This window comes from Colletes gigas, unplaced genomic scaffold (assembly GCF_013123115.1).
Source record: "Colletes gigas isolate AHSC1104 unplaced genomic scaffold, ASM1312311v1 Colletes_gigas_Sc00015, whole genome shotgun sequence".
NCBI lineage: Eukaryota > Metazoa > Arthropoda > Insecta > Hymenoptera > Colletidae > Colletes > Colletes gigas.
Window position 1 is genome coordinate 2903408 of NW_025106644.1, and position 72089 is coordinate 2975496.

General features: G+C 42.3%; 1 protein-coding gene across 1 annotated transcript; it reads right to left on the reverse strand.

The window, feature by feature from the left end:
• Positions 1-10453: 10453 nt before the first annotated feature.
• On the reverse strand, positions 10454-53714 carry LOC122399841 (protein Wnt-6-like). The gene is made up of 5 exons (XM_043400848.1): positions 53647-53714; positions 36031-36251; positions 11761-11880; positions 11486-11685; positions 10454-10915 (listed from the first exon to the last, which is right to left on the reverse strand). The coding sequence occupies exons 1-5, from the start codon at positions 53712-53714 to the stop codon at positions 10454-10456; spliced, it is 1071 nt and encodes a 356-aa protein (XP_043256783.1).
• Positions 53715-72089: the final 18375 nt, after the last annotated feature.

The following is a 72089-nucleotide window of genomic DNA, read 5'->3' on the forward strand; positions in this document are numbered from 1 at the left end:
GGGCAAACTATCGACTGTACAGGAAAAATAGTTATAATCGAAATTGTGGGATAGAAAATTCTCTACAGGAAAGGTTCTATACACTTTTTCAATAAGTTTGATATTTCGTGAGTAAATCGGTAGTGAATGATTTTTTGCATAATCGATTCACTATTTTTATATTTACATGTTAAATATTGGAGTTATTGAAAATTTGAATGGGACCTTTTCTGTAGAGGATTACATACCCTCCAATTTTTATATAAACTTTTTTTCTGTAAACCCAATGGTACTGGAGATATTTGTAAAAATTTACGTAGGTTTCGAGATAGCAGCGATAGCGAGTGCTCTCGGGCGTGGAGATCGACGATTTCCTGCTCTGGATCGAGGATCTATGCGCAGACAGGCGGTTCGTAGGAGGAACGCGGAAGATCGCGCCGCGTGGAAACGCTAACCGCTCCTAAACGCTTCGCGAACCGTCGCGAATTGCACCGTTCGCGCATCTGGTGGCCTCGGCGAATTAGATCAACCGGGGATCTCCCGACAGAGATACCTAACTCGTAAATTCACGAATGTAAATTAAATGAATCACAAAAAAAAAACAATACATTTACAGAAAATAATCAAGAAGTCAATTTCTTCCGTCGATTTTTCATCGTACATTACGAAAAATTCAATTCTATGATTGACAATTAACAGATCGTTTATTTTTCGTTTAAAAAGCTAAACTATCCAAGGGAAGAATGTACTAATCAGTCGAAGTGTAGGCATTCGCCTCGCAGAAAATCGCGGCAATTAGCGTAATCCGGGTATTCCCCGTGCACCAAACGAATTATTACAGTTAGTTAAACGATACCAGTGTTTTACTGCGCCCGATCTGCAGCGTGACACCCGTTCAACAGCCTCGAGGCTCAGAAGAAAGTTTATCCGGAGCGCATACCACGCGAAAATTACTCGTCCCGCCCCTGTTGGTCCGCGCTTTTCGAGAGAAAAAAGACCATCTCGCGGCTAATTACGCAAGACCAGTATACCAGGGGACCTGGGGCAGGAGGAGGAAGAGGAGGGAGGTCGAAGAAATTCCAAGAAGCTGGAAGAACCGTAAAGACTTCAACGACCTCCTCCACCTACCTCGTGGCACGGTCCTTCGTCCTTCGAGCTGGACGAAGAAGGGACGACGAGGAAAGGGAGAGCCCGTGGACGTCTATGGAATATCTTTTCGAAGAATATCGCTGGCGAGGAGGACGAAAGGATCGGCGGATGCGTGGCCGGTGGCCCGCGTCCGGTTGAAAACGGTGGACGGCGCACCGGGCTTAAGGCCCGTGGAATTATCCTCCTGTAAACACCTACCTAATTAAGATTGGAACATTTTAACGTCCTGCTCGGGGACCCCAATAAACCGCCTAACGTACAGCCAGTTTGTTAGGCGCTTATGGGATCGTTTAATTAATATTGGCGTCGGCCAGCTCCAACGACCGACCACCTCCGGCGCCTACGTGTCTTGCCCCTGTACACTTGTGACTTGCACCGTCTAACGGACATCTTGCTTAACAATTTTTCATCCTTATCTGCCTCCTATGTCCTTTGGAAAATCGCCATTATCAAATTCTGGCGACTTCCACTCGAGATACACTTGAGAGGATCAATCTTCCATGGCAGATTTGCTGATTTCTCTTTTGCAACACAATTGATGTGTTTGGGAGGTGATTATGATGATGTTAAGTCTAATTTGGAGGGTTTGTTCAAGTAGTTTTGTTAGATATGGCGATTATGGATGGGTTCTTGATGAAAGGAGTTGGTATTTTTAGGTCCTGTACACTTGCAACTTGCACAGTCCAATGGAGGTATTGGTCATCAATTTTTCTTCCTTCTGTTGCTCCTTCATCCTTTGGAAAGTCGCCATTACCAAACTCAAGTGACCTAAGTCATCTATGACTTCAAGATACTCTTGAGAGGCTCAACCTTCCATGGTAGATTTGCTAATTTCTCTATTGCAACACAAATAATGTGCATGGTGTGTTTGGGAGTGATTGTTTTGTAAGGTTTATTAGGGTGGTTGTGGTAGAAATGATGATACTTGGATGGGTTCTTGATAAAAAAAGTTTGTATTTCTTGGTCCTGTACACTTGCAACTTGCACAATCTAATGGAGGTTATGCTTAACAATTATCTTCTTCCTTCTGTTGCTCCTTCATCCTTTGGAAAGTCGCCATTACCAAACTCAAGTGACCTAAGTCATCTATGACTGCAAGATAGTCTTGAGAGGATCAACCTTCCATGGTAGATTTGCTAATTTCTCTATGGCAACACAAATAATGTGAATGGTGTGTTTGGGAGTGATTGTTTTGTAGGGTTTATTAGGGTGGTTGTGGTAGAAATGATGATACTTGGATGGGTTCTTGATAAAAAAAGTTTGTATTTTTTGGTCCTGTACAATTGTAACTTGCACAATCTAATGGAGGTTATGCTTAACAATTATCTTCTTCCTCTTGTTGCTCTTTGTCCTTTGGAAAGTCGCCTTTACCAAACTCAAGGGATGTAAGTCATCTTTGACTGCAAGATACTCTTGAGAGGCTCAAAATGGTAGATACTTTCATGGTAGATTTGCTAATTTGCATTATAAGAAGAAGTGCTGCAACAGAATACCTCTTTTGAAGCATGAATAATGTAAATTACATGTTTGAGAACAATTATTGTGAGGTCAAGTTTTATTTTACATGTTTTAAGGTAGATATGGAGATACTTGGATGGGGTTCTTGCTAAAAAGAGTTTGTACTTTCTGGTCCTGTACACTTGCAACTTACACAGTCTAATGGAGGTCTACCACCTTTTCTTGCTGCCTTGCATCCTCCTGTTCCTTCTTCATCCTTCTTCAAACTGCCACTACCAAACTGAAATAACCTAAATCATCTTACACTCAAGATACATCATAGCAAACTTGCAAATTGGCATTGTAAGAAGCAGTGCTGCTATTTTTCTTTTGCAACATAAATAATGTGAATTACATATTTGAGAGTGATCTTTGGAATATCAAGTTTTATTTTGCATGGTTCTGAATGTGAATTTTTGATCAAAAGAGTTTATATTTTAGGGCCTGTACACTGCAAACTTGGAATGTCTAATGGAGATCTCAAGATACTCTAAAGAGACTCAATCTTTCATGGCAAATTTACAAATTTGCATTGCAAAACACAGAATTTCTCTTTTGCAACAAGAATAACGTGAATGACATGTTTTGGGAGTGATTATTGTGATGTCAAGTTTTATTTTGTATGGTTTATCGAGGTGGTTCGAGTAAAAAGAGTATTTTTGGCTAAATGATCCGAGTTTGGTTCAGAGTATATAATAAACGAACCTTTCCTCTTTTTGTTACTCCCGGAGTGGTCTTTTATTTTCACCCGATTCGTTCGACTGCTTCTTCCACCGATCGCAAGTTCGAGTAAAAAGCTCGGCGAACGCGTGCCGCGAAATTTCTGACGAATCGACTGGTCACGGCGACCCGCGGAGATCTCATTTGTGGATCGAAACATCGATCAACGGAAAACTAAACAACTCCAGGTGCACGATTATTTATCCCTTGGAATGTTTTGGATTTAATTATTTCAGATTTTTAATGAAAAAGATTGACATTAAAGATGAAATATTGCAAGGAATGAGATATTTAGGTCTTGAGGGCCTCCATACTGTTTCATAGAAATTAAAAACCTGCATAGAATATATAGAATACTATTCAAAAAAAGAATACAAATTGCATCTTTCTAAAATAAAATTACATACAGTCTCTGGTACCATTTTTCTATATTTTAAATGCTACGACTATGTCCTCCATTTTTCTCTAATTTACTAATTAAGACACTGGTCAAAAACTATTAAAAACACCCCTGATGTATCTCAATAACATGAGGGAAACATACTAAGACTATGGCCACTTTCATTTTTCTCTAATTTATTAACTAAACATTGGTTCAAACTATCATAAACACCCTTGGATGTATCTCAATGCACCCATATGCTTCTAATTCAATTGAGGTGTCATCATTTGAGGTTAAACTGCATTTTATTATACTGTTCTATAAAATAGTTATACTTCTGTATGTTTACAAACATCTAAACGTTATTGTTGTCATATTTCTATGCATTTATATGTCTGACACTGGACGAAACTATCAGAAACACCCCCTGATGTATCTCAAATACTACAACTGTATACTCCTCCATTTTTTTCTTTAATTTACTAACAAAACATTGGTCCAAACTAACACTAATATCCTGCATAATGAACAATACTAATATATTCATAAAGAAACCTGTACATGACTTTGTTCTCCTCCATTTTTCTCTAATTCACTAATAAGACTGATTCAAACTATTAAAAACACTCTTGATGTATCTCAATAACATGAGAAAAACATACTAAGACTATGTCCATCTCCATTTTTCTCTAATTTACTAACCAAACACTGGTTCAAACTATTGCAAACACACTTGGATGTATCTCAATGCATCCATATGGTCCTAATTCAATTGAGGTGTCATCATTTGAGGTTAAACTGCATTTTATTATACTGTTCTATAAAATAGTTATATTTCTGTGTGTTTACAAACATCTAAACGTTATTGTTGTCATATTTCTATGCATTTATATGTCTAAAACTGGACCAAAAACATCAGGAACATCCTCTGATGTATCTCAAATACTACAACTATATCCTCCTCCATTTTTTTCTTTAATTTACTAACAAAACATTGGTCCAAACTAACACTAATATCCTGCATAATGAACAATACTAATATGTTTATAAAGAAACCTGTACACAACTATGTTTTCCTCCATTTTCCTTTCATTCACTAACAGAACACTGATCCAAAGTATCACAAACATTCTACATAATGAAAAATACCTAATAGTTTCATAAGGAGACCAGACAGAAGAATACAACTAATTTTTATCATAGGAGCTTCAAAATGGCCGATTATTGAAGAGGAAAAGGGTGAAGAAAGCTACGTTGGGGCTCCCTCCAGGAGGGGCGAGCAGGGCGATTAATCACGGTCGCGTTTTGCGGTTTTGTCGCGCGTCACGACCCACGTGCGTTCCGCGGGCCCCATTGTTCCGCGTCTAATCGTTCCAAGAACGATCGTTCTCGCCGTGGGAGAGTTTCGCCATTCACCGCGAACGTCCACGCAGGACGAACCGCGTGTCATTTTTCCTTCCACTTTACGAGCCTTCGACGCTCGGACTAATTGAAAATAAACCGGGGAACCCTTCGTACGACACGGTGTCGTGCTTTAGGAGCCCCAGCGATTTCCCGGGATCCGAGTACAAGATCGCGTCGTTTAGAGACGACTCGAGGAACGCTGAGAGGTTAACCCTCACAATGTGGCTACAAAATGGCGGCGAAATGTTCCCTTACAATTATAATGGGCATTTACACTTGTTATTTTTACAAAATGGTGCTTTACAATTTTCATTTACTGCCCATAGGAACGAATCTTGTAGTGTATCAGATTAACCCGGTTAACTGTAATATGTATAAACACTTCGTATTTGTGTATTTAAAATTTAATGATGTAGTAGGTATCTTCTTTTGTAGCATCTTTTCTACGTGATAACTAACCTAAAAATAAATTAAATTAAAATATTAAAATTCTCCGGTTAACTGTAATATTTATTAACACTTCATATCTGAATATTTAAAATTTACTGATGTGGTAGGTATCTTCTCTTGTAGCATCTTTTCTATGTGATATAACTAACCTAAAAATAAATTATATTAAAATATAAAAATTCTCCAGTTAACTGTAATATTTATTAACACTTCATATCTGAATATTTACAATTTAATTCTGATGTCGTAGGTATCTTCTTTTGTAGCATCTTTTCTGTGTGATAACTAACCTAAAAATAAATTAAAATTAAATATTAAAATTCTTTGGAACCCCAAATGGTTGCGTTTAAGTTTCTACAATTTCGCTATTTCGTAATTGAATTAAACAGAAACGCAAGTTTAATGTATAGAGGTTCGAGAAAGCGTAGTAAAGGATTTTTCTTCCCGGCGGAGAGTAGGTTAATAAACGCGCGAGCGCGGTAATCGGTAAATCGAGCGTCGCGTCCTGGTGGACGGCCATCCTCCTGGGCGATGTTTTCATTAGGCCGTAATAACCGGTACGGATCGGCTCTGCCGGGCGAAATTGAATTACCACCGGAAGATCTCGCCTTTCCCTTCGACGCGCCAAAAGGAGAAGGAGACACGAAGCAAGATGGCGGCCACCGTAGGCCCGTGTATCTGGTACGCGGTAACGTCCGGCGACCAATTTTGGGAGGCCATTTTTCCCTCAAAGGGGAACGTAGACGGCAGCCCGAAAATTACCCCGGTTGGACCACCCAGTCGGCCCACGGCAGACCAATCTCCTGGCCATGGGCTAATCGAGTCGGGACGGTTCGGACCAGGCGAGCTGGTGGGGCTAATTGCAGCTCACCACCTTCGTACCCTCCAGAGGTCGACCTCTCTATTAAGAGACCTTTACGCGGCCTCTTCTCGCGCTCACCGCTCCTCTGCCGCGTCACGTATTAAATTGGAGGGTGTAAGCGCGATCCTAAACTTTTTACTTAACCCCTTTGAACGACTTTACTCCGGCTCGAGGACCCTCGGGTTCTCGCCCGACCCAAACCTGGGCCATCCACCCCCGCGCCTCCTTCACACCACCGACATTTTCTCCTAGATCCTCCATTACGGATTTATTCCTCATTACCTTAACGTTAGTTTCTCTTAAACATTGCAGGAACTAGTAATGGGGACGTTTTCATAATTATTCATCTTCACCGTCAATATAGGAACAATTAAACTTAATTTAACTAAGAAACGATTAGAAGACACTTCTGAGATGCAAGGGTTAGGTTATTGGGGAACGAATGGTACGCCATCTATGTATTGTTAGATAATAAAATACTATTCACAAGAATTAATAATAAACATTTTCCTAATAATTCATGTGAAATATATGTGAAATATAGGAACAATTAAACTTAATTTAACTAAGAAACGATTAGAAGACACTTCTGAGATGCAAGGGTTAGGTTAATGGAGAACGTATGGCACGCCATCTATGTAGACACGTTTTAAGAGGTTATATGGTTGCTATCTGTCATCTGTACGGTGAAGATTCCGTCGATCGAGACGAATTGCGAATTTGAGGTTACTGTGAACATAATCACAAAGTAGCGATAACAATGGCTGCACTGAAGTTTCTCGTTGACGGACCACGCAGATATATCTCTGAAAATGAATAAAACACTAGTAACTAAGAACAACTATAGTTCTAAAAGCTAATATGAATACTACCTGTCATCGTACAGCGAAAATTCGATCGAAACGAATTGCAAATTTGGTTATCGAACATAACCTCAACATGCACTACCGTGTAACGAAGCAAACGATATCGTTTAAATTAGTGTTATATCGTGAAATAATAGAATACGATTCGCAATAGACTGTTGCTATGCACGATGGAAAATAGTCACGAGGTGACAATAACAATGGCCGCCATGAACTTTCTCGTTGATGGACCACGTATATTTCTACAAATTAGTAACACATGCGTACCTGGCAACAATTGTAGACACGTTCTGAGCGGTAATATGGATATCTGTTGTTGTACGATGAAAATTTGGTTAATTGAGGCGAACTGAACACTTTATTTATCGAACTTGATGTGACAAGCGCTACGTACTGTGTAATGAAGACGCGACTGACGAGCGTACACGATGAGTCACGACGAAGACCGAAGGCACTCGAGCTTAAACGACCAATCAGTACAATCGTCAATAAGTAGAGCACCGATTTGCTGAATACGTTATCCATTAATAGCGGTATAATTTGAAAACTTAGGCACAATTATACGTTTCAATAGAGAGAAATATAGTAGATTAACGAATTGAAGAAAACTTTTAACAAGATATGCACTAATTTCTAGGCTCTGCATTTGACTGTATCCATTGATATCGTCACTGTATATGTAACTGTATGTACTGTATCTACTGTTGTAGCTCTTTATGGGGTAGGATGAGATATTGTAAATAGGGTGTTTATTAGTTAACTATTATGGAAGGTAGCATCTTTTACAGTATAGTTATACTATTGTTATGACTATTGCTAGTATTTATTACTGCTTTTCTGTAAAAGTGAGACCTGTGAATATAATATTGGCTATAAAAATGAGTTTGCTTTACTTCTAACCTAGAATTTAGTAGGCAAATGTTAATTTTGATTAAGAATATATGACGGAGGAGAGAAATTCGAGGCTGGACGCGGATGGTGGAAGAGGTTATTGAGGCGTCCGAATAGAACGTTCGGTGCAATCGACAGCGCTAATTTTCACGTTCAATAAACGGGCGTTTAGTGGTCGAAACGCGAGATGAGGGAAAAAAGGTTTCTCTGCACGGAGTTTATGGCTTCCGCTATCGCCGAAACGCGGCGAACGCGCCACGATACGGCGCGAGCCTCCTTTCTGGCTTTATGGTGATGCGAAATTCCTCTCTCTCCAAGTCTCGCCGTAAAACTATTTTATAGGAGATGTAGACACCGGTTGTTTATTGCTCGCGCGACCTCTCCCGTGTACAAGGTCGAATTACAACAGCTAAAAGCCTGTGTTCTACATGACGCGTTAATATACGAGGCCTCCCAACTTATCCGTTTCCCCTTCGGCCCTTGTACGGTTCCCCTCCCCCGAAAACTCGCGCGTCGCCTTTAGACGCTTCGCCCTCATCCCTCTCACTTTTCCAATAATCAAACAATACCAAAAAAAAATAAAAAAAATCGTCATTTATTAAAATCTCTCTTTTGCTCTAAAAGTTCAGAGGGATAAAAGTGGTCTTATTTTGATAAATTTTTGGAAAAGAGGGGACAAGAAAATTATTTTGTTTATAATCTGAACTTAAAATTAAGGATTGGGGGGTTCTTCAACCACAGGAATCGTTAAAAAAATATTTGATTTAGTTCGACAAATTTTTGGAAAAGAGGGGGCAAGAAAATTATTTTTTTTATAACCTGAATTTACTGTTAGGGGTTGGAAAGCTCTTCTACGACATGAATAGACCCAGAAATCACAAGTTTCAAACATTAAAAAAATATTTGATTTAGATCGATAAATTTTTGGAAAAGAGGGGGCAAGAACATTATTTTTTTTATAACCTGAACTTACTGTTAGGGGTTGGAAAGCTCTTCTACGACAGAAATAGACCCAGAAATCACAAGTTTCAAACATTAAAAAAAATATTTGATTTAAACTGCTGCCGAGAAAATGGTCTTTTCTCTCGATTCCTGATTTAATTGAGCGTTCTACTTACCTTCTCGGAGACGTCTCGACGTATGGAGGTCGAAAAAAAGCTCCTCCCGGGCGTTGGATAAAGTATAGCCGCCCGCGAGCGCGTTCCCACTCGCGCCGGGCAAGATTAACTCGCGTCGTTGATGTCGGGGAATAACGAACGACAATTCGCCCGAGGATACACGTTTTTATTCGCCATGTCACGCTGCACAATGTATAAACGACGTCGTCGATTCAGTCTTATTTACAGAAAATCGCGGGGAACGCAAGCGCAAGGAGGGAACCAAAAAAAAACAAAAAAAAACAAAATGGTAGAAAGAAGGACAGATTAAGTACTTCGGGAAAAGCGGGGAGGAGGGGGGAAAGCGGGCAATCGTTTGCGCGCGAAGCGGAAACGCTTGAAACGAACAGCTGGAGATACCTGGAAAGCTTCGAACAATGGGAGACGAACGATCGTCCCTCTTACGACTAAAAGGAGCCATACTCGCGACGATTTATCGCACGAATAATCGCAACGACCTGTTATCCTAATGTGGATTTGTCCCGTTACTATGAATCCACCGTACGTCTAATTAAATACGTCCAAGAGTTCACATCAATTTTTTTTTCTATTTAATTTTTTCTATTGTTTAAATATTGTTTTGAATTTTCCGAGTGGTCAGAAACTACACCCAGTCACTGCTACGATATTTTTAATTATAAATCATCAAATAAATATCAGAGAAATGTATTAACCTCGAGTATCTAAAGATTCGCCAAAATGGCGGACTGAAATCTCTGAGTAATCAGAAGCCTCACTAGTCACTTCTACATTCAATATTTTTAATAATAAATCGTCAAATAAATATCAGAGAAGTATATTAACCTCGAAAATTTCAAGATTCGCCAAAATGGCGGACTGAAATCTCTGAGTAATCAGAAGCCTCACTAGTCACTTTTACATACGATATTTTTAGTTATAAATCGTCAAATAAATATCAGAGAAGTATATTAACCTCGAAAATCTAAAGATTCACCAAAATGGCGGACACTAATCGTTGCTTTCCATGCGACAAACCGGAGCTCCATGGCCCCCATAACGCGTATATTACAGATGCTTAACCTAACCGGTCGTCGATCGTTCCCAGATCCCCTGGGCCACTCGCGACGGCCATTTTCTAGCGACAAGTGTTGATAGTCTTCTTCTCCAGGCAGGTGTTGCACGTGACCTCGCAACACCACCGAAATCTGCACTTGCAATTGGTCTTTTCCTTGACGATCCTGGTGTCGTACCCTCTGCCGCAGCAAAGCAGCTCGCAGCCGTCGACGCCCTGGCTGGTGGAGTTGCATCGACGACCCTGGGTCCCCAGGGAGCCTGTCTTCCGGTTCGGTTTGCAGAAGTCGGGGGAATCCTCGCTGTAGATCAGATCGAACCGATCCGGCGGCTTGATAGTCGGCCCCTCTGTGATGAAGCTGTGCCCGTCGTTGCTGGGGATCACCTTCGCCGCGCCGTCGAACGACTCCTTCAACCGGTTGCCCACGTCGCGGAACGGCGGCATTTTCCGCCAACAGGTGCGCACGGTGCAGGAACCGGAAAGACCGTGGCACTTGCACTCCGTCCTCATGAAGTCCCTCACTGCCTGCGACCCCAAAGGAGACCCAAAGTCGCGAAATATTCAAGTCTCAACGTCTAGTTCTAATTCTTAAGGGGTGGTAGCTTTGTATGGGGATTTTTGAATGTTGAGGACTTGCATAAATAGCTTTGCGTGTTCTCAATGAAGTTTCTTAGGGTCTGTGATCCCAAAGGAGGCCACAAAATGGCGAAATACTTGCATAAATGATAACATAAGCTGACAGTAAGTCCAATTGATTGATGGGTTGAAGATTGTAAATGTTGAGGGCTTGCATAAATATCTTTGGGTGTTCCTGATGAAGTTCTTTAGAGACTGCAATCTCCAAGGAGAACTAAAATGGCGAAATGGCACTAGGTCCTATTGATTGATGTGTTGAAGATTATGAATATTGAGGACTTGTATAAATATCCTTGTATGTTCCTAATGAAGTCTCAATCGATTTGTAACTCCCAACAAAAACCAAAAACGCGAAATCCTGACATGTGAGGGCTTCCATAAATGTTTTTCTCAATTCTTAACTGTACCTCAAATGGTTAAATAAGGATTGTGACTGTATTGTGGATGATAAATGCGTACCAGTCGCCCAGCGTTGTTGTTGTGAAGCTTGACCAGCGTCTTGATGTCGCTGCGTTTCCGGTAGGGCGCGTCCATGAAGTCTCGCGACTTTTTGAACCCAAATTTCACATTGTCCCCGCAACCACCCCACTCCCAGTCGCCCTCAGTGGGCAGACTCTTCTCCAGCGAGGCGGTCCTTGCGAATTTACTGAGAGGATTGCCTGCGGGAATTTGCAAAACTCGCGAAATCGCACTCGAACGGAGAGAATTGTACCGAGCTTCTCAACGAATGATACCTTTCGACGTCATTTTGTCGCAGGAACACTGGACCAGGTGACCCATGGTGCAGGCTCTGGTCACTGCGTACGTCACCCCAGCTGCTGTGATGGCGTTCACGAACCCCGTTTCCCGCGTATCTGCAATCAGACGATCCCTCGATCGATTCTAATATGGTACGCGTTATGATAAAAATAAGAGAAAATTAGATTGGATGAGATTATTAATGCTTTTTCATAATAGCTACATTTAATTTCGCCGAAAAATTTCAGCATCTAATCGAATTTTTTTCTTCAAAGTGGGTAGGAATTCAGGGATATGTCTATTCACAAAAAATGATTGTAACTGATCCCCGCAAACAAAAATAATTTTTTCAGAATGATTTGAAATTTTTTAATTTTGTCGAAAAATTTGCTCCCCACTCGAATTTTTTTCTCGAAAATGGTTAGTAATTCGAGAATATGTGTATTCACCAAAAATGATTATAATCGACCCCCGCAACTAAAAATAATTTTTTCAGAATGATTTGAAATTTTCTAATTTTGTCGAAAAATTTGCTCCCCACTCGAATTTTATTCTCGAAAATGGTTAGGAATTCGGGGGTATGTGTATTCACAAAAAATGATCGTAATCGACCTCCCTAACTAAAAAAATTTTTTCAAAACGATATAAAATTTTTTAATTTCGCCGAAAAAGTGATAGATCTACTGAATTTTTTTCTCGAAAGTGGTTAGGAATTCGAGGGTATGTGTATTCACCAAAAATGACTGTAATCGACCCCCCTAACCAAAAATAATTTTTCTAGAATGATTTGAAATTTTTCAATTTCACCGAGTTTCTCCATCTGCCCCCTTGTCGACTCTAAGACTCTAGAGCCGAAATTCGCTACTTTGGGTGCCCCAACGGTGACTCAAGGAGGATGTCTCGTTTCCTCTAGGTCGCCCAGGTCCCCAGGACGAGGATATCGTGCATCGTGGGCGGAAGATTTCGGTCGTTCGCGACAGGTTGGAGACGATCCAGGGAGAGCAAAGGGGGAAGGCCCACGTAGCTCTGGATGGCGTGTGTATTCGGTTTCACCTGTCACGTCTCCACTCCATCATTAGGCGGACAATGCACGCCGGGAGTTCCACCCCTTTTCAAAACGGCAGATTACCACCGCCTCCGTCCAACGGCTCCCTGTCACCCATTGTCTCTCACCTGCCCGTGCATCCGGGTTTTGCAAATCCTCTCTCCGATCCTTTATTTATTTTTTCCTTTGGTTTCCGCGTGTCCAAAACCCCCCCTCTCTCTCTCTATCTCCTTCTCTCCCCGTCCTCTCGCGATCAAAGTTTTGCGTCCACCGGCCGACGAGATAGAATCTTGCGGCTCGTGGATTAACTTATAATCGTAACGCGGAATGCGGGGCCCAATTACCGATTCCGTTGGTCCAAAGTATCGCGAGCGGATCTGTCCAGGCGGCGATCGAATCGGCGAAGGTGGCCTCCGACGAGGCGTTTCCGGCGAGGCAATTATCCGTTTCGAGGCGTTTAAGCGCGAACCAGGCCGCGAATACTAATGTTCGCGGCGCCATGGATCAAAGAAACGCGCGATCGATACACGGAATCTCTGTTGAGCCGGTTCAAATCACTTGGAACGCTTTCTGAACTCCTTTGAGAAAATCTAGAACCTTTATACAAACTTCGTTTATATCTCGTGTTTTCATTGTTATTGCCATCAACAAATAAGTCGAGCGCTTGCGAGAGAGTCGAGTGCGTTGCCCTCTAGCGGCGAGCCTATCGCAATTAGGGCTCTACTCGCTCTGTGACAACGGAATCCCCGGTGAAAACGCAAGTTATGGGGGGAAAATGGCGACGTGGACGGTGGAAACGCGATCGAAACCGCGAAGAAGAGCGGAGGAAACTTCGTTTATATCTCGTGTGTTCATTGTTATTACTTTCAGCAGATAAGTCGGGCGCTTGCGAGAGAGTCGAGTGCGTGGCCCTCTAGCGGCGAGTCTATCGCAATTAGGGCTCTGCTCGCTCTGTGACAACGGAATCCCCGGTGAAAACGCAAGTTATGGGGGGGAAATGGCGTCGTCGACGGTGGAAACGCGATCGAAACCGCGAAGGAGAGCGGAGGAAAGGTGGACGGAGCTCGAAAGGGACGAGCAGAGAGCGCTGGGAAGGGGTTATACGCGTTAAGCCTGGTTCTCCGTGGTTCCCATGGATTCCAGCCGGGTATCTTCGCCGCGGATCGACGCACGGACGGACGGACGGACGGACGGAACGAGAAGAAGCGGCCTGCCACCGCCCGCGTATCTTCCGATGCATCGCCTCACCTTTCAGTGCGTATTTAAACGATACGATAGTTTTATACGAGCGATCTGATATCGAGGTTCGAGAGCGAAAGGCCCTGGCTGAGGCCTCCGACTCTCTGTTCGCCGTGACTACGACTCTACCGCTGCCTTTTGCTCGATGTTACACGCATCGTGCACGGAACAACCTTCTGCGTAGCATTAAGTGTCACCTGAACTATTTTTCATATTTTATTCGTGGGGAATTTTAGCTATTTTTGGGGTGTTTTTATCTTGATATAGTGTTCGTTGATGAATACATAATTAATTTAGCCATTTCTACTGTGTCCTTTTTTGGGGGAAACTTCTCTCTATTTTGCTCCATTAATATTTATAATTCATTCTTTAAAATTCCAAATTTTTAGGGTGTTTTTTTAGTGAGACTTTTCTATATTTTAATATACTATTTGCTGATGACTACATAATTAATTTAACTATTTTTACTGGGTTTTTTTCTTTTTTTTTTATTGAGACTTTTCTATATTTTGTTGCATCCACTAATATAATTCTTTTTATAAAATTCCAAATTTTATGGTGTTTTTTTATGAGAAGTATATTTTGATATAGTTTCTTGATAACTATATAATTAATTTAGTTGCTTCTATTGTGTTTTTTTTGTTGAGACTTCTCTATATCTTGCTACATCCACTAATACAATTCATTCTTTAAAATTCCAAATTTTTAGGGTGTTTTTTTATGAGACTGTATATTTTGATATATTGTTTGTTGACAACTACATAATTAATTTAGTTATTTCAACTATGTTTTTCTTTATACTGATATAAATATAATTAGTTCTTTAAAATACAAAATTTTAAGTGCTTATAATATGACACAAACATCAAAGATGGTTTCCCAAATTCCAGATCTAAAAATGGTGATGTACCACTTTGTAGGTAACCAGAAGCATCAAACAAAGACAATTGCAATAATTACAAACTTACATGGAAGTTTACTAGCCCTGAAACCCTACCACATCACTTTGAATTCACAAATATAGAATTCTCTGCTCAATATCCCAATATCAACAATCCAATATGGCGATTTTACATCAAATTTCTGTGTTTGAAAGCAATTGAATGAGGTTCTAATGCCAGGAAAAGCTAGAATCAAAGCTGAAATGAGGAAAGTGATGACATGGAAGTTTACTAGCACTGAAATCCTCCCATATTTGAATTCCCAAGTTTAACTTCCCAAATAAAGAATTCTCAGGCTCAATATCCCAATATCAACAATCCAATATGGCCATCTTACATCAAATTTTCATGTTTGAAAGCAATTGAATGACATTCTAATGGCAGGAAAAGCTAGAATCAAAGCTGAAATGAGGAAAGTGATGTCATGGAAGTATACTAGCACTGAAATCCTCCCATATTTGAATTCCCATCTTTGATTTCCCAAATAAAGAATTCTCAGGCTCAATATCCCAATATCAAGAATCCAATATGGCACTCTTCAATCAAATTTCTCTGTTTGAAAGCAATTGAATGACATTCTAATGGCAGGAAAAGCTAGAATCAAAGCTGAAACAAGGAAGGTTATGGCATGGAAGTGTACTAGCCCCGAAATCCTCCCATATTTGAATTGCCAAGTTTAACTTCCCAAATAAAGAATTCTCAGGCTCAATCTCCCAATATCAACAATCTTATATGGCCATCTTACATCAAATTTTCATGTTTAAAAGCAATTGAATGGCATTTTAATGGCAAGAAAAGCTAGAATCAAAGCTGAAACCAGAAAAGTGATGCCATGGAAGTTTACTAGCACTGAAATCCTCCCATATTTGAATTCCCAGGTTTGACTTCCCAAATAAAGAATTCTTAGGCTCAATATCCCAATATCAAGAATCCAATATGGCACTCTTCAATCAAATTTCTCTGTTTGAAAGCAATTGAATGACATTCTAATGGCAGGAAAAGCTAGAATCAAAGCTGAAACAAGGAAGGTTATGGCATGGAAGTGTACTAGACCTAAAATCCTCCCATATTTGAATTCCCAGCTTTGAATTGCCAAATATAGAATGTTCAGGCTCAATATCCCAATATAAACAATCCAATATGGTGATCTTACATCAAATTTCTGTGTTTGAAAGCAATTGAATGGCATTCTAATGGCAGGAAAAGCTAGAATCAAAGCTGTAACAAGGAAGGTTATGACATGGAAGTGTACTAGACCTAAAATCCTCCCATATTTGAATTCCCAGCTTTGAATTGCCAAATATAGAATTCTCAGGCCCAATATCCCAATATCAACAATCCAATATGGCTATCTTACATCAAATTTTTGTGTTTGAAAGCAATTGAATGGCACTCTGATGGTAGGAAAAGCTAGAATCAAAGCTGAAATGAGAATAGTGATGACATGGAAGTTTACTAGCCCTGAAACCCTACCATATCACCTTAAATTCCCAAATATAGAATTCTCAGGCCCAATATCCCAATATCAACAATCCAATATGGCGATCTTACATCAAATTATCGTGTTTGAAAGCAATTGAATGGCATTCTAATGGCAGGAAAAGCTAGTATTAACGCTGAAACAAGGAAGGTGATGGCTGTGGCTGTTGGACGCGTTGAAATTGGTCCCGCGAGCGACACACCGCGTGCATCGAATCGTTCTGTATCGAAGCGTTCGTGGCCTCTGGGAGAAAAGGGAAAAGATCGCGGCGCGGAGGTCGGGGAATGTTCGAGGCGGAGAGGAGCAGCAGGTAATATAAATCACTTCGAATCAATTAGACACGAGGGATCGCGAGCCGATGATCTTGCAGTGCCGGGGCTGCCAGGTGCACGGAGCGCCCATCGTCTCGGGTCGCCCCGACGGCTCAGCCAATTATCAGCATTCCGGGGCATTATCCTCGGAGCGAGACTTACGCCGTGTTTAATTGCGAGTGGTCTTCTTCTTCTCCTCGTACGTCTTCTCCCATTCGTGCGTCGCTTCTGATTTTCGCGTTCCCTCGCCCCGACAACCTCCTACTTCCGGTCGATCGGGTGCTTAATAATGGCGGGGAAAAACGCCATACGACGCGATTGGGTCGATTTTTATGTTTTGGGAGCTTGGAACATATTGGGGGAATTTTATTTATGTAAATATTGAGAAGATATAGTATTGTGACTAAATTTTGGATATTTATGGATTTTAAGCCTCGAAAAGTTAGAGAATGAACCTCTTCAGCACCAAATAATTTTGTTTCTAATTAACAAAAATGCAAATTGATATTCACTAATAATAATAATAATATTACATAAATTTTTTTTGTTAATAATTTGAATTCTTTAAAAATTAAATTTGTAAATGCTATGAATATTATTTGCACGATGTACATTCATTTTTTGATAAATTTGCTATGTGAGGTCATTGAAAAATTTAATTATGAACATTCATTCGTGATTCTAGTGGTTACTATTGTCATATAATATTCAAAATAACTTGGATACTAGACGTGCATATAGGTGTCAGTATCCTTGAAGAGGTTAATATGCAAAAATATAAGAAATATTTAACCCTGGAAGTACTAAAGGAGTCAAAATGACCCATTTGTAATTTCTAATGGAACATGTAAAAAGTTGCAAGACTGAATTTTTGAAAATTTTCTGTAATTTTCTATAAAAAAAATGAACAAATCCTCTACAAAGCTACAATTTCATTAATTCTATTAATAAAACTATGAATTTGCATAAAGATTCGTAGTTTGATCATAAATAATTGTGTATTGAAAGAAATTCCAATGTTATAGAGATGGGGGAACTAATTGGTGGATGTATGACGCCATATTGGAATCTTTGATAGCGCCATCTTTAAAATATGCAAAGGCTCACCATCACCATACATTCTTGCCTTGACAAGGTTATGTATTAATGTTCAAACAAAGCCTCAAATACACCAATTTTACGCTGTTATATTATAACCTATACTTTAATTACAGTAAAAAACAATATGGCTACTGTAAACCAGTGATAAGAAATGATTTTTCAGGGCAGGAAAACTTTAACCTAAAACATGGACTATTAAATTGCTTAATAACTGTAAAAAGATCGTCTGAACAAGACATGCAGGGTACATTTGACTATAAAGTCGCCATCTTGGTATCTTCGATGGCGCCATCTTTGAAATATGCAGAGGCTTACTTACTATTCTCGCCTTGATAAAGCTATTAATGTTAAAATAAAACCTCAAATACACTTTGATTTTGCATTGTTCCATTATAACCTATACAATCATCACAGTAAAAAAACAACATGGCCGCTGTGGGACCACAAAAAGAGAACTTTCAGAACACAGAACACTTATGTAAGACCACACCAAACTCTAATCTAAAAAATAGACTAAATGTATATCTGAACAAGATATGGAGGGTACATTTGACTATAAAGTCGCCATCTTGGAATCTCCGATGGCGCCATCTTTGAAATATGCAAAGATTCACCAATTCTCGCCTTGACGAATCTATTAACCTTCATAATAAAGCTTCAAATACGTATAAATTTTGCGTTGTTACATCATAACCTATGCAATGACCACAACAAAAAAACAAAATGGCCGCTGTGGAGCACAAGTAAACGGTGTTTAGGAACTTTAACCCCCCTCCCAATAGGCAATTAAATTACCTAATAACTGCAGAAAAGATCATCTCAAAAAGACGGAGACAATAAAATCACCTGAAATCTGTTTCGTACAATGAAAACTACGGCGCAATTAGGTGGAGGGGGTAGGTAAGAGCCGGCGAAAAGGCTCGCCGTGGACCGATTTACGAACGGGTGGATCGATCCGCCCGCGAGGGTCGATCTATTGCGCACGAATCGGCGCATCCAGCGCGATAAATCGCGACTCCGCCAAACAAATCACCCGGCGAGACCGATCGATGGTATCTGGCCCCGTCGATCGGCCGAGCCGGCGACATAATTCCTACAATGGCGGCACGATGCACGGGCCGCGTCGCCGCAAATTACACGCTTACATAATCCGCCGCACCGATTAATCACCGCGCGATTTACGAGGGATTTGTCGAGGCCGCGCGCACGTTACGAGGCTCGAGTGCGCGCGCGCGCGCGCTTAAATTCCATAAATCAGCCGCGGACGATCCGCAGGGTTTCGCGAAATACCGCGATCCCGCGATTTCACGCCGAACGCTTACCGTTTGTTCGACGTCGAATTGGTTCTTCCACCGCCGCGGATACGAGACGGTAACTCCGCGCGCGGTTTTATGCGTGTCGTAAGTTCGAAACGTCAGCCGTTTAAGGCGATCGGCGCCGATTCTGTTCGCGCACGTTTTATGTATTTTACCGGTGACCCGCGCGCGGACGCGAGTTACGCGCGTCCCGTTAAGCGAGCGGTGCGCGATCGGTGTCGCAAAAAGATCGCCGACCGAGCTCGCGGATAAATACCGCCAGATGAATCCCCGCCGCCTTATATAATCGACGGTAAACAGATCGTGGATTGACTCGAGACGATGACGGACGATCGCGGGAAGATTCCACGCTTCTTCGATCCGCGTTGGAAAATCACTGGGGGAAAATCGGGATATCTCGTCCGCCATCTTGGAAAAATTTTAATGGGAGACTCCAGAAGCCAAAATAAGACGAAAATCAAGAATACCAATTTGTTGATGAAGGCTTCGTTGAAAAGTTATTAACAATTAAATTCAAAAATTTCAAATCGTTCTGGAAAAATTATTTTCGGTTCTGGGGGTCAATTGCAATTATTTTTGGTGGATACACATACCCCCGAAATCCTATCCACTTTCGAGAAAAAAAATCGGATAGGTGCTGAAATTTTTCGAAGAAAGAAAAATTTTTCAAATCGAAATGAAAAAATTATATTTAATTACACAGGTCAATTACAATTATTTTTGGTGAATACACATACCCCCGAAATCCTATCCACTTTCGAGAAAAAAAATCAGAATAGAATAAACTGGTAGGGGTTATAATACCTTCCAACTTTATTATTTGAAACAATCCTTCACCCAACAAAGATCTACGAGTATATTAACATTAGAAAAACAGTACAACACCTAACCAAGCAATTAGAAAAGAAATTCCTGACAAATAAGATTCATTTCTACCGAAAATAAAGTGGTATAAAGAGTATAGATACGAATAAACAGATCTCTCCTGCAGGCTGCGCAGAAAGGTGCGCGTCAGAATAGAACAGATTGTTACAGGTTAAGATACTTTCCAACTTTATTACTTGAAACAATCCTTCACTCAGCAAAGATCTACGACTATATTAACATTTAAAAAACAGTAGAACACCTAAAGATGCAATTAGAAAAGAAATTCTTGGCAAATAAGATTCATTTCTACCAAAAATAGAATCGCACTAACGAACGGGCGATTTTTCCATCTGGCTGCGCAGTAGCGTGCGCGTCAGCTCGATGTCTCGCGTCGATAGTATCGAATCGGGGGTCCCGGGGGCGCGCGCGCGCGTTTCGAGTTCGATCTAATTGCGGGATAGATCCGAGGGATCGAGAAGGGTCGAGCGTGGCGATTCGCGGCGGAACAGGCATCGACAAGAGAGGAGATAAATCGCGCATGGTCGTTCGATAAATAAAGAGCGGAATATCGAATGAGAAAATAGGCATACGCGGGGTTTAGTTAACCCCCCGGTGTACGAGAGAAACCTCTCCAATAAATACAAGCGGGGAACGGACGCATGAATGCCGGCAAAAATCGCCCAATGACCAATTGCGGCAACGTGCGCTGCGCCTTTTCCACGGGATTCCGCGTGATTTTTGAGCGGCCGCCGGTATCAACGGTTGGATTCTCCTCTTCGCGGTGGAATTTCTCCCTCGTGGCGTCTCGCTCTTTCCTCGGTCGACACCCGTCGTCGCCGCCGCCGATCCCCGTGCAACCTGGGACTCACGAAGATACCGGGCCGGTAATTACGGCGAATCCTCCTTCTGTGCCTTCCGTTTCTCTCCTCTCTCTCGCGAAACGCTCGACATAGGCGCATCTAGACCGACGAGCGATTCGACCAGTCGCGGAATTCGCGGGGAAAACGCGCGTTCGAGAGATCGAGACAAGGATGGGGCCACGGTGGGGGGGACACCGTACGCGAACGGGGAACGCAAAGGATATGGAACTCCTCGTTTTCTCTCCCTGCCTCCCCCTCCTCTCCACCCATCGGTGTACCCTTCGGCGACTCGTGAAATCGACCGAGCATTCAAATGTCACCGGCGAACGGGCAAAGTCTAACAGAATAACAGATCTGTCCCGGTGGTTCCCGCTCTCCTCTTTCACTGGCCGTCTCCCCTTCTTTCTCCTCCTTTCACCCTTTCACCGGCCCTACCGATGGAAGTTAAAGCCACCGGTAGCCGAGATACAATAAACGTACGGGACATTAAACTGTTTGCTATTGTCAATCCTTTGTGGGGGGATACCCGGCCACGCATCTTCAACGTACATCGGACCTCCTTCGAGTACAGTCGTCCTCGAAAGTAGTCAGCCCTACCAAAATTACGTTAATCGATACTGTATGAGGCTTTTCAACGAAATGGGTACCAAAAATCAAAGCAATCTTACAACTGGTGGCAGTGGAAACGATTGCAATCAGGTCTGAGCACAGTAGTCATTTGGTAAAGCTCGCTTTTCCCTCGTTAAAGCTCGTTTTCTCTTGTTGAAGCTCCCTTTTCTGTTGTTAAAGTTCGCTTTTCCCTCGATAAAGTTGGTTTTTCATCGTTAAACTTCGCTTTTCCCTCATTAAAGCTTATTTTTCCCACGTTAAAGTTTGTTTCCCTTGATAAAGTTTGTCTTTTCCTCGTTAAAATTCGCTTTACCTCATTAAAGCTCGCTTCCCCTCGTTAAAGTTTGTTTTCCCTCCCTGTGGTGTCCTTTTCTCTTGATCAAGTTTACTTTTCCATCGATAAAGCTTATTTTCACTTGTTGAAGTCCGCTTTTCCCTCGATAAAGCTCGTTTTCACTTGTTGAAGCTCCCTTTACTGTGTTTAAAGTTCGCTTTTCCTTCGATAAAGTTTGTCTTTTCCTCGTTACAGTTCGCTTTTCTATCATTAAAGCTCACTTTTTCCTCATTAAAGCTCGCTTCTCCTCGTTAAAGTTTGTTTTGCCTCCCTAAGGTTTGCTTTTCCCTCGATAGAGTTTGTCTTTTCCTCATTCAACTTCGTTTTTCCCTCATTAAAGCTCACTTTTCCCTCTTTAAAGCTCGTTTTTTCCTCATTAAAGCCCACTTTTCCCTCATTAAAGCTTACTTTTCCCTCATTAAAGCTCACTTTTCCCTCGTTAAAGTTCGCTTTTCCCTCGATAAAGTGTGCTTTTCCCCTGATAAAGTTCACTTTTCCCCTCATTAAAGTTCACTTTTCCCCTCAAATTCGCTATTCTTCCAATGTGATTCCCCAATTCCTACAGCCTCATTAATGCAAGCCCAATCATTAAGTGCTCATACATTCTTGAAAACGTGAGGGACAAACACAAAAAATAACAAAAAAAAAAACACATAACTACATCACGTCTCAATCTTCGAGTCGTAATTAAACGTTCAATTAATTACCGAGAATTGTTGCTCTCCAGCACCAATGACCACAACAATTTTTCCTCACAGAAAAAATTTGGTCGAAATGAAGTGTTGATCCATTAATCTCGAGTGTTTCTTTCGTTCAAATAAATTGTGACAATTAAGTTAACACCGAAAGCTGATAGAAATATCATTCTCGTGTTCTTTCCTCTGAACATACACGGTGCACGGGCAGGAAAAGAGTTAAGTGCTAACTGTGATCTCTCCCGTTCCCCTTCTGCCCCATTCGAGATCTCCAGCCATTCATAATAAAGTAAAAAGCTATCCTTTTCGGATATCAACCCGCCGTTATATTATAATTATTGTAATCAATGGGACAGCCACGTTTAATTGAATAAATAAATGAATAAAATATCTCGAGAACCGGTTTCTCGCTATGCCACGGGATCCTGCGTCAGCTGATTGTCGGTGAAACCTTTCTAATTTATAGAATACGATAATACGTATCGACGTGTGTCCATAAAGAAACCGATACCAGCAAATTGCGACCACAATGTCGATCGAACGATAAGTTACAGCAACAAAAATTCTACGCGTTAAAACATCGAAAAAACGATAACGTAAACATCAACCTGTATCTGCATGTAGTAATAAAGACGGTGCTGTTATTACTGAAATTTACGAGTCTCTATTAGTCACCCCCGCCCTTCGCGCGGCGTCCCAAATCGAGAACGCGTATCGGAATGCCGGGGTCGTAAACTCTCGTGAACAATGGAGAAGCGTCAAGAAGCGAGAAAAGACTCGGCCGATGACGAGCGAGTGAAAAAAAAAAAAAGAGAAAAGAAAAGGAGAAAAGAGATCCCATAGTTCTCGCTGACAGTGGACACCAGAGGCCCCCCGACGTTTAGTCACGGGCAATTTCCACCCGGCTTCGCTGGAAGCGAGAAAAATTGGGGTTTCCCTTTTTCGACCGTGCAAGACACGCTTCCCCCATAATCGGCGCTCATGGCTCGCGTATTGTTGTTTCCTGCGGCGAGGGTGCCACCATTTCTCTGTCGGAGCGCCACGGATAAATCGTAGGCAAGATTTCCACGCAGAGGACCCACCGCAGGCACAACTTCGTGTCGAAATCGCGCTCCGAACGAACAACAACCGCCCAAGACTGGATCAAATCTTTGTTTCACCCCTGGAACACCCATGGCGGCGCTTGACCCACTCATTTTTCTTCCACCTTGGTGTAGAAACCTCCGTTACTTATGTTTGGCACAGGTTTGAACTCGTTCGAGCTCGTTCGAAGTGCTTTGAACTTGTTTGAAGTGATTCTAGTAGTAGTTGATAGCGTCTAGGAGCACCTTCGGTCAGTATCGAAGAGATTTTAGATCTACAGACCATGTTTCAGCTCGTTTGAAGTAGTTTGAACTTGTTTGAAGTAGTTTGAACTTGTTTGAAGTCACTCTAGTATTAGTTAACAGAATAACTAGAGCACCTCCAGTTAGTACCGAGGAGATTTTAAGTGTACAGGACATGTTTGTGATGGTTTGACATGGTTTGATGCATACGACAAGTCAACACAATGAGATATCCACGCTTGCCCCAATCATTCTTGTTTCATCTCTGAGAAGAAACCTGTTACTTATGTCTGGACCAGGTTTAAGCTTGTTCGAAGTGGTTTGAACTTGTTTGAAGTGACTCTAGTATTACTTAACAGCGTTCTGGGGCTCCTCCAGTTAGTATCGAAGAGATTTTAGATCTACAGGCCATGTTTCAGCTTGTTCGAAGTGGTTTGAACTTGTTTGAAGTCACTTTAGTATTACTTAACAGCATTTTAGGGCTTCTCCAGTTAGTATCAAAGAGATTTTAGGTGTACTGGCCATGTTTGCAATGGTTTGACTCATTTTTGTTTCACCTATCCCTGACAAACCTCTGTTATCTATGTCTGGGCCAGGTGTGAACTTGATCGAAGTGGTTTGAACTTGTTTGAAGTGACTCTAGTATTAATTAACAGCATTCTGGGGTACCTCCAGTCAGTATCAAATAGATTTTAGGTAATATTTGCGATGGTTTGATACGATTTGATGGGATATCTAGCATCCAGTGTCAAATAAGTAAAGATAAATGAATTTTTAACACAGCAATCTACAGAATTCCCCGCAATAATCGATACCAGCCTCGTTAGCTATTGTCGAGAACCTAGTTGAGCACTGTTCGATCGACATTCCCTCGCGTTCCAGCGGTCGTTGCGCCAGACGAGAAATTCCGCGCGAAATACTCGACAATTATTGCAAAAAAACCGGGTATCGGGCCTCGTAAAAGTAACGGCGCGAAAAATCCGTTGCGAAATTCCGGGCCGTCGGGCGGCTTCCGGTTTGAAAAGTGTCTAAACGGGCGAAGAAAAGAATCGCGTAACGTTAATAAACGGCCGCGTACGCGAAACGGTCGACGTGTGTGGCGTGTTTGCGCGCGTGTTCGCGACGCGCTCGACGCGCAGGGAAACGCGTTGGCGAGCGGAGAGGCGAGAACAGACGCGTTCGCGTCTTCCACCGAGCGCATTAGTTAGCACCGGTGTTCGCGAGGCGACAAAACACTTAGCGCCGCGGCGCTAAATCGGTTTTAGCTCGCTCATTATCGTCGCGTTTCCTCTCGTTCTGTCGCCCGGTGGCCTACGCGCGCGACCAACAACTTACAACCGTTCCCTTCGTGGGACCATTCTGAGTCACGAAAATTGGTAAACGTCACTTCGAGTTTGACAAATCCTGTTTTTTAAATAATTTTTTAACACTGATGGTATGGAGAAATATACTAAATACTTTGTTAAACCTTACTAAATCATATGAAACCGTTTCAAACCGTTTTAAACCGTTTTAAACCGTTTCAAACCATTTCAAACCATTTCAAACCGTTTCTAACCGTATCAGAAAGTAATTTTGTAAATTGTACGATTGTAAGATAGTATGATCTAAGTATCAAACTGTATCAAACCGTCTCAAACCGTTTCAAACCGTTTCGAACCGTTTCAAACCGTATCAAACCGTATCAGAAGGTAATTTTGTAAATTGTACGATTGTAAGATTGTATGATGTAAGTATCAAACTGTATCAAACTGTATCAAACCGTCTCAAACCGTTTCAAACCGTTTCAAACCGTATCAGAAGGTAATTTTGTAAATTGTACGATTGTAAAATAGTATGATGTAAGTATCAAACTGTATCAAACCGTCTCAAACCGTTTCAAACCTTACCAAATCGTATCAAATGATAATTTAGTAACTTGCAAGATCGCAAGATAGCAATTTTATGAGATTGCAGGTAGAAAATTGATCGATTCAGGGTGAAATATAGAAGATTTAGAAAAATAGAACGGAGATGGAAAGACTAGTAGCTGTACATGGACGCAGGTTTGATTCCGTTTGACGATACCGCGAAGGCTCGTGTAGCTGAGGCCATTTACGAGACGTTTCCAGAGCTGGAGGGGGATTCCTTCCGCACTCAGCGTACTCTTCGGACGTTGCCTCATCGGATCGTCATCTATTCAGATCGATGCAACACGGTCTCCGCGGCACACGGTCCAGGAATGTCGATAAAGTCTGAACATGGGTGGACGACTTCATTATTTCAAGAGATCTATCTACCGACGCCCCGGAATTAGTCTATTACTCGGCCAGAGGCAACAGAGTCGTAAACAGCGGAGGTAAACGTTCTCGTCACAAAATGGCGGACCGTTTTACCAAAGAAAATTGATCGCACAACCCTAATTCAGATAATACAAAAATAGAATCTCATCAGTTACTCTATTAGAGGGTTGAGGAAATGTCTCTGTGCAAGGTTGGAGGAGGCTTGCACTTAAAAAAAAAATGAAAACAGCGGATGAGGAGGATCTAGACGCAGACAAAGATGCTAGAGGAAGATGGTCACCGGATCGAAGAACCTCGAGAATCCTGAATCCTGGGGGTAGGGTTCTCGCGCGTCGTAAGTTATCGAGTTTACTGGAAGATTCCCAAGCGTCGCCAGGGATCTGGGCTGCGGTGAGATATTCAGGAGCGAGTTTTTACGAGTCGGCGACGCCGCTCACCGCGCTCTTACTGCCAAATAATTAGCTCCCGATTTAGTGGCGATTCCCATTTACCTCGCCGCTCCAACCCTATTACCGATAAACGCGATCCTGGTGTGTTTCGAAGCGGTTCGCGGCGGTTCCCCGGGACCACCTTGGTCGAAAGCGTGGTTTATTAAGCGTAAACCGTCCTCTTTATTCCGCGCGAGGATCACACGAGCGAACGTGGGACGATTCCGACCGCCCATCGTCCGTCGATGCACGTTTGTCCAAGCGTGTACGGGCTCGCGGTTGATTGCTTAATCCTTATCGCGTCCGCGAAAAACTATCGACGCGCAAGGCTCGCGCGCATCGCCCACGGGAATAGAACGCGGCAATTATCGCGGACGGGATCGTTGCGAAAACGAACAGCGAACGGACGGGGCTCGAGTTTATTAACGCGCCAAGGTGAGCATCCTCGTTAGAGCCGAGAAACGTCCGCGAACAGAATGTTTTCGAGGTGATGCACGCTACCAGAACCTCCATTATCCGTATTAATTGGGGGACGAAACCGTAAGAAAACCTTCGCGAAACACCCGCTTTACTGATACCCATCGCGATCCCGTATAACTGCACGCTAGCGGAATCTCCACTATTCTTATTAATTGGGGAACGAAACTGCAGGAGAAGTTGTGTAAAATCGAATACCCGCTTTACTGATACCCATCGACCCGCATAACTGATAAAACAGGCACACGAATGAAATTTAAATATGATCTTATCTGTTGCGAAATGTTTTGTGAATGATAACATTATAATAATTTTTTTGGAAAATGGAACACCCGCTTTACTGATACCCATTGCGGTTCGTATAACTGCACGCTACTGAAATCTCCGCTATTCTTATTAATTGGGCAACAAAACTGTAGGAGAAGTCTTGTATAATTGAACACCCGCTTTACTGAAACCCATCGACCCGCATAACTGATAAAACAGGTATACGAATCGATCTACTACGCGAATAAAATGTAAATGTAATCTAACCTATTGTGAAATATTTTGTGAATAATAAAATTGCAATAACTGTTCAAGAAACGATTTCTTCGAATATGAGTCCATTCTTTTCGTGACTGCGATAGTTTCCAATTTAAAAAACGCGCCCTTGGAAAAATTCCTGAGGGACGAGGGGTCGTCGACCCTCCGTAGGGTACCGAAAGCTGAACGTAGGAATAAAATCGTCCCCCGAAACTCCGCCTTTCGAGGAGAAGAAAGAGCAATTTGTTGATTCGAGGAGGCCGTTTTTAGGGAGTAAGACTCCACGGAATCCCGATGAACGAAGAAAACCACTCTCTTAATTTGGCCGAGACAGGCCACGGTATCGACCGTGGAGGATCCAGGGATCCCTGGATCCTCCGGATACCGAACGAACGGGGCACAATAAATTCCTTCCTCCTTTCCTTTTCCCCCCCTTTGGTAGCTCTTTCCACGGGTTTTTGACGCCCGTGTTCCTCTTATCGCGACACGCGGCACCCCTCAATTAAGAGGTGCTGCTCGTCCACGAATGTTCTACCAGTCCGAACCTCGGATCTTCTTCTGAACTCGGACCACACAGCGGGAGCTACCTGCGGGGCTAACCTATCGGGCAGATCGCGCCCATAAAAATTAAACGTCGCCAGATAAATAAACGTCAATCGAGAATTAAGATAGGCGCCGCCAGTAGCTCTCCTCCCCCCTCGCTTTTTCTCTCCGTTAGGAATTTTTCCAAAAAGCTTCGAGACTCCACCGTTATGGTCCCACAAATTTTTCTTCCCCTCTCCGTCTCTCCAACGATCGACACCCCCGAAAGTTGCATCCACCCTCGATCTTCGCTCCTGCGACCTCCCAGCGCGATCCCCTCCACGAATTTCGCCATTTTGTTCAATATTGAGAAGAAAAGGAGTATTCAACCCTTATTGCACACCTTGTTTATGTCAATTTTATGGGTAAAATTTATTGCAATTGATCGATTTGACAGATATGAGATCTCAGAAGTAACTCAAACCTAACCTAGATTTCTCGATTGTAAATTCATGAGAATAGGATTAATATTTCTAGATGGAGGACAAAGAGAGTATGCAACCCTTATTGCATGCCTTGTTTATGTCAATTTTATGGGTAAAATTTATTGCAATTGATCATTTTATCAAATGTGAGATCCCAGACCTAACCTAGATTTCTGGATTGTAAATTCATGTGGATAGGATTAATATTTGTAGATGGAGAACAAAAGGAGTATTCAACCCTTATTGCACACCTTGTTTATGTCAATTTTATTGGTAAAATTTATTGCAATTGATCGATTTGTCAAATATGAGGTCTCAAACCTAACCTAGATTTCTTGATTGGTAAATTTATATATATATTTGAGTAAATTTTGTAGGGGATATGCTTGGAGGATTAGAATAACGACAAATTGAAATTACAAATACCGCGTGTCGGGTAATTAATAACACAACCTGTTGGATCCGCAGCGATTCAGAGAAGAGCTCGTCTTCCAGTGGTATTCCAGAGGAATGCGTTTGTCATAGTGACCGAGATGAAGCATTCGAGCCAAGGGTACGTATTTAGAAGATGTATCGTCCACGCGATTCATGTTCAATACTTCGAATAAAAGGAACAGGACAGGAATACTTCATCATGCTGGATTCCTGTAAGATGATGCCTAATTTATTCGAGACGTCGTCCATGCGAGAGGAAATTTATTCTAAACACTGTCTCCCCCTATTGGGGACCTAGAAAATAAAAATTAGGCCCATATGCATTGCCAAAAATAGAACAGAATAATAATTATTATCAAATGAGTGGGGCAATCGTCAAATGTATTGTACAAACTAAAAGAAAAAGTCCTGTTCAAATATTCCAATGCTCCAATTTTTATTAAATTTTTCAAGATTTAAATTTTTGTAAAGCTTGTCATTTTAAGAATCTTAAAATTATTGTAGCTTTTATATTATTTATGCTCCAATATTCCAATGCTCTAATTTTCATTAAATATTGAAAGATTGAAATTTAAATTTTCATTTACCTAAGGGACCAATGGGCCTTAAGATAATAATAAAATTATTGTAGACCCTATTAACCCTGCTCCAATGCTCTAATTTTCAATAAATATTTAAAGATTGAAATTTTTATTTTTATTTACCAATGAGACCAATGGACCCAAATAAAAATAATTTGAAAGCGAAAGAGGTATATATACTGTTTATAATTGTTTAGTTTTCGCGACCCCCGCGAACATAAACGCGACTATTGTGTACGTACACCGGGGCCTCGCCCAGGGTGGGCCGGAGAGTCGTATATTTCTTGCTGGGGACTTCCCAGGGCGAGCTGTCTTCGCCCGGGGTCGCAGATAAATGACGACGTCGGGGATTGTCACCCGAAACGACCGGTTAACACATCGCCGCCCCTGTCATCGATCCGCGCCGTCCAATAATGCACCCGGCAGCCAGGATTTATGTACCTGCCGTTCAACCTTTTTCCGAACCGACCTACCGTTTCGGGGCCCCGACTGGCCCCTCAAAGTGGAATGGAATGGAAAACGTCGGTCCACCAACGGACAAATAGATATCTCGTTCATTCCACGCTCCAAAAACGCCTCCCCCCAAAATACACAAAGGGGGTGCTCATAATCAAAACACCCTGTGACATTTATTGGAAATTTTTTCAATTTTAATAGACAATAATGCATTTTTAAGATTTGAGTCTAGCTTTTTTTTTTTTATCTTAATATTGAATATTATAGGGGGCGCCAAAATTTGAATCCTTAATCTCACTATTCCATGTAAAGGAATGAGAAATTTAATTTTTTAAATAAAGAAAAGTAACAAATACAAAATTTATTCAAAATTAACTAGTGACACTCCATTCATATGAAAAATACTGTTACAAACATAACCTCACAATTTCACATAGAATAACGACAAATTAAATTGTTTGAAACGAAGAAAAATAATTAATAGAAAATTTATTCAAAATTAAATAGTGATTAAATATAAAAAATAGAAAAATAATAAATACAAAATTTATTCAAAATTAAGTCCTCAATATTATAAATATAGAACTTGTTACCTTTCTAAATCCAACTGTAAAAAATACCCTGAATGAGACTGATTACTCCCTATAAAAAAATAATAACCTAAATTTTGTAAATAAAAAAGAATATAATAAATACAAAATGCATTAAAAATTAAATACTGATTAAATATAAGAACCCCACATTTTATTTTCTCAATATTGTTGAATTATGAATGAGATTGACGAAGAATAATTTGCAGAAGGTAACAGTAAGTAATAGAATAGTAAACACGGTAAAATGGAGTCAAAATAAGATGGAAGATTGCCAGGGAATGGGGAGAACCGAGCAACGCAAACACGGGGGCTTCTGCATTCGTGGAGTTCCTGTTATCGATAGCGTTCTGTTATTTGCACAGTGTTGCAAAATAACGGAGTTTAGCGCAAACACGACATGGCGGGTGCTTACATTAGCGATGGAGGCTCGTTACGCGGCCCGCCGGCCCGGAACGTTTACGATTCCTCGATGGAGCACAATATAATCGGACTTTGTCGTCTTTACGGTGCGGTATCGTTTTTATGGGGTTGAGCCGGGGCTCGTAAGTGCCAGGTGGAAGGCAAATTGGGCCCTCGACGGTCCAATGAGTGCCTGTTCCTCTGCATCGACCCAGTGGTTCTCCAAAAGGAGCAGATTCTATTGAGCTGTTGCACAGAAAATGGCTACAAACCAACAGACCTTTTATTTCTTGCTTTCATGAATGAAAATTGTTGGCAAAAGATGATTATTAAATGTCAAATTGAAGTTTATGGGCTACTATTTTTGTGGAAGGTTGGGTTGGGTAATTATGTGAGGTTATGTTTGTGTAAGAGAAGCTCAAAATGGAGTAGGGGTTCTTGTTAGTGAACAAATATATCTGAGCTGGTTTCAAACAATTTTAACACAACAAGATTTATAATAACAAAATGGTGGACAGTATATTGGGTGATACAGTATTTTAAATCAGTACAAATTAACAGAAACTAAAGTTTGGGAAGTAATTTTAGGAAAGAATATATGGGAATGATTCTAACCCAGATGATTTTATTTTTATTTCTGGTTTTCATGAATGAAAATTGTTGGCTAAAGATGATTATTAAGTCCCAAATTGGAGTTTATAGTCTATTGCTTTCATAGAAGGTTGAATTTCTTAATTATGTGAGGTTATGTTTGTATAATAGCAATTCAAAGAAGAATACATATTATAATTGAATTGGATCAAATAACCCTAACCTAATTTCGAACAATTTCAACAAAACAAAATATACAATAACAAAATGGCCGACTTTAGACTATAAAAATTAATTTATACACTATTTTAAACCGCCGCAAATTAACAAAAATTTAAATTTTGAAAGAGAACTTTGAAAATGAACACAATATTTTTCCCCCCAGTTTACCATCAATATAAGTTTCACTAAAAATACTTTAAATCATCAAATATTTGTTCTCTTAATAATTTGTGGAACATCTTCGAGTCGACGTGATAAAATTAAAAATTTGACAAGGTCCTGCTTCGCGTAAAATAAGCTTCAGCGTTCGTCTAAGGGTTAATTAACCCGTCGAGTCGTGAAATAATACAGAGCGCCGCGTATCTCTGGAATCTTTGAGCGGGCGAACGCCGATCGTCAGGCATCGCCGGCAGTGTCGGATATAATTCGATCATCGATCGTCCAGGGTGGAATCCACGCGTCCGTATATTCTCGAATCACGGATCGACAGGATCGATGGTAATCTCACGATCGCGGGGCGAACCGAACGAGCAGAAGAAGAAGGCAGAAGGACGAAAAACGGGACGATTCCGGCGCAGAGGACGCGACTCGCCAACGGCAATGAAGCCTTTAATTAAGGGAACATATTGCCACTAATATCCGACGGACAGTGTCAATCTGTCAGGCTACCAAAAGGCACCGATCTGATAGCGGAACCTAGAGAGCGGTTCGGCCTATTGGACACGCTGTCTTCGATTTAGTTGTCGTGCTCGATCACCCGGAATTAATACATCGGACGGGTAACTAAGCGGAGCCACGCGGACAGGTTCGCTCTCCTCTCGTCTCCTCACGACGTGGAGCTAACCCAACCGCGTGAGAATCTTTTCCTACGGGCCACGACGTTCAATTTGTTCACCGTTTACCTCCACAACCGCTTACAGGCGCCTCGAGTGCTCATTGGGCCACTGCAACAATTGCTACTCCTCTTTGGTGCAGTCTCATTTGCGTAGAAACAGTTGAAAAGTAAATAAAAGAATTGGAACACTATTGTTTACCTTATCCCTTCATAGGCAACTTCACTTATTGGGGGAAAAAATTTGATAATTACTACTCTTATTTGTATTAAGGTTACCTAAATGTCATCAGGTCACTGCAACAATTCCTACTCCTCTTTTGTGCAATCTCGTTTGCGTAGAAATATTTGAAAAGTAAATAAAAAAATTGTATGAAAGTGTGGAATACTATTGTTTACCTTATCCCTTCATAGGCAACTTCACTTATTGGGGGAAAAAATTTGATAATTACTACTCTTATTTGTATTAAGGTTACCTAAATGTCATCAGGTCACTGCAACAATTGCTACTCCTCTTTTGTGCAATCTCGTTTGCGTAGAAATATTTGAAAAGTAAATAAAAAAATTGTATGAAAGTGTGGAACACTATTGTTTACCTCATTTGCCTGAGACTTTTGGAGACTGTAAACAGTTGAAAATCAAATGAAAAAAGTCATATGATACTAAAGAACACTATTGTTTACCTCATTTGACTGAGACTTTTAGAGACTGTGAACAGTTGAAAATCAAATGAAAAAAGTCATATGAAACTAAAGAACACTATTTTTTACCTCATTTGCCTTAGACTTTTAGAGACTCTAAAGAATTGAAAAGCAAATGAAAGAAGTCATATGAAACTAAAGAACACTATTGTTTACTTCATTCACCTCAGACTTTTGGAGACTGTAAACAGTTGAAAATCAAATGTAAAAAGTTATATGGAACTAAAGAACACTATTTAGAGACTCTAAACAATTGAAAAGCAAATGAAACAAGTCATATGATACTAAAGAACACTATTGTTTACCTCATTTGACTGAGACTTTTAGAGACTGTAAACAGTTAAAAAGCAAATGAAAAAAGTCATTTGAAACTAAACAACACTATTTAGAGACTGTAAACAGTTGAAAAGCAAATGAAAAGAGTCATATGAAACTAAAGAACACTATTTTTTACCTCATTTGCCTTAGACTTAAGGAGACTCTAAAGAATTGAAAAGCAAATGAAAGAAGTCATATGAAACTAAAGAACACTATTGTTTACCTCATTTGACTGAGACTTTTAGAGACTGTAAACAATTGGAAAGCAAATGAAAAAAGTTATATGGAACTAAAGAACACTATTTAGAGACTCTAAACAATTGAAAAGCAAATGAAACAAGTCATATGAAACTAAAGAACACTATTGTTCACCTCATTTACCTGAGACTTCAAGTATTTAACCTGCCACTTACAAACAAAGAATATTACTAATAGAAAGAATGATGCTCAAAGACAAAGAATATTACTAATAAAATGGTTGACACAACCAAACAATATTACCATTTCAATGATAAAGCAAATGAAAAAAGTCATATGAAACTAAAGAACACTTTTGTTCACCTCATTTACCTGAGACTTCTAGTATTTACCCTGCCACTTACAAACAAAGAATATTACTAATAGAAAGAATGATGCTCAAAGACAAAGAATATTACTAATAAAATGGTTGACACAACCTAACAATATTACCATCTCAATGATAAAGCAAATGAAAAAAGTCATATGAAACTAAAGAACACTTTTGTTTACCTCATTTACCTGAGACTTCTAGTATTTACCCTGCCACTTACAAACAAAGAATATTACTAATAGAAAGAATGATGCTCAAAGACAAAGAATATTACTAATAAAATGGTTGACACAACCAAACAATATTACCATCTCAATGATAAAGCAAATGAAAAAAGTCATATGAAACTAAAGAACACTATTGATCACCTCATTTACCTAAGACTTCTAGTATTTACCCTGCCACTTACAAACAAAGAATATTACTAATAGAAAGAATGATGCTCAAAGACAAAGAATATTACTAATAAAATGGTTGACACAACCAAACAATATTACCATATCAATGATAAAGCAAATGAAAAAAGTCATATGAAACTAAAGAACACTATTCTTTACCTCATTTACCTAAGACTTCTAGTATTTACCCTCCCACTTACAAACAAAGAATATTACTAATAGAAAGAAAGATGCTCAAAAACAAAGAATATTACTAATAAAATGGTTGACACAACCTAACAATATTACCATCTCAATGATAAAGCAAATGAAAAAAGTCATATGAAACTAAAGAACACTATTGATCACCTCATTTACCTAAGACTTCTAGTATTTACCCTGCCTCTTACAAACAAAGAATATTACTAATAGAAAGAATGATGCTCAAAAACAAAGAATATTACTAATAAAATGGTTGACACAACCAAACAATATTACCATTTCAATGATAAATATCCCAACTCATAGAAGCCATTTGTAATTAATCGTGAAAGATGACGCAACCCTTTAACTCGACCAGGTCTATTTTCGTAAGTTTTGCAGTATGTTGCGATCTCTCGTGCGTGTAAGGTTGGCCCATAAAGTCCGGCCGCGTTAATTAAAGAACGCTTTGCGAAAGGGAACGCCTTCCGCACGAATCGCGGTGGAAAAAAAAAAAGCGTTAAAAAAACGCGACCTGCGCCGCCTATGGATTTCGGAACGGCGTTCACCGTTCGTCGGCCATCTCGACGCGTACGCAAACAATTTCTGTGATTAATGGGACGGGGCTGTTGCGCAACAACGTCCGGCAAAAAACGTCCCTTGGGCCGCTCCGAGACTTTCCCTCGGTCCCGACCTCATCGAGGTTAATTTGAAAATAATGAGTCCCCCTTCGATCGACGATCGATTCGATCCGTCACGAATAGAGTGGTCAATGTCAAGGCGAGAAAAGGACTTCTCGCGTACGATTGGCGTTTGATCCACCTGGGGGGCTTCAAAGGAAGTGTGTAATCGACATCCGGTTCGCCTAATATCGGCCCTCAGTGTGCATTCTATCGATTCGTTTCGACTCGAATCGTGTTTTCATCTCATTCTCACCGCTCCAACGCCTTTGTTATTCGAATTAATGGCGAAAATTGATGGTATTCGTGTTTGTTTTTATAACGGGGAATTCTATGGAGACTTTTTTGATGAAAATAAGTTTTTAGAACGATCAGAACTCGTAAAGTGTGGTGATTCAAGATGGCGGATCGATCGAGCAACAAAGGCTTGGAGAATGATGGTTTTTGTTTGAGGTTAGGCCACTCACCCCGCAGTAGGATCTTCCTGAGGGATCTTCTGATCGTGGTGCAGTTCCACCTCCGGTTCCGGAACTGATACTGACACTCTCTGGTCCCCACTTGGACGCCCCTCGCGATTTCCTTGAGCAGAGAGGGCTCCTTGCGGCAAATGTCCGCCATCTTGCCCTTCAGTCTCCTGGTTTTCTTGCAAATTAGCATGGGGTCCATCACCACCTGATTTCCAACGGTCCTGGAACAAACTGGAAGTCAGCATCGCGCCATTTTCGATCCTCAGAGTCTCAAAGTGAGGACCATAACCTCTACAAGCTGATGGAATCGACAAACAATCGTTAAAAATTGAAATTTGTACTAAATAAAATTGAAATCTAAGTGCAAGTGTGGATGTTGCAATATTTAAAATTGTTATATGAGTCTTAATTTATGAAAAATGAAGTTTAATAATTACAAAAGTAGGCTTGCAACCTGAAAATCTGAGTATCTATGACCCCCATAAATTTTTATGTAACTACTGTATCGACCATTTTGGAATTTCTTGCAGCCATTTCCAGTAGCCTGTGGGTATCTAACCTAAAATTCTGAGGCATCCTGTACACCGAGGGACCGTTTTTCCGAGGGGGTCGCGATCCGAGGACAAGGGACGCCATTACGATAATTAAATCCGCGAGTCATTGTACTCGTGGCTACTCAGCAAAGAACTAGCCAGAAACGGTCAGACCGAACGAACGAAAGAAACTGTTCGGTGGAAGGGAGCAAAAAGAGAAACGAATCTAAGGGAACCGAGGCCAGCAATCCCTCGAGTTCTCTCCTTCGGGACCAGGGAAGAACAAGGGGCAAGAAGAACGACGAACGAACCGGAGGACCAAGATCGTGGACGCGTAAAAAAGTTCCAGAGGGAGGAGGAAAGGAGAATAGAAGCGAAAGAAGTGGAACGAAACCGTGGAAGGGAAAAATGTCTGCACCAACCCCCTCTCGATTTTTCATAGGAATCCCTTTTTGATTTTTAATAAATCTGTTTCGCGCTCTACGTAAATGTTACTTTATACTTTTTTGTAGGCATCTATGAGCTCTAGTTCACAAATAAATTTTAATGGAATACAGTCACTATTATAAGAGTTATGGTCGTTTGAAGATTGGGATCATTTCTGGTCACGTCTTGTACTTCCCCTAAGGAATTTTTTTCTCGAAAACGCGTAGGATTTTGGGGGTATGTGTATCCACCAAAAATGATTGTAATCGACCCCCGGAATCAGAAATAATTTTTTTAGAATCATTTGGAATTTTTTAATTTTGTCGAAAAATTAGTTCACCTTTCTGAATTTTTTTCTCGATAGTGCGTAGGATTTCGTGGGTATACCTACTCACCAATAATGATTGCAATCGACCCCCGGAATCAGAAATAATTTTTTTAGAATCGTTTGGAATTTTTTAATTTTGCCGAAAAATTTGTTCACCTTTCTCAATTTTTTTCTCGAAAGTGCGTAGGATTTTGTGGGTTTGTCTATTGACCAAAAATGATTGTAATTAACCCACGCAACCGTAAATAATTTTTCCAGAATGGTTTGAAACTTTTCAATTTTAGTTTGTAAACAAACAGGGAAACCCCTGTCGATTTTTCTTAAAAATTCGTTTTTCATTTTTAATAATTTTGTTTGACACCCTACAGAAAAGTTGTTTAATACTTTTTTGTAGGTATTCATGAGCTCTATTACAGAAATAAATTTCATTGGAATATATTCACTATTGTAGGAGTTATGGCTGTTTGAAAATTGGACTATTTTTATGGGGTTCTCCTCATTTTGCGAGGTCAAGGATTAACGTTTTGATTATTTTTAAAATTTCTACATATTCTACAATAAAATACGCGTCGTTTGCCTTTTTAAACATTAAAATCGTCCAATCCGTTCAGAAGTTATGACGTTTTAAAGATACGCAAGAAATTTTAGAGTGACATTTCTGGCCTGAAATTATATTTCCAGTAAGGAATTTTTTTCTCGAAATTGGTTAGGATTTCGGGGGTATGTCTATTGACCAAAAATGATTATAATTGATTCCCACAGTCGAAAATAATTTTTCCAGAACGATTTGTTACTTTCGCCGCAAAAGTTTGTCCCGGTATTCAAATTTTTTTCTCGAAAATGCGTAACATTTCAGGGGTATGTCTATTGACCAAAAATAATAGTAATTAACCCCCGCAACCAAAAATAATTTTTTCAAAATGATTTGAAATATTTTATCTCATAAAGATGGCCGCCCCTCATTATCTTTGTCCCACCACCTCACGTTTAAGAACTCCATTAAACAAACATATATGATGAAATACACATTAAATTTAATTAATCTAGTCTTCTATGAAGTGAATCATTCTAAAGAGACAATTTCTACAAGTTTCATCGTATCATTTCGAAAATTGCACAGCATCCAAGGACGTAAGCTCGATCCATTGTACGGCGTCTGTCTCGCGGAGGACCAAGATCCCCGCGCGAAAAAGTTCCTCGGAGGGTAAAGAAGAATAGAATCGAAAGAAGAGTAACGAAACCGCCGAGGAGGGCGGAGGACAGGATGGAGGATTGTCCGAGAGCGACCTTCGTTACGAAACGTTAATTAAGATCATTAGTTCTGCGTCGGTAGGATGCCGGGGCGCGTACACGACGGCCTCTCGGGAATGCAACGACCTTAATGGCAATAATTCCGTTAAGGACGGTTGCTCGCGCCCGTGTACGACGCTGGTTTGCGGGCAGACGATGCATCCGCCGCTTTTCGTTCCGCACGAACCGAAGGCAGAAGAAGAGGAGGAAGAAGTCCGCGGCTGTACGGTCGGCCGGGAGCAACGGGCACCGGTGACATCGTCATTTGGGCGAGGGATTCCACGCTGGAACGGGGCGACTGCAACAGCGAGGACAAGAACGTCGGATACGCGGACAGGAATTCTCGAGAAACCCGCAGAACGGAGACGATTCGAAACGTGGCCGCGGCTCGAGGGATGCTCGCGGAGCCGGTTGCGATACGCGGAGAGACCGAAGGAAAAAAGGCTAAACGCTCTGCTCTCGTTCGGAGAGCAAAATATGGCGCATGTTACGTCTCGCGGGACGACCCGGCCCCGCTGGCGGTGAACAACGCGCAAGAACTTCATTCGAGTCGTCGATATTCTTGCCCCGGGGGCCCCTGTCCTCCAGCCTCCATAACGGATCAACCCTCCCGGACACCGGAACCGCGTACACGCTGAAAAACAGGTCTCCACCGACCGATTGTTATTTATTTCTACGGACTACGGACTAGCTGGGTCAATACTTATCGATCGAGATTCGTTGGGACCACGCAATTTGATGTAGGAGAGAAAACAATATGGCGTCCTCTGGTTCCAGGAGTCCCCTAATATTTAGCTAAAATACGGACTAGCTGAGTCAATACTTATAGATCGAGATTCGTTGGGACCACGCAATTTGATGTAGGAGAGAAAAAACAATATGGCGTCCTCTAGTTCTAGGAGTCCCCTAATATTTAGCTAAAATACGGACTAGCTGGGTCAATACTTATCGATCGAGGTTCGTTTGGGACCACGCAATTTGATGTAGGAGAGAAAACAATATGGCGTCCTCTGGTACCAGGAGTCCCCTAAGATTTAGCTAAAATATTTTCATTTACGTCATCGAAGCCTGATTTAACCCTATTTTCACTATGTAGTGATGGTGATTTTAAGGTGAAAACAATAAAAAAATTCTGTTTTTGCCTCTCAATTTGTACCTCAATATCAATTTTTCATCAAACCTCATTTGAAGTACACATTCTCGACAGTTCTATCATCGACAATGTTTCCTGGCTCTTTTAAAACAGAAACAGGTTCTCCGCGAAGAATGTTTTTTTTATCTTTTGAATTCCCACCGACCAAAGACTCGAACTTTGACCGTTCCGAAGCGACTTCGATAGCACGATCGCGACTTCCAAGGAGCTCGAGCGGCTATCACGGTTCGCGAAACACGCCAGGAATCCGCGAGGGAACGCGGCGAAGGCGGTTAGTTCTTACGAGCCCGGGATAATAGGCGACGCGCTTTCCAAGAAGTCGAAAGTTATGACGCGACGGTCGTTGTCGCGGCTTATCGTCGTGCTAACGGAAGAACTAGCTCTTACGCGGCCCCCTAAAAATAGCCAATTTCTCCTGACGAGAGCCACCTCCGAACCGAGTGCTCCTCCAAGCTTGTAAATTAACGAGACGTTTATACTCTGCTGAAACGTCAGTTGTCAAGTATTTTTATTTCTACGAAACCAAATTTTACCACTCGACAATCAACAGTTTTTAATCCTTTGCACTCGTACACAAATTCTATTTGATATTAGCTGATTATTTATATCAATAAGAAGAAATCATGGAGTGCAAAGGGTTACAGTTTGAAGAAACAAAGATGGCCGCCCTCATTATCTTTGCTCCACCACCTCCCGTCTAAGAACTAAATTAAACATGCAATTATCGTAAAATACACAGTAAATATGATTAATCTAGTCTTCTGAGAGGTGAATTATTCAAAATCGACTAAAATTTCTGCAAGTTTTATCCCATATATTTAGAAACTGCATAGTATGTAAGGAGTTGATCTCGATCTATTGTGCAACGTCAGATTACAAAGATGGCCGCCCTCGTCATCTTTGTCCCCATCACCTCCCATCTTAGAATTTCATTCTAGGAACATTTATCGTGAAACACGCGATAAATTCAATCAATTTGTACTTCCCCGAAGTGAATTATTCAAGACAGACTAACATTTCCGCGAGTTTGATCCTAATAAAATTACAAATGGCGTTCCTAGTTTGTAGACGGGCTAGGAACGCGAAACGAGGGCGCTGTTAGAGGGCTTCCCTGCTGCGTGACACTGTCCTGACCACAACAGTTCAAAGGATGACAGCCGTGGAATATTTGCGCTGGTTCTTTAACGACCCGTGCAGCTAACCTCTCCTAACTCAAATAAACGCGAGGATCGCGTGGTTCTGTCGATACACCTCTCGCCTGATGCACGTATGTATAACGTTACGACGTTATTAGTGCAAACACGTCGCGTCGTTTGACGATCGTTCCGCGCCGGCGTCTATTAATACGCCAAGCGGCTGGTCAGCGGAATCGGAGTGGTCAAGAACCCGCGGTCCCTGCGTTTCGGAGTAACTTATTTTCGCCCGCGGTGGTTTATCTGGTTGACGAGGAACGACGTGGATCGAAGAGGACGCGGCCACGTAGCAAACTCGAGCGGAGATAACGAACAAAGAGGGAGGAGGGAGGAGGACCGTGGGATGGGGTGGGTGGTATCCGGGACTAGAAGGAAGGGGTTGTCCCCGCGTACGCGGAGGCAAGAAAAGAACCCGAGGATGGACACGTCGTCGCGAACGAAAAGCGTGGAGAGGCCGGTTAGGGCGGTCGACTTATTTATTGCCTCATTAGACGCACTCACTTTGCTCGAAGGCAGCTCCACGCTGTCTGCTCGGATAGACAGTGACGAGAGAGCGAACGTTGCTTGGCCTCACTCGCCTCGTCGGTTCGTACACGCTCGAGCACCGGAAAGGGAGAGAATATAGAGAGAAACGCGGTCCACGGACCGCCGAAAGGAGCTCCACGGAAGAAGAGGAGGAACGAGTCGAAGAAGAACGGTCGCCCGGACCAGGGGCCCCGACGCTGGATTCCTCGAATATCTCGCACCGTACGAACGAGACCCTCGAGGATAGGAAGAAAACACGACGGAAGTCGGGAACCCGGGGCTCCAAGGACGGGCACGATTCCTCCTCGTTTCCACGAGCGTTGATCCTCCGCCGCGGTGGAATCCGGCGAAAAAAGAGGACGGTGACGGAGAAAAATACGGGCGACGGAAGTCGAAAGTCACAACAGCTCGTGGCGGCTAAATACGCGCACTTAATCTAAATCATCCTCCCCGTTGGGCTCGACGACACGCACCAGGCGCGAAATCAAGCAAACAAAACCCTCCCGCGGATGTTTCTGCGATCACCGAGTTTCGTTTACGATAACACGGATTGAATAAAATTTTAATTGTATATTTTATCGGGGAAAAGAATATTTACTAGTTATTCGAATCAAAGTGTTACAGTTTGAAAAATCAAGATGGCTGCCCACATAATTTTTATCACCTCGCGTTTAACAACTCTATTAAACGGGCACTTAACGTGAAATAGGCATTAAATTTAATTAATTCGGTCTTTTGAGAAGTGAATTAGTCGAAATTGACTAAAATTTCTGCAAGTTTTAAAGATGGCCGACCCCCATCATCTCTGTTCGCTATTAACCAGGCCCTCGTCATGAAATAGACATTAAATTGAATTAATCCGATGTTCTATGAAGTGAATTATTTAAAATCGACTAGAATTTCCACGACTTGAAAATAGCATAGTATCCAAGAAGTTAACCTCAAATAAAATCGTCCCGCGGATGTTTCTCCTCCAAATTGTGATCCTGGCCGCGTCCAGCGAGTGTCCTGGATACCAGGAAACGGTTTCGAGCACGGAAGAAACTAAGTACCGAGAGAGATGATCGGCTCGCGTAAAAAGGCCAATTTAACTCGGCCGGGGAATGCCCGAACAAATTGGTGCCAAGGGTTAGCCGGCAACCGCGAGCCTAGATTGCGTTTCGAGCATCGTTTCCCAAGAACCTCCAGGAATTTCGTTGGCGGAGGCTCTCTCGATCGCTCGAAAGGGAAGAAAGAAGCCTCCCGGACGCCGCCGTAGCACGCCTCTATTTCCGTTTCGCCGTCGGCGTACTCGCGCTCCGCCAATTATTCCAGGCACGCGGCTTAATGAAACCCGATCGAATCGGAAGAGCACTAATAAAATTAGAGTAAGCCTGGATAACGCGCGCCGGGGGTCTTTAAATTCCATACATCGCTACGTCGAAACAATTTCAAATTCTTCTCCGTGGAACGTTCTAGGGAAACGCAAAACCCCCCTCGAACATTCCGCCAAAATCGATTCACCCGGGGCTTCACCCTTCGCGTCTGCACCTGGGATCCGACGAATATTACTTTTTTCTTTTTTTTTTAGTCGGTTTTATTGGCTGGATCCTCCAACGCGCGATTTTTCATTTACCAGGGGGGTGCTCAAATAGAGGCAGATTTACGCCAGGGAGAAATAGTACAAACATATTTGAGGTTAGATTACGGAATGTAAACGTGGGACTAGGATTTCGTGGTTAGAATTGCTGGTTACGATCCGTGTTTGCACTTGGGTAATCTCTTCGGCGTTAAATATATTTACCCTGTCTGAAAGTGACATATGACGAGTTAACAGTTTCTACTACTGGAGATCTAGTAACATCTAGTAACACGTTAGTGTTGATGCTCCTTTGGAATATGATAATGTGGTTCTGCATTTAAGAAACTCGTCTTAATTTTGCTATGAAAACTCGATGCACCTCTAATAACTAGTGTATGACCTAGTGACTAGGAGATCTAGTAATATTTAGTACCAAATACGTCTTGATGTCCCTTGGAATATGATAATGTGGTTCTGCATTTAAGAAACTCGTCTTAATTTTGCTATGAAAACTCGATGCACCTCTAATAACTAGTGTATGATCTAGTGACTAGGAAATCTAGTAATATTTAAGACCAAATACGTCTTGATGTCTCTTAGAATATGATAATGTGGTCCCATATTTGAAAAACTCAGTGATCTTTGTTTCACACTATGAACACTCGACCTTGTGTGCTCTAGTGATTATGAGATCTAGTAACAAATAGTACCAACTACATCTGGACGTCCCTTAGCATATGATAACGTGATTCCCCGTTTGAGAAACTTAGTGATCTTGATTTTCCTATGAATACTCGATGCACCTTTAGTAGCTAGACCTAGTAACATCTGATACCAACTACATCTGGACGTCCCTTAGCATATGATAACGTGATTCCCCACTTGAGAAACTTAGTGATCTTGACTTTGCTATGAAAACTCGATGCACCTTTAGTAGCTAGACCTAGTAACATCTGGTACCAACTACATCTGGACGTCCCTTAGCATATGATAACGTGATTCCCCACTTGAGAAACTTCGTGATCTTGATTTTGCTATGAAAACTCGATGCACCTTTAGTAGCTAGACCTAGTAACATCTGGTACCAACTACATCTTGACATCCCTTAGCATATGATAACGTGATTCCCCGTTTGAGAAACTTCGTGATCTTGATTTTGCTATGAAATCTCGATGCACCTTTAGTAGCTAGACCTAGTAACATCTGATACCAATTACATCTTGACGTCCCTTAGCATATGATAACGTGATTCCCCGTTTGAGAAACTTCGTGATCTTGATTTTGCTATGAAAACTCGATGCACCTTTAGTAGCTAGACCTAGTAACATCTGGTACCAACTACATCTTGACATCCCTTAGCATATGATAACGTGATTCCCCGTTTGAGAAACTTCGTGATCTTGATTTTGCTATGAAATCTCGATGCACCTTTAGTAGCTAGACCTAGTAACATCTGATACCAATTACATCTTGACGTCCCTTAGCATATGATAACGTGATTCCCCGTTTGAGAAACTTCGTGATCTTGATTTTGCTATGAAAACTCGATGCACCTTTAGTAGCTAGACCTAGTAACATCTGGTACCAACTACATCTTGACATCCCTTAGCATATGATAACGTGATTCCCCGTTTGAGAAACTTCGTGATCTTGATTTTGCTATGAAATCTCGATGCACCTTTAGTAGCTAGACCTAGTAACATCTGATACCAACTACATCTTGACGTCCCTTAGCATATGATAACGTGATTCCCCGTTTGAGAAACTTCGTGATCTTGATTTTGCTATGAAATCTCGATGCACCTTTAGTAGCTAGACCTAGTAACATCTGATACCAACTACATCTTGACGTCCCTTAGCATATGATAACGTGATTCCCCGTTTGAGAAACTTAGTAACCTTGATTTCTAGCTGCTCTAGTGCTCTAGTAACTAGATCTAGTAACACCTAGTAGTAAATACATTTTTGAGGTTAAAAGGTAACCTCGATACTGAGGATCTAACGACGCCATGTCTACCAACCTCAGGGGCGAAAAGGATCGACTTGCAGATGGAATCTACCGATCTCGGAGCCCCCGAGAAGGCCCAGTGATGCACGAACGTAATAAAAAAGGGAAAAATATAGGAGTCGAGGTTAGGATGTCGGTTCGTGCGCGTGGTTGCGTCACGCCACGCCGATTTCGCGCAAACGGAGAACGCGTGACCGTCAATGGACTCGTCGTTAACCGCTTCGTTTCTAATACGCGTGTCATTGCCGGCTCACTGGCGTTATTGCTCGCCCCGCCATATTTTGACCCGGCTGTGATCGACGTGCGTTCCATCGTGACAAATCGAGCATTTCTTTAGGCGTGCCGGCGTTTTCGCCTCCGCCTCGTACATCGCGATGGAAATATTTTCGAACGGCGATTCAATTTCGCTGCACGCATTATTTATTGCGTTGCAGCCATTACCGGCTCGCCAGAAGCAATCTTTTCCGCCACGGACCGTGATGGATCGACGGGGAACGTGCTTTTTCATACTAAACGTCCAGAGCACAGGTGAACTAATATATTTAGTTACCGAATCTGTTTAAAAAAAATTGAATTTTTTGCCGAACATTAAAAGTTCTTACGTTTCTTTTAAGATCAAAAATCGATTATGGAGCGAAGATTTCTCTGTGTAGAGGGCTCTGGTATTCGTTTCACGCTGGAATCTCGGAAATGTTGTTCGTTGGGCGGTAAATCAGGACAAAATTATTTCCGTCCAGGGGATCGAGAATGTCGCGAGGATGATCGAGCGCGTTCGCGAGTGGAGGGTTGCAACACTAAATTTATCGTTCCCTGGCTACGTGGATCGAAACTGACCCCGGATAAACGATCAGAAAATAGTCGAGATGTTCGAGAGGCGATTTCGCGTCGCAATCAAAGAGGATGAAACGGAAGTTCCGCTCGCGGTGGCTGCAACGAAAGGGAAACGAGTTTTCCGTGTTTACGTTGGCACCGCGTGTGCATCCCCGCCACGTACGAAAAGGTCGAGCTTTTACGACCGCAAATAGACAAACGAACGCGAGAGTGTACTAATCCTCGGCGAAACTTCGAGGAACGTTCGCCGGCGAAAATAAGCATTACGAGCGGCGGTTGACCGAAATACGCTCTTGTATCGGGAGCAAATACACCACGGACGAGTTTACGGCACAACCGTTACTACGCACGTGGCGTGCCACGGAACGTGCTAGAGCGATTTGGCAGGTTGGCGGAGGTTGGGCAAGACCGCTCAACCTACGACCTTTTGTGGCCTCGGTGATTCCTGGAAAGTTCATTTCGAGATATTTAAACTGTCTCTGCAATTTGACAATATCACCTCCATGACGTTCTTATAGGAGTCAATTATTGTATTTGAACATGAAAAAATTTTTACGATGATTTTATTAGGGAAAACAATGAACTCACGTATGCGTGATAACGGCCGTTAAGGTATTATGAAATTATCAGGGCCCTTTACATTGTCTTTTCTTTTAGCTTCTACTGGAAAAATGGTTTTGAGATATTGAAACCAATTCTTACGATGATTTTGTTAAGGAAACAGTGAACTCACGTATGCGTGACAACGGCTGTCAAGGTATTAAAAAAGAGTCAAAGGCTTCTACATATATTGTGTTTTCCTTTAGCTCTTACTAGAAAAATGGTTTTGAGATATTTAAACAAATTCGTAAGGAAAGATTGAACTCACGTATGCGTGACAACGGCCGTCAAGGTATTAAGAAAGAGTCAAAGCCTTCTACATTGTGAGTTCCTTTAGCTCTTACTGGGAAAATGGTTTTGAGATATTTAAACGAATTCGTATGATGATTTTGTTAAGGAAAACAGTGAACTCACGTATACGTGACAATGGCCGTCAAAGAGTAGGGAAACTAGCAAAAAGAAAAATTAAATTTCATGAATTACATATTAATTTCTTTCACACTTCATGCACACTAATGTGACTAGACCACGTTTACAATAAATAAATAAACAAATAAATAAAGTCCTAGGAATGATTCTAACAGAAAGTAGATTGCATAGGCCTATTGCGAATGATTTCGAATGGAAGAGGTAATTTTCAAGTTTGTGGTGTTCCGAACTAGCCAAAGGGTCTGTTGAGGAGGCGATTCGCGTGGATCGCGGACGAGTATCAAAGCGGAACGCGTGACCCTCGCGTCACACGGTCTGCGCGTTCTTATGATTATGATTATAAAGCAGCGGGGAAAGAAAGAGAGAGGCCAGGTGAGAGAGAGTGCATCGGGTGGGAGTATCGGGTTTGTCCAACCAGGGAGAAGGTAGCCGTGGACTGCCCACCGCGGCTCATTGGCCGACTTCGCGACCCGACCGAACGCTATCGTATTATCGGCAACTGGTCGTTACCGATACCGCCGATCGCCGATCTCCCGGACGCCTTTTCCACCTGCGACCCACCGAACAGGTTGCCACCAGGCGAGAGGTAGGAAGAGAGGCCGCACGGGAGGCAACTATTGGGTCACCGAGACGAGCAATGCGGTTTTTCGAGCACGAATAACCCGTAGACTACGCGTCTCGAGTTATTAAATCCACCTCGTGGATCATAAGTGAAATACTCGATCGATGATTAGTGGTTTAGTCGAATAAATCTGATGTAAAACAACGATTTTGGTCCAATTTATTTTCCTAACCTCTTACATAGCGTGTCATGCATAGTGTATTTAACAGTTTCTAGGGGAAAATGTAATACTAAACACATTTATAGAAATTAATTTAGTTGACGTTGATGAATATGGTCAAATGTTTGATTTGAATAAATCGAATATAAAATAATAATTTTTTTCTTGGCCTCTTACGATTTTTAAGTGTTTTTAACAGTTTCTAGGGGAAAATGTAATACTAAACACATGTATAGAAATTAATTAAGTGACGTTGATGAATATGGTCAAATGTTTTATTTGAATAAATCGAATATAAAATAATAATTTTTTTCTTGGCCTCTTACGATTTTTAAGTGTTTTTAACAGTTTCTAGGGGAAAATATAATACTACCACATTTATAGAAATTAATTTACTTGACCTCTACCAACATGTCCAAATATATTATTCCAATAAATCAACTATAAAATAACAATTTTGCTGTAAAATTCTTCCCTAACCTCCAACGTTACATTTTCATAAAAAATACAATTCTAACACAAAGTCTAGAAATTAATTTACTTGACATTGATAACAACGCCATCTTTGAGGTGGAATTTTAGCTCAAACAGAGGATTTTGTGAACAGTATGGATAATTTATTTAAAAATTTTTAATTTAAATTTTTGAACCCACGTTTGTATAGTTGAATAATATTCTTTTTGAGACTATAGCGTGATGGAGAGGTTCCTATCGCGAGCAATTAGGTCGTCGTTGTTGGACTGTGCGACGCAAAAGTTACGAGACTCCGGGATTGGGAAATTATGAATCGCGCAACGTGTGCTCGACGTACACTTTCTCCAGAATGTTAAAAATTGGTTGAAAGAGGACGCTGAAAGTGTTCTAGGTTAGAAAGAGATAATGGGTTGTCCTAGAAAATATTGTGGGTCTCTAACCTTAACTTATTAACACGTTTGCTATCACTGTTCGAGTGGAAAATTGTCTAAATTTCGTTTAATAAAATAAAATATTCAAAGCAAATATTTAAAATAAAATAACACATATAGAGTGATATTATTCTATAATTTAAATTTTATTTATTTAATTCCACTCTAAAATATTCAAAGCAAATATTCAGAATAATATAACCCACATGGAGTGATATTATTCTATAATTTGAATTTTCAATTTTCAATTTAAATTTTACAATTTAAATATTCAGAATAATATAACACACATGACATTATTCTATAATTTAAATTTTATTTATTTGATACCACTCTGAAATATTAAAAGTTATAGTTTGTAGTTGCATGTGCAGCCATTTTGGAGTTTACAGTTTGTACTCCATAGTTATTGCGTTGATTATTAATATAGAAAGAGATTTGAAATTCAGTGGTTTTATCAAGATCAAGGACAAGAATAAGAAGAATAAGGACAAAGAAAACCACGATTCTCGTAACTCGTTTAGCTGAAAGTAAGATTAAACTTGTTACTAACCTTACTTAAAACGTCCCAAATCACGAGAAATGGCCGACTACTAAGATAGCTATCCTAATTGCCACGTAATTATCGTGCATACCACATTTTATGCGTCTACATTTTTTTCTTGATAATTCTAGCTCGTGAATTTCATGCATTATTTAACGTGCAGATTATAAATTAATATTTTACACTAATTTATAACATTACTTTGATTCCGGATAACGTTATCGCGTTTTTAAATTCGCGTACGAATAAACGAAATCCCACAGTCTGATAACGATGTTTGCTGTCTATAAGTATTATAAAACAGAAATTATACACATTTAAATTACGTTCTGCTGGACGCGTCGGTCTAAATAGAAAGTCACACAGAAATTAACGTGGAACGAAGTGTGTTAACCTTCTATAACCGAAATTCTATTTAGCTTCTAAGAAAAGAATTTACGACGAGACCATTGGTGAACGATAATAATTACTTGAATATTATCAAATCGTTGTTTAATTAACTTTTCGACTGGAAGGCAAACAATTATATTCTAATGACGAAATAAATGACTCAGGAAACAAGAATATGGTTCCAGTTATTAATAAATTAATAATAAATTATTTACAATATTTAAATCTGACTATATAAAGTACTCTAGTCACAACATAATTGGTAAATTATTATTAATATATTTGAGTGAACTGGTAATTGTTGTTGAAATTTTAGATGAAAAAATACAGATTATTTATTGTATTTTACAGTAGTATTCTATTTATTATCGATTATTGAATGAAAAGCACTAAATTTTGTAATGAAATATTAATTGAAATGAAAATTGTAGCCATTTTGATGAATTGGAGTATTTTTTTTTTAAATGAAATAGTTTCTTGATCATGCTAAATTGTTTTTATAATAGACACATATTGATAATGAGGTTAGATTAGACATACAATGTGTAGATAATGGTTCCTAGGTTAGAGTCACGCGTTATTACGAAGGGTTAATAGAAAGTTACCGTTTGTAGTAACTCGACAGTTGCTATGTTTCGATCATCCGCGGTTAGTATAGGTCGCGTAGATCAATTAGCGTCGATTCGAAAATGAAAGAGCGAACGAACAGCAAATTACAATGTTACATCCATTCATAAACTAAACTTCCACGTTCTATATTTATCTGGTTATTGATTGAACAATTCTAACCTACAAACGAAGGTACCAAGATGGCCGTCGTCTATCCCAAACGATCTAAATAACATTTTCAGAGTCTCAATATGGTAAATTTAGAGCTTTAGATGCATCAAATTGACACATTTTATGAATCTAGTATTATAGAAACGAAAGAACCAAGATGGCCGCCATTGTTGGACAACCCAAAGTACCCCAAACGATTTAAACAATATTTCAAGAGTCTCAAAACGTTAAATTCGGAATCTGAGACCCATTTCATAAACCTACTATCATAGAAACGAAAATATGTACAAACGAAAGTACCAAAATGGCCGCCATCTTTGGGACAACACGAGGTCCCTCAAAAGGAGACTTAAATAATATTTCTTGAGTCTCAAAACAGTAAATTTAGGATCTTAGATGCATCAAATTGACACATTTTATGAATCTAGTATTATAGAAACGAAATTATATACAAATGAAAGCACCAAAATGGTCGCCATTGTTGGAACAACTCGAGGTATCACAAAACGAGATTTAAATAATATTTCTTTAGTCTCAAAATGGTAAATTTAGAATCTGAGACCCATTTCATAAATCTACAATCATAGAATTAAAAATATCTACAAATAAAAAAACCAAAATGGCCGCCACCTCGAACAACCAAAGGTACCCTAACCTAAATAATATATCCAGAGTTCCAAAACGTTAATTTTGGAATCTGAGACCCATTTCATAAACCTACTATCATAGAAATGAAAATATCTACAAATAATAAAACCAAAATGGCCGCCCCCTTGGACAACCAAAGGTACCCTAACCTAAATAATATATCCAGAGTTCCAAAACGTAAAATTTGGAATCTGAGACCCATCAAATCAACACGTTTTATAGATCCAGTGATATAGATAGGTCTAAAAATGAAAAAACGTTAAAAATTTCAATTTTGTGTCACTTTTGGTCTTAAAGGACACGTTGGACGCATCGCTCTCGATTTTGGTGTTTCGAGACGGTTTCGCGGTCCCGTGGGACATCGAGGGTGAGGGACGCGGAGAGGATCAGCGCGGAGGAGGCAAGGAAAAGAGAAGGCGAGAGGGAAGAGGCGAAACGGGGCTGCTGCCGACTTACAAATTATACGCGCTCAACGAGATTTACGGGTGACGCTTCGAGCGAGACCATTGTCCATCCTCGCTCGCTTCTTTACCTCTTTACTCTTCCACTCGGTCGTCTTTGTCCTCGTGGATCGTCCCGGGTCCGGCTCCTCCGCGTGTCTCCGCCGCTGCCCCGTGAAACGGAACGAGAGAGGAGCCAAACGGATCGACCGTAGCCCAGAGAAACGGGGGGAACTGAGATAGGATAGTATTCCTTCGCGAAAAAACCGGGGAATCTCGATCGAGAAAGAGAATCCGGTTCCGATCGAGTAATCGGCCCTCGAATGCGAACCTGGTGGATCGTGAGGGCGAAACGCCGCGGATCGATAAACCGCCGGGCGAAAAAGTCGAAAACGTCCGACGCGCAAAGGTTCCTCGAACCTGCTTAAATACCTGTTAAATACCTCTCGTCGAAACAAACCACGGACCTTCTAATATATTTATCAAACACTCCGGCGTCGTGTCGACGTCGCGCGCAGAAATCCCCTTTAAATCGTCGACAAATATTTGCTCGACCTCGCGAGAGAGCCACCACGGTTGTGTCCCTCGCCCTTCACGAAAACCAGAACCACGATTACACATTTCGTTCACGTGCGCGTGACAATGGCCGTCGAAGCGGTAGGAAACAGTCGGGGACTCCCACATCCTAAAAAATTGCTCTCGTTATATTTAAACTGATTCGTACGATGGTATTGCTGGGGGAAATGGTGAAATCACGTACGCGTGACAACGGCTGCCAACGCGTTAGGAAACAGTCGGGGACTCCCACATACTCCCCTGCATCCTAGACAATTGGTCTCAATATGTTTAAACAGATTCGTACGATGGTATTGCTGGGGGAATGGTGAAATCACGTACGTGTGACAACGGCTGTCAACGCGTTAGGAAACAGTCGAGGCCTCCCACATCTTCTTTCACTGTATCTCTTACTAGAAACTTGGTTTCGAGATGTCTAAACGGATTCGAACGATGGCATTGCCATGGAAAGAATGAACTCACATAAACGTGACAACGGCCATGAAAGTATTAGGAAGCAACCAAAAGTCTCCAACGTTACCTTTTCCAACATCTCTCACAAGAAGATCGATTTCCAGATATTCAAATAAATTCGAATAATAGTATTGCTATGGCTAGAATGAAGTCACGTACGCGTGATAGCGGCTGTCAAAGTGATCGGAAATAGTCAAGGCCCTCCTACGTCCTACATCTTTCCTATATATTTTAGTAGAAAATTGGTTTCGAGATATCTGAACAAATTCAAATGATAACATTGCTATAGCAAGAATGAAGTCACGTACACGTGACAACGGCCATCAATAGATAGAACTCTATCAAGGAGGAATATTAAACTTGACGAATGATGTTTTAATCGCTTCTATACCCTATTGCATTTAATCCCAAACAAATTCCAACGACGAAACAGATAAAACAGTGACCTGACGCGTGACAATGGCCGTCAAAGAGTTAAACAACAAGCGAGAGGTTGGGTTGGGAATCACCATTCAAAAGTCTCGAATTTTCCGCGACTGTTTTCGAGACGCAGCGACGGTTGGATGCTGGAACCTTGGCTGCGATAACGGGTCTATCGTCGTACAAACGTTTACATAATAAACTCGGGTACACACACGTCGCGCTCGTAGCCACCGGGGAATAATTTACTGTACCGAACCGGTGAGATACCTCGACGAGGAACGTAACGCGGTTACGGAAGGCGGCGTCACGTGCCCCCCCCCCCCCTGTTACGAATTTCGCTGGCGCGTTTCGACGGGACGCCGAGCGTCGCGGAGGTCCGGCCAGGTTTCCCGGTAACGGTAACGAGCAATTTAGCCGAGTCGAAACGAAACCGTAAATCTCGGAACAGGTCTTACTTACCGGGAGCGCAAGAGTAACTACCAAAGGTGGATTTATGGCGTCATTAATCATTCCGCGCGCACGCGTAACGCGCCCCGCGTAATTGATAACCCAGATGACGTACCTCGGAACTGGAGCACTCGTTAGTTCGTCACGTTTGGAAAGTACCGACGTTTAACCGCTCTTTTCCGCGTAATTGCCGGTTTTATTCTTGATTGCGAGCGTTCTCGCAGCTTGATTGACGCGCGGATTTCGAGGTTAAGGCGAAAGAAAGAAATATGGCGGATAGGCTGCCGTCGGTGCTGTCACTCGTCGCCCGGTCAGATCGTTCGGAGCGAGCGTAAACAAAGGAATACGTACCAGAAAGAGCCGGCGATGGGGGTGACGAGAAGGAGGCAGATCGCCACGAGAACGAGGCGCATCTCCATCCCCTCCGCCCCGCGGAGTGGTCTTCGACAATTGCCGATCGCTTCCTTTCTCTGCCCGTTCGTGTGACCGGAACCACCGTTCCCAGAGGGCGACAGGAAGTCGCGTAGCACCCGCGATGACTCCTCACCTATCACGAACCGATTATCCGCTCGGTCCTTTTCCCTCGATCTCGCCCCGGAGAAATTCTTTATCGAGCACCCGATCTCCTCGACCGTCCACTCTCGACTACTTTCTCGTATCTGGTCTTCGCTTCTGCCGACACTTCACCGAAGCACGATCGTTTTCTTCTTCTTCTTCCTGGGCGTCGTTGCAGCACGCTTCTTCCTCCTTCTCCGCCGCCTGTTCCTCTTCCTCGCCTTCTTCTTTCTTCTCCAGCTTCGAGAGCGCCGCCGATCAAAGCGAAACAGTCTCTTTGAAGCACTCCGACGGATACAAATATCGTACGCCCGGGATCCGCATGGTCCACGGGACGGGGCCCGGCGCTCGACCGCCGGATAAACAATCCAATTGTCCCCCCTGTGGAGGGCGCACGTTGTCGCGCGACGAGCAGTGGATCACCCCGGAAGAGAGGAACCCCCGGTTTCCGGTATCTTCCGGCTAGACGTCCTCCCCACCCTCTCGCCCTTTCCCACAGTATCTAGGAAGCTGGCGTTTTCTTCCGGCGGGGACAAAAACGCGACGCGTTCCTGCCAGAACTACGTCACCACGAACTTTGAGTGTTGCCTTACCCCCACCAGGAATGTACCGAGGAGTAGAGAACATCTGCCCCACCATTAGCCTTCGCCCACTCTTTTTTCTTCTTTTGCCTCGTCTCGTTCCTCTCTGTTCGTGTTTCCCTTGGACACTTCACTGCACCACCGACGTCACTGTCGATCGTGTCGTCATCGGGGGGGGATTTCCAATTTTTCCGGGACGCCGGAGACCGCGTGGTATCCAGCGACGCGTTGGAGCAACGGGGGAGGGAAGGGAGTGCAGCGAGGGCGGAGGAAGGGGAGTAAAGAAAGGCTGAGAGACGGGGGCGAGGAAGAAGGTCGAAAAGCTCGCGTGGCGTGGCGCGATCCGTGCGGAGGTGGAAAGTGCACGATGGTAGGGGAGAGGAGAGGAGAATCGTTCGTCCGTGATCGGCGACGAGGCTCCCGGTCGGAGCGAACCGTACGAGACTGTTGCGGGCTAGGCAGGTGAGCGCCGCTCGGCGGCAACGGGACGCAACCGAGCCCCTCTTTTCCTCTTTTGACTCTCCTACGAAACTCTCGACGAGTTTGCCTCGCAACCTGCCGCCTGGGGATCCGCGGGGGGAGGACCACGGGGCCTACGGCGCGCCGCTATCTTTCGGAACGATGCTAAATTCCCGCGATTTCCAGCTTGTGCGTGATATTCAGCCTCTCACCCTATGGAAAAGCACTTAGTAGCGCCACTTCGATGAGCATTTGTTGCAATGACATTCCTAGGAAACTTTTTATCCTGAATAATGCTTGACCTGATTCTGCATATGATTTCAGGAGCCCAGGGTTGAAGATGCCACAACTCAGACAAATTTGCAACTAAATCAAATAGACACCACTTCAGTCAATGCTCCTAAGGTACAGTATTAATTGTATCTCTGATTATTCTACAATGATACTCAGAGTAGATGTTAGATATAAAGTAAAAGAGAATAAGTCACAGAGAGGGGACCTTCCCACGGAGTCCAAACGTCGCAAAGCTTCGAAAGTTCGCGGTCCCAAAGCTCCCCCGGTAGCAGAGTTCCTCTTCTGCGGGTCTCTTTTTAACACCGGAGCACTTGGACCGTTCTTCTCGTCCACCATATCCTCATCCTTCTTCCACCTTCTCCCCGTCCACCGTTCCTCTCCGTTTCACAACCCGATCCCGGCTCTCTGACCATCGTGTCTCGGTGGTACACGGCGGAGGCGCATCTTACAGGGCTATTGAGAGGGCTTAAGCTGTCGGCGTGTGGCTCGCTACATCCTTTTCATCTCCGCCGCCACGACAAAGCCGCGATCCGACCGTGGACCTTTACCGGGATCCTGATCCTTCGAGTACACGTCTCCCTTTCGAAAAGGAGACGACAACTTCGCGTCTCACGAAGTATCGGATTCGCGTGTTCTAGTCGCCTCTTCGATAGGTAGCGGAGGACCCAAAAAGCGTTGAGGTCTGACCTAATTGACGGGGGGATCTCGCTCGTCGCGTCAGAACCACGGGGTCAATTGCTTCGTTGACCTCCAGGGGCTAGCACGCGACGATTGGCCTCCAGGAGGGGTCACATCACCACTGTCATCAGGCCCCTCTCCCACCCACGCGACGCGACGACGCCATCCAGACAAATGTCACCACAGAAAATAGTTCGGGGGGACTAGACGGACTCTCTCTCGACTATTATTAACCTCTCGCGGTCCTATGGTCAAACTGTGATTAATACAGAATTCTTTTTGCAACGCATTTGTGGCACTTTGCATCTTGATGGATGGGGGAATTGTAAGCGAGATAGCAGGGGAAGTCCCCGGGAGAGCCTGATATAAATAGTGGACTCATCACTAAAGGCTTCCTAGCAGGCCCTGCCTTAGTTGCCACGATATTGGAGAGTCGATTGAGGAACTAAAGGGTCACTCAATCGTTTGCGAGGGAGTCAAGAGAGTAGCCCTCTAGCGACGAGTGCAGGAGGTGAACCCCCCAGACATTACAGGTTTTCTTCTCTAGTTTTTCTAACACCATCTTTCACTCCTGCCATTAAATACCAAATTAATCGAGGTACATTACTCCTCCGTCATTTTGTAAGACTTCTTGTAGATATCTTTCGAGGTTAGCTAGCAATGCATTAGAATGTTTCATGCATATCGTACAATGGGTCAATACAATGCATTATGATTTGGTGTCTTCTCTAAAAACAGTAAAATAAAAAATATTTTAATATCACGTTCGTGAGTCCCATAAAGGGAGAACCGTTTCTTGCAAAGAGTATGAGGGCTCGTATTTCCCGGGTATCGAGTCAAGGGAAACCGAGCGCTGGAAATTGTCGCGATGGCGTCGCGTTGCGCGATGCAGCGGCCCGATTGCACCGACAAAGCGCGCGTCGAAAGGCGAACCGACGCGGAAGGAACAAGCGATAACAACGCCGATGAAAAGGAGCAGCGGAAAGCAAAAGGCACCACGCGGGAAGAGTGACGGTAAAAGGAGTCGTCCGGTGTGGCCGTATCATGACCGTCGAATCCTGCCCCGAGGGGCAAGTAGTTTTCGACGAGGGGGGGTCGAGGGGGGGGGGGGGACGAAGAGGAGGCAGACAGAGAGGGACGGAGGACGGAGAAGGAGGTGGAAGAGCAGGAGGGAGGGGGGAGCAAGGGGGTCAGCGGGGGTCCGTATTACAGCTCATTTAGCAGCGGGGTCCTGTGCCCCTTCGCCGGCCCGAGAGATACTCTCCGGGATCAGACTGGGGCCCGTGGACCCACGGCTAAGATGAGTTCCGTTTCGTTCCCATAGACTCAAACCTGCCACCTAGATACTTTATTCGTCCTACGATGACGAACTATCGTTCGATGCAACGCTAAGGAAACGCGAAAAAGAAGAGTGGAAATGAAGGGAAGAGGGGGGGAGCAGAGAGGAAAGAGAGAACGTTACCGGAGTTTGTGACCAACACAGACACGGAATAGCCAGTAATTTATGGGTGAGACTAATTACCGGGGAATGCCGCTCCTCGGACTCTCCTTGGGTCCTAAGGCCCGCGTCTCCGGCAGACCAGTTTTCAGAGACGAGTGGAGCTTCGCCCACCTTCGTCTTCGTCGTTGCCTTCCCCCCATTTCGATCCGCGAACGTTAATTCGCGCGGACGTGTCGCCATCGGTGGTCGTCGATCGTATCGGGGAAAAGTACAAAAGAAAATGGCGGTTTCCGAAAAAGGCGAGGACGCTCGCGACGGAGGATAATGGAAAGAAAAAAGGACACGGGTTCCCACGAGCCATCGCTGCGGAGGGTGTCGGAACAATACCCGATCCCCCGCATTAGCCTGACCTAGCAATTTGGAGCACGTTGGGTGCCCCCGCCGCCGATTCCTCTTCGTTAAATGCCATTATACGTTTCACTTGGACACCCGGTCGTCGCATGAGTCCGTGAATTCCTGAGAACCTGCTCGAAACCTCGACAGCCAGCGGCGCGCCGGTGGCTGTCGGCGGCTCCAGAAACGATAGAGGCGGGCCAAAGCGCGCGGCCACGAACAGATTCCTCTATTATGACGAGAACGAATCGAGAGGGACGGGGAAGAAGAGGAAAAAAGGAGCGGCGCGTGACGAACTCGCCTCGATAGAGCCACGGAACGAACGCTCTTTCGACGAGTTTCGATCCTTGCCTCGCCTACCGCTTCCCCCCCGCGCACAATAGCACCGAAAACGAGCCATTTAAACTCCGCGATCGGATGCAAATGCTCGGAGAAAGAGATACCTGGGACATTTCGGAAATATGGGGGCTCCGCAGCGCCAAGTGGCGGGATTCGGAACTAATGCGGCGGCTTTGGAAAACTTAACCCTCGAACGACGGAGAATGGGCCCTTTTCTGACTCCATTATTAGTATCAGACTTCTAGTCTAGATGAATTTCATATTGAACAAATAAATTTAATAACTTGGAAGTACTTTCTGAGTTTAATATTTGTGTTAACAAGTATTTCCACAGTTTGCATCATAAGTGTGGTAGGAATAGTGTTAAATTAGAATAATATTATTTTAATCAAATGAATCTGATGTCTGAGTATTTGTAAGGAATAGTGCATTTGTAAAATATAAAATGCAAATTTAGTGAGAAACGATAATAGTTTATTAATAAATTGAATAGAAATATTTGTACGGGTCACGAATTGACCCAGTCTCAGTCGTCCAAGGCTTAAAAGACTATCATAGCTACAATTTTTGAACACAATTGCATAGTGAATCTTTCACCCTTTGACTATGGTGCACTCATAAGTAGTTTTCTAACCTATTTTTAATTTACTCAAATTGCACATTCCTTCAATAATAATAGGTATTGATAGACTTATAAAGACGTAGACAAAGAGTTAACAATAACAAAAAACAATTTTTTGACTCGATATAACAAACAATCGCAGTGGTTATCAAAGTTTGAGAACCACTGTCGCGACGAATATTTCGTAGACGGAGTTTGAAGCACCGTACGAAAATAAAGGATCGCGTGAAACGATTATTTTAATTAATCGCGCGTCGCCTGGCGCGGCCCCGAGGGGGCCTTAATAAAATTATTATTATTAAAGCGATTCTAACACCGAATCGCTCGGGCCCGTTCGAAGAAGAAGGAACAGAAGAAGCGACGGCGGAGCAGGTGGGGGGAGGAAGGAAGAGAATCGGGAGGGAACCGCAAACGGTTTTTGTCGCGAATCTCGCAAGGCCGCGTCGCAGACGGTTCGAGCGGGGACCTCGTGACCGAGTGGTGGACACGAAAGGAGACCCGCGGACTTTGGGACCGATGACACGGGATCGGTCCCACGACAAAGAAACACCGAGACGAGCTGGATCCGCCTGTTTTTCTGCGCCCGTGACGTTTCGCCGATTTATTGCGCCTCTCCCTGTCATCCACGATCCGATATATCCTCGAAGAATTTCGCGTTGGACGATCCGGGGCGCCGTAGGGCCCCGTAAGGCCCCGTGAGGCCCCGTGAGGCCCTCTTTCGTAGGGCCCCTTTTCGGTATTCGGACGCGTCGTGGACATGTTTGCGGGTAAATCGGGCGAGTTACGACGAGTTTTACGCGGATCGCCGGCGATCTTTTATCCAAGGGGCCCCCGACAGATAGACGCTCGGGCAATTACGGTGGAACGATCGCGCGGACAAACGGTACCCGGTGTGTCGTACGGTCGGCTCGTAACTCGCTGTATCGGCCGCGTTATCTGGTCGAACGTCTCCCGTACAAAACTTTACCCGCCGGCAGATATCGAAACTAATAATTATTCGATCCGCGTTTCCATTCCTAATTACCGAAGGCCACCGTGTCGAACGGTTTCGCAAGAGCCGTGGTGGCGTCGTTAAATACGAAACAGATACCGATCGGCAGCCACGGCGGTTTCTGCGGATAATAAGCGCGCTCTCGCCGAGATGGAAACCGATCTCCAATGGGCGTTTACAGCTGGACGTTTCGCGATCGAAGTGGGTAAACAGATGCCCGAGTAAACGCGCCGTAGCAATTACACGGCACTTACAGGCCCCGGCGTATATAGTCCCGAGATCTAAGTCTCTCCCTCCTCTGTCCACCTTCTCTTCCCCCCTTTTCGTCCTTCCCCTCACGCTTTTTATCGTCCCCCCCCTCGCGGATATACCTTCGGGTACCCTCTTTTTATTCTCCGTCCTACCCCTCCACCCTCACTCCCTCCGCGTTCCCTGTTTCTCTCGAGTTTCCACAATGGTAATTACGAGGCAGTCCGCTCGTAAATTTCACGTAGGCTAAACGCACGCACGGCCAACCGCGAGCACACACCGCGTGGCCACTTTCTATTTCCCATAGGATCTCTCTCCTCTCTCGTTCGCGGGAGAGGCATACACGAATCGATACGTTTCGATCGAACGGACGACCCCGGCTGACCCGCTCGGGTTAAACGACTCCGCGTGCCCCGTGTTCTCCACTTGTCCCCGACTGCTCGTTCCCCCGTCGTTTCTCTTTCCACGGTTTAACGTTGTCCCTCGAGTGGGCTCGGGGCTTTCCTCTTATTCATCGAACGCTGAGGTCCGATACCAGTACACGATCCAAAGAGCGATCACGACCGTCTATCCCTGCCGCACACGGAACGGTTCTCACAGGTTTTGGCACGATGAATCGTCCATAGACCGGGGAACCATGTTATACCACGGGCAGAAAGAAAGTCTATCGCGACCGCGGGGACAGCGAGACGGATAGGCGACCGAGCGTTCCATTACATTTCGTGGAACGTACGCCGGGGAACCTACGCGAAGGTCGCCCCGTCCACGAGATATCTACGGACGAAAGAGGGAAGCGATCGTGGCTTGTAAGCCGCGAGTTTATAGGCCACGGCCTAACAACGACCGTTCCTTATGAAACGCTCGTGTTTCCCGCGATCCGTTGCGTTGTACCTCTCTCGATGTTCGATTTATTGGCACTAGGGGACCACGCGGAAGCGCAAACGCCAGATCCGTGTATGGGCCATTCCACCCCCAATCGATTTTCCACTCTGCAATTTCTTAAATATTATACAGGGACACTGTGATTTAGCAAAAATTGTCCTTTCATAGAGTTGCACCGGTTACTACTTGGATAATTCATTCATTTTGTTAGTTAAACTCAAGGATGTCTTCATCATTAAGAATGGGAGTCCTTTGGGAGGTCTAAAACTATCCTTGGCAGGGTACAATAGTTATTTTTACCAGGTACCAATCGAGCTTTGTTGACTTCATTCATTAAACTCAAGGGTAGCTTCATCATCAAGGATTTGACAGTCCCCAACTCCTCCATTTTACTGCACCACCTATTAACAAAGAATATAATGGCTAAAACAATCCTTGGCAAGGTACAGTAGTTATTTTCACAGATTACCAATTCAATATTTAATTGGTTTCATTGATTAAACTCAAGGATAGCTTCATCATCAAGGATATGACAGTCCCCAACTCCTCCATTTTACTGTACCACCTATGAACAAGGAATATAAAGTCTAAAACAATCCTTGGCAAGGTGCAGTAGTTATTTTCACAGGTTACCAATTCAATACTTAATTGGTTTCATTAGTTAAACTCAAGGATAACTTCATCATCAAGGATTTGACAGTCCTCAGCTCCTCCATTTTATTGTACAACTTATGAACAAGGAATATAAAGTCTAAAACTATCCTTGGCAAGGTACAATAGTTATTTTCACAGGTTACCAATTCAATATTTAATTGGTTTCATTAGTTAAACTCAAGGATAGCTTCATCATCAAGGATATGACAGTCCTCAACTCCTCCATTTTATTGTACAACTTATGAACAAAGAATATATAGTCTAAAACAATCCTTGGTAAGGTACAGTAGTTATTTTCACAGGTTACCAATTCAATTCTTAATTGGTTTCATTAGTTAAACTCAAGGATAGCTCCATCATCAAGAATTTGACAGTCCTCAAGTCCTCCATTTTATTGTACAACTTATGAACCAAGAATATAAAGTCTAAAACTATCATTGGCAGCATACAGTAATTATTTTCACCAGTTACCAATTGGTTAGTTCATTAATTAAACTCAAGGATATAACAGTCCTCAAATCCTCCTTTTTATTGTATCATCTATACACAAAGAATATAGAGTCCAAAACTATCATGACAATGTACATTAATTATTTTCATCAGGTACCAATTGAGTACTTCATTGACTTCATTAATTAAATTCAAGGTTATGTTCATCATCAAGAATATGACAGTTCTCTGTTCTTGCAGGGTACTTATGGGTAATTATGATTCTCTTGTGTCATTGTTGCTTTGTTTATCTTTACATATTTCTTTTTTTGTACTAAAGGTGTTTTGCTGTGAATAAATGAATAATAATTATATCTAACAATGCTCCCAATGTGGACATTGTAACTTTGTATGTTTCATTAATTTGACTTGCTTGAGTTGCATATAAATATTGGGAATTTTTACTTTGTGTGTCCTTATATATTACTTCTTCTTGTCTTAAAGGATTTTTCCTCAAAACAAATGAATAATAATCTATATATAAAAAGAACCAATGTGTAGAATGTGTCTAAAATTGGAAGATTTATAAATCCTTCAAAAAATTTGTATGTTTCATTAATTTGACTTACTTGAGTTGCATAAATATAGGGAATTTTTACTTTGTTTGTCCTTATACATTACTTCTTCTTGTTTTAAAGGGTTTTTTCTCAACACAAATGAATAATAATTAATATCTAACAATGCTCCCAATATGTACACTGTGTCTTTATAGGTGAAAAGACTGTCAAACCCTCCAAATCTATATTTAATTAATTTGGCTTGCCTTTGTGAGTTGAACAAGTATGAGGACTCTGTTTATCTTTCCCCTGAACAAATGAATTAATACCTAACATGGCCCCCAATGTGTACATTGTATCTTTACTATTGGAGAGACTTGTAGATCCCCCAAAAAATTTGTACGTTTCCATTAATCTGCAGTTGAATGAACATACCATTGAAGGGGTGTTATGGAGACCCAGGACATTTGGTACGAGGAATCGAAACGTGTACGGGCCAGTTTAAATGTTCGGAAACGTGTCTGGGGCGCATCAAAAGCGGTCCTGGCCCGAGGCCGGCGTTATAATTTCAGACGGTTTCAGGGAGGTCCTGAGCCCGGGGGCCGAGCGAGACCAGTTCAATGAAGTCATCAGCTAGTCGGGGCCTGGGTGCTCTGTTATTATACCGTGGTACCGCGGCACCATCCTCGCTTCTTTCTTCCACGCGGTCCTCCCTGAATATCCCTCGCCTCGTATCCGCGGATTTCACCACCGTGAGGCCCACGGAGATCCTTTTGTCGGTGGCGAGAGAGAAAGGATAAAGTATGGGGCCGATGAAAACTGTCCCGGTCCTGTTAACAATTTCCGAACGAAACGTAACGATTGGCTCGCGATAACGGGAACGATAACGATCCGCCGTTAGGGACCGAACGGGGCCCGGCCAAGTATGCGGAAGTGACGATTAGAGGACCGTAAAACGATTCGAAACCGACGGGATACGCGAGTAAATAGAGGCAGGTTCTCTCCGCCGCAGGTTGGAAAGCAACGTCGAAACGGAGATAAGCTTTCGAAGGGTATGTATACACGTATATATGTGTACATACGAACGTATCCTAATCTCGCCGGCTGGCAATAAGGCCGTCGAGGGTTTCTTTTACAATCGGACCGGGGGCCAATTAGATCCAAAGTTCTTAATCCGTTTATCAGCCGCGCCACGGTGCACGAGCCTCTTTCATCGGAACGGATAAAAGAGCTTTCGAGTTCGAGCCGAGGAACGCTTGAATCCGATCGCGAGGAATGCCTCTGTATATGTAAGCTCGAGAATGCATTATGTATTAATCCACTAGTCGTCTATCGAGGGGGAAATTTCTGACGGTTTATCCCCCGGCGCAAATGGAAAAGATATCCCGGTCCCGGGGAAACAAACTGTAATTCCGGGCGCAAATATCGTAAACGGGCGCCATTATTCGATGCACACAACAAAGACTTTACTGGTCAAGATTAGAAGCGAACGATCGTAAAGGCATTTGTTGGAGGAAAGGTTGCTTTGGCGATAATGACGCCCGTTTTCGAGGGGTATTGACTCTTAAATCTATGAGTGCAGTTAATTGAGCAGTAATTAGCTGGTCGAAAATCGTTCCTGAGACTCGAGCTGATGCGGTGCAGTGTTATGTGCAAACTATATGTGACGTTCAACAGTGGGGCTTCTTCCTATAGGTCATCCGGGTGATTACCCAAGAAATTGACACGAGATTGACCCATTAATCTCCCCAATAAGAAAAACAGGTTCGATTAGATTATCGCCAATTTTTCTTACTAGTGCTGAGTCCATTTCAAGTATTCCATATCCCATGAATGCTTGCAGACTCCACCTATGCACAAAGAATATTGTCAAATTACAGGATTTCAGTTTTATATTTTATATATTTGTAATTATAATAAAATACTAAAGACAGGTTTGATTAAATTATTAGTAATTTTTGCTGCTAGTGCTGAGTCTGTTCCAATTGTTCCATATTCCATGAATTTCAGCAGAATCCATTGTACTCTACCACCTGTGCACAAAGAATATTATCAGATTATATGATTTCAGTTTCTAAAAACAGGTTCTATTAGACTATTGCCAATTATTCCCACTAGTGCTGACTCTGTTCCATGAATATCAACAGACACCATTTCACTGCACCACCTGTGTACAAAGAATATTGTTTTCTAGGTTACATATTTGCCTGTGTGATTAAGTACTACAAACAAGTTCTATTAGGTTATGGCCTATTTTTCCTACTAGTGCAGAGTCTATTCCAATTGTTCCATATCCCATAAATGCTTGCAGACTCCACCTATGCACAAAGAATATTGTCAAATTACAGGATTCCAGTTTTATATTTTATATATTTGTTATTATAATAAAATACTAAAGACAGGTTTGATTAAATTATTACTAATTTTTGCTGCTAGTGCTGAGTCTGTTCCAATTGTTCCATATTCCATGAATGTCAGCAGAATCCATAGTAGTGTACCACCTGTACACAAAGAATATTGTCAAATTATATGATTTCAATTACCTTGTTTACATACTTGCTACTACAATAAAGTACTAAAAACAGTTTCCATTAGATTATCGCCTACACACAAAGAATATTATCAAATTACATGACTACAATTATTCATTTTATATATTTGCTGCTATAATAAAGTACTAAAGCAATCAAAGGGTTAATGAACGCCTACTTTTGGTGGAACCCAGTACATTATAGCCTGGTCAACTCATTACCCGCTCGATGACCTAATAGAAAAGGCGTGGAAGGTAGGGGTAGTGTCCATGGAAGGTAAAATTGAAGAGAGATCTCTTACTCGTGGGTAAAGATGGTCTGTGGCTGTTGATAGAGGGCAGGAGCGAGGGATGGAGGGTGGGGGAGGGGCCCGTTGGGCCCACGGGGGCCTCCGACATGGCATTCGTGTGGATATTAGAGCGATTGTCGTGCCTGATTCGGTACGGTCTTGAAATAAGGCCCCCGCGGGCTGACAGCGGCGAGGGCTCCTCGTACAAAACCGGCTAACGGTGCCCACCCTCCGACTCTTCTGCACGAGAGGCCCCCACCGTCGACTCCTCTCCGACGCCTTCGAGTACCCTAATCTTCCTCTCGAGCCACTTTGCCTCCTTTTCGCTCCTTCCATCTATTTTCGGTCACTCGGTTTCCGTTCCCGTCGCGGGACACGCACACGACGCGCCGGGACGCTACGGGGACGCCTAGGACTTCGCGGTCGCGGGGACACCGAGTACGAGCGCAGCTCCTTCCGCGATTCAACGTCCTCCCCCGGAGGTCCGGCGTTGTTTCGTCTCTCTGTCTCTCGCTGACTGTAGTCCGTATCATCCTGCGGGGCCGACGTACCCGGTCGGCATCGTGTGAAGTCCGACCGAGCCATTATATCCCCCCTGGCCGCCTTCGAGGTGTATATACCCATCGAGGCGTCTTCAGTCACTACGAGAAGGCAGAGGAGAAAAGGGGGTACGAGACACTGGCGGAGCCAGAGGAGGGAACCCGGGGTTCGCCTCTCTTTCACCCTCGTTCCTCCCCCGGTACCCTTCGACGTTGTTGGAACGGATAAAAAGGAAACCACGGTTCCAGAGAGAGAAAGACGCGAGGGGGGCGGAGGAGGGAAGAAGCGCGAGGCTGGAAGATGAAGAGGAAGAGAAGAAAGTGCGTGCTGGATCGCGGAGTTGAGAGGTGTCGGAGCCCGCATTAAGGGGGCGGAACGCCTCGAAGGGGCCCCGAATTATGACGTCACGGACCGCACACGTCGCGATCAGGTGAGCCGAACACAAGAACGGATTGTTCGGCGCGAAACGGACCGATAGCAGCCTCTCGAGAAATCTAGGACTAGTGGACGCGACAGGTGTTCCATACGAATATGCTTATTGCTATTAAGGGTCCAGACTTTGAGACTACAAGCTAAATTAACAATATTTGGAACTTTGGGTCTCAGATGGACTCTCCAATAAAGTACAGAAATCTATAGATTATCTTCAATTTCTCAAGTTATCCTCTTCATTATTCTCAGAAGCATACTTATGCATTCCTGTAAAGAAATATGTAGATGTAATCAAATGTAAATTGTATTACATGTATGTAGTGATGAGTGACAAACCAAAATCTTCATTATTTATCCTCCCAGTATTCTGATAAGCATACTTGATCTGGATTCTGTACCTGTAAAGAAATATCTAGATATGGTCAAGTGTAAATTGTATAGTGTGACAGGTGTTCTCTATGAATATGCTTGCAATTACTATTAAAAAATGTTGGGACAACAAATTAACCTAGCAAAATTGGTCAAATCTTCCCATTGTTTAAGTTCTCAGCTGTTGATCTCAATAATAGTAGGATTTCTGTTACATGTTTGGAAAATACAGAAGATTATAGGTTACCTTCTGCCTAATTTCTTTTGCACTATCAGATATTGATATTTTCTGCACTTGTTCTGCATTCTGTACCTGTAAAGAAATATCTAGATATAGTCAAGTGTTAATTGTATAGTGTGACAGGTATTCTCTATGAATATGCTTGCAACTACTATTAAGAAATGTTGGGATACCAAACTAATCTAGTGAAATTGGTCAAATCTTCCCATTATTTAAGTTCTCAGCTGTTGATCTCATAAATAGTAGGATTTCTGTTACATGTTTGGAAAATACAGAAGATTATAGGCTACCTTCTGCCTAATTTCTCTTGCACTATCAGCTATTGATATTTTCTGCACTTGTTCTGCATTCTGTACCTGTAAAGAAATATCTAGATATGGTCAACTATAAATTGTATAGTATGGCAGGTGTTCTCTATGAATATGCTTGCAACTACTATTAAGAAATGTTGTGACAAAAAACTAATGTAGCAAAATTGGTCAAACCTTCCCATTAATTAAGTTCTCAGCTGCTGAACTCAATAATAGTAAGATTTCTGTTACATGTTTGGAAAATACAGAAGATTATAGGCTACCTTCTGCCTAATTTCTCTTGCACTATCAGCTATTGATATTTTCTGCACTTGTTCTGCATTCTGTACCTGTAAAGAAATATCTAGATATGGTCAACTATAAATTGTATAGTATGGCAGGTGTTCTCTATGAATATGCTTGCAACTACTATTAAGGAATGTTGGGACAACAAACTAATCTAGCAAAATTGGTCAAATCTTCCCATTATTTAAGTTTTCAGCTGTTGAACTCAATAATAGTAGGATTTCTGTTACATGTTTGGAAAATACAGAAGATTATAGGTTACCTTCTGCCTAATTTCTCTTGCACTATCAGCTATTGATGTTTTCTGCACTTGTTTTGCATTCTGTACCTGTAAAGAAATATCTAGATATAGTTAAGTGTAAATTGTATAGTGTGACAGGTATTCTCTATGAATATGCTTGCAACTACTATTAAGAAATGTTGGGACAACAAACTAATCTAGCAAAATTGGTCAAATCTTCCCATTATTTAAGTTCTCAGCTGTTGATCTCAATAATAGTAGGATTTCTGTTACATGTTTGGAAAATACAGAAGATTATAGGCTACCTTCTGCCTAATTTCTCTTGCACTATCAGCTATTGATATTTTCTGCACTTGTTCTGCATTCTGTACCTGTAAAGAAATATCTAGATATGGTCAACTATAAATTGTATAGTATGGCAGGTGTTCTCTATGAATATGCTTGCAACTAGTATTAAGAAATGTTGGGACAACAAACTAATCTAGCAAAATTGGTCAAACCTTCCCATTATTTAAGTTCTCAGCTGTTGATCTCAATAATAGTAGGATTTCTGTTACATGTTTGGAAAATACAGAAGACTATAGGTTACCTTCTGCCTAATTTCTCTTGCACTATCAGCTATTGATATTTTCTGCTCTTGTTCTGCATTCTATACCTGTAAAGAAATATCTAGATATAGTAAAATGTAATTTATATCAACAGTACAAGTATGTAGACATGATTGTAGTACCAAAACCTTCTCTATTAATCCTCTCCATTGTTCTCACAATTACTTATACTAGTTCTGCACTCTATACCTCTAAAAAAAAATCGAAATATAGTCAAATATAAATTATATCAACAGTGCAACACCAAAATCTGTGAATACATGAAATCCTAGCATCCAGAAAAGCCTATCACCACCAAAAGTTATCCCTGAGCCTCTTCCAGGAGACTGTCTCACATCTGTACATTTAGTATTTCAGCCATTTTGATTGTTACACCACAATAGTAACCACTAGAGTTAGGAATGACTGTCAATTTGCATTTTTGTTTATCAGGAACAAAATAATTTGGTCCCAAAGAGGCCAAAGTGATGAATAAGGGGTAAAGACGTTTGCCTGGAGGCAAAGTCTGGAAGGAAGTCATCAAATCGTTTGGACTCGCTGTGAAGAGCGAACGATAACGAAGTGAAACGTGTGGCGCAGCGGGTCGCGCGATTCTAGCGGACAGGAGAATCATCCGGTCGATTATAAGATAATGCTGGTTCGGCAGATGGGGTAAAAAAGGAGTGACAGAGTCGAAAACGGAGGGGAAGAGATGGAGGGGGGACTGGAGACGCGGGGAGAAAGCTCCACCTTTCGAAACGATCGTTTGGATCCTCCGAGGAAGCCGCAACGAGTGTGAAAGAGAAGAAGAACGATACAGGGAGGATCCAAAAGGCTGAAAGAGAAACCGGGGAAAATAGAAAGGATCCGTGGGGATCGGCTTCATTCATGAAATCCTTTATCTCGTTTTCTACGAAAATTGGTTCCCATAGGACCTGGGAGACAATGAGAAACATCTTTCACGATTAGGTACCTGTAGTGGCCAACACATTGTGGGCTCTGATGCCACGTTACGCGCAGAAACAGCCTCGTCATAGGTTCCTGCTCGCTGAGGACTCTTTGTTTTTCTTCCAAGCAAAACATCTTCTACAATCAACATCGAATATATGATTTTACAAAGTACTCCATGCAATTGAATCAAGGAACAACTTTCAACAGAATTCTAAAAATGATTGCATTTGAAGTCAAAGAGTTGATACCAATTGATCTGATTTGATACTTATAGTGTGTAGTTTGGATACCTCATTGTCTAGTTCTATTTTCCAGGTATCTACTATTTGTTACTGTATATTTACACAAAATTTAAAAAATGATTACATTTGAAATCAAAGAGTTGACACCAATTGATCTATTTTGATATTTACATCGTGACATCTTTCGCGATTAGGTACTCTGAGAGTCCAAATGATTCGAGAAAGGAGTAGTCGAGGGGGCAAAGTTCAGAGGGTCGAGCTACTTGAAAATCAAACAGAAATTAATTTCGCTCTCGTCGGTCGATTTTCCGTGACCGCGAGAGAAGAGAGACGTGTACCGTGATTAATAGAAGCCACGAAGATGGTACTTCCCCGCTCGAAGTGGCGGTAGCGTGGGAAAGGGTCAAGCATCGCGGCCGAGACGAATCGCAGATTGGACCCCGATCCGCGAGTAATCCGCCGCGAGACGGCGAACGCTCGACGGGATAGAAAACTTGTACAGTCGTTTAGCTTCTTCCAAGCAAAACATCCTCTACAATCAACATTGAATCCACGACTCTACAAAGTATTCCAAGCAATAAATAGAAGAAGACGCTTCGAGCAGAATTTTTAAAGTGGCTGCATTTGAAATCAAATTGATACCAATTGATTTAATTTGATATTTATGATGTGTAGTTTATGTACTTCATTGTCTAGTTTTATCTAGTTTTTATAAATTATTTTAGATAGTAATCATGTCACACTGCACTTGGCTGTGCATGAAGTGCTCAAACCCCTTAAATACTAGTGCATGGGACATATGGACATGTCACAGGAAGCTTGATTCCACTTTTTTATTTTTATAATAGCTAAAAAAATTGTTTACAATCTTTATTTTGAGGGATCAAGTCTCTCTGAGGCATCATACACTTCCTGCTAGGGATATTTACTGTTTTACTGGGGATTTCCTCCACCATGTTTAACAGGAAGCCCCTAAATCTGTCATATTTAATGATACATTTCAAACAAAGTCCAAACTTAACATTTACATTTAATAATTGCTAAAATACTGCCCCAACTATGGGTATCAACTTAAGTAAATACATGCCATCTTAGTACAGAATTATAGTGTTCAGTATCAATTGTAACTATTATTATTCTTCAATATATCCTTTAGGATAGGACCAAAGGTTGAGGATTCCACAGATTGGATGAATTGGCAACTAAAACAAATAGACACCATCTTAGTATATGCTTATAGTATTCAATATTAATTGTACCCATTGTTATTCTTCAGTATATCCTCTAGAATAACATTCCTTTGTGACCATTTTCATCCTGGAAAGTACCTGAACACCTATACAGATCCTAAATATGATTTCAAACAGCAAACATTGAGGATTCTCCAGGTCAAATCAATTGGCAACTAAAGCACATAGACGCCATCTTGGTTTACAATTACAGTATTCAATATTGATTGTATCTAAAGACATTCTTATATGATCATTTTCATCCTTGGCAAATACCTGAACTCTCAAACCAATCCAGCATATGATTTCAGAGGGCAAAAGTCAAAGATTCCACGTGTCAGATCAACTAGCAACTAAAACAAACAGACGCCATCTTAATATATGCTCATACCCATTCACTATCAATTGTATCTCTCATTATTTTTCAATATATCTATAGCAATGGCATTCCTCCGACCATTTTCAGTTATCGGATTGGCTTATTAATACCGATCGTCGTTCATCGACTTACAAGGTGTCGCGCGTTAAATCCCGTCCGCGACGAGCGGCGATAAAAACAGTTACGAGCTAATAGCCCTCATTAATTATGTACACAAATTCGTATATTCGAGGCTGCCACTCGCATAAGCGTAACGAAGTCGACTTGGGCGGCGATGGAAATGTCGAGGCGGGGGGGAGGGGGGATATGGCCAGGCTGCCCGCACAAATGAGTATTTATGAGCGCGCCACGGCTCTATATTATGCCTCATTTCGCCGGAGGATCGATTAGCTCTAATCGAGATGTACAAACAAAACGTTAATAAACGTTGCTCCGTTCCGCGTCCCTTCCCCGGGACTTGTTTCGCGAAAGCCCGCGAAAGGGAACGAGGATAAGAGGGGAATGGGAGCTAGAAAGAAATTAACCGGCTCTCGGGGATCGAGCGTGTCCTCGGTCGCGCGCTCGTATAGGTATTCCGCCTGTGTGCGCGCGCCGCGAGCACGTGACACGTGTTCCTCGCACGTGCTGCACGCACGTGTACGTGTACGTGAGCACCAGCGCCGCGATTAAGTATCGATTAGCCGCGGCGAGTTTCGACGATCGAACGACAAACGATCCTCGATGAGGGGAATTTATCGATTATCGCTTTCCCGGTGCACGACGACTCGAGCATTCAAATTTCGCGCGCTTTCGAAATACATGATGGCGCAGCAAGCGGATTCCGCGAATGCGGGGTAAAAAACTGTCTCCGAGCTGTCGATTCGAGTAAAACCCACACCGTTTCGCATTAAACGATCTAGACGGAACGCACGGATCGCGATAAATCCCGTCGCGAGTCTCCGGGGACTCTACGGGTGGTTCGAACATCGATCGCGAATCCGGATCGATGGTCATCGGTACACGAAGAAACGCGCGAGCCTCGTCGTGTACGCGGACCGGCGGGT

Bases quoted from the DNA above. Each gene is read 5' to 3' on its own strand.
- LOC122399841 (XM_043400848.1), bottom strand. From the start codon at position 53,714: ATGGAGATGCGCCTCGTTCTCGTGGCGATCTGCCTCCTTCTCGTCACC. The intron at 11,881-36,030 runs GTGAGTGGCCTA...GTCTGATTGCAG, and splicing joins CAGGAAGATCCTACTGCGGG to ATACGCGGGAAACGGGGTTC. The intron at 10,916-11,485 runs GTACGCATTTAT...TTGGGGTCGCAG, and splicing joins ACAACAACGCTGGGCGACTG to GCAGTGAGGGACTTCATGAG.